The following is a 71,427-nucleotide window of genomic DNA, read 5'->3' as shown; positions in this document are numbered from 1 at the left end:
ACTAAGTTCATGATAAATTTAAGTTCAATTAATCATATTACTTAAGAACTCCCACTTATAAAGATATCCCTCTAATCCTCTAAGTGATCACGTGATCCAAATCAACTAAACCATGTCCGATCATCACGTGAGATGGAGTAGTATCAATGGTGAACATCACTATGTTGATCATATCTACTATATGATTCATGCTTGACCTTTCGGTCTCCGTGTTTTGAGGCCATATCTGTTATATGCTAGGCTCATCAAGTTTAACCTGAGTATTCCGCGTGTGCAACTGTTTTGCACCCGTTGTATTTGAACGTAGATCCTATCACACCCGATCATCATGTGGTGTCTCAGCACGAAGAACTTTCGCAACGGTGCATACTCAGGGAGAACACTTATACTTTGATAATTTAGTGAGGGATCATCTTATAATGCTACCGTCAATCAAAGCAAGATAAGATGCATAAAAGATAAACATCACATGCAATCAATATAAGTGATATGATATGGACATCATCATCTTGTACTTGTGATCTCCATCTCCGAAGTACCGTCATGATCACCATCGTCACCGGCGCGACACCTTGATCTCCATCGCAGCATCGTTTTCGTCTCGCCAATCTTATGCTACCACGACTATCGCTACCACTTAGTGATAAAGTAAAGCATTACAGCGTGATTGCACTGCATACAATAAAGCGACAACCATATGGCTACTGCCAGTTGCCGATAACTTGGTTACAAAACATGATCATCTCATACAATAAAATTTAGCATCATGTCTTGACCATATCACATCACAACATGCCCTGCAAAAACAAGTTAGACGTCCTCTACTTTGTTGTTGCAAGTTTTACGTGGCTGCTACAGGCTTAGCAAGAACCGTTCTTACCTACGCATCAAAACCACAACGATAGTTTGTCAAGTTGGTGATGTTTTAACCTTTGCAAGGACCGGGCATAGCCACACTCGGTTTAACTAAAGTTGGAGAAACTGACACCCGCCAACCACCTGTGTGCAAAGCACGTCGGTAGAACCAGTCTCGCGTAAGCATACGCGTAATGTCGGTCCAGGCCGCTTCTTCCAACAATACCGCCGAACCAAAGTATGACATGCTGGTAAGCAGTATGACTTATATTGCCCACAACTCACTTGTGTTCTACTCATGCATAACATCAACGCATAAAACCTGGCTCGGATGCCATTGTTGGGGAACGTAGTAATTTCCAAAAATTTCCTACGCACACGCAAGATCATGGTGATGCATAGCAACAAGAGGGGAGAGTGTTGTCTATGTACCCTCGTAGACCGACAACGGAAGTGTTGACACAACGTAGAGGAAGTAGTCGTACGTCTTCCCGATCTGACCGATCCAAGTACCGAACGTACGGCACCTCGAGTTCTGCACGCGTTCAACTCAGTGACGTCCCTCGAGCTCCGATCCAGCCGAGTGTTGAGGGAGAGTTTCGTCAGCACGACGGCGTGATGACGGTGATGATGTTCTACCAACGTAGGGCTTCGCCTAAGCACTGCTACGATATGACTGAGGTGGAATATGGTGGAAGGGGGCACCGCACACGGCTAAGGAATGATCACAAAGATCAACTTGTGTGTCATGGGGTGCCCCCTTGCCTCCGTATATAAAGGAGGGAGGGGGGTGCGGCCGGCCCTAGGGGTGCGCATGGAGGAGTCCTACTCCCACCGGGAGTAGGACTCCCCCCTCTTGCCTTGTTGGAGAAGGAAAGGGGAAGGGGAAAGAGGAAAGGGGGGCGCCGCCCCCCTTCCTTGTCCTATTCGGACTAGGGGGGCGCGCGGCCTGCCCTGGCTGGCCCTCCTCTTCTCCCTTAGGGCCCATGTAGGCCCATTAACCCCCGGGGGGGTTCCGGTAACCCCTCGGTACTCCGGTAAAATCCTGATTTCACCCGGAACGTTTCCGATATCCAAATATAGGCTTCCAATATATTAATCTTTATGTCTCGACCATTTCGAGACTCCTTGCCATGTTCGTGATCACATCCGGGACTCCGAACAACCTTCGGTACATCAAAACACAAAAACCCTAATTACGACCTTCACCGAACTTAAAGCGTGCGGACCCTACGGGTTCGAGAACTATGTAGACATGACCGAGACACGTCTCCGGTCAATAACCAATAGCGGAACCTGGATGCTCATATTGGCTCCTACATATTCTACGAAGATCTTTATCGGTCAGACCGCATAACAACATACGTTGTTCCCTTTGTCATCGGTATGTTACTTGCCCGAGATTCGATCGTCGGTATTCCAATACCTAGTTCAATCTCGTTACCGGCAAGTCTCTTTACTCGTTCCGTAATACATCATCCCGCAACTAACTTATTAGTTGCAATGCTTGCAAGGCTTGAGTGATGTGCATTACCGAGAGGGCCCAGAGATACCTCTCCGACAATCGGAGTGACAAATCCTAATCTCGAAATACGCCAACCCAACAAGTACCTTTGGAGACACCTGTAGAGCACCTTTATAATCACCCAGTTAAGTTGTGACGTTTGGTAGCACACAAAGTGTTCCTCCGGTAAACGGGAGTTGCATAATCTCATAGTCATAGGAACATGTATAAGTTATGAAGAAAGCAATAGCAACAAACTAAACAATCAAGTGCTGAGCTAACGGAATGGGTCAAGTCAATCACATCATTCTCCTAATGATGTGATCCCGTTAATCAAATGACAACTCATGTCTATGGTTAGGAAACATAACCATCTTTGATCAACGAGCTATTCAAGTAGAGGCATACTAGTGACACTCTGTTTGTCTATGTATTCACACATGTATTATGTTTCCGATTAGTACAATTCTAGCATGAATAATAAACATTTATCATGATATAAGGAAATAAATAATAACTTTTATTATTGCCTCTTGTGTGTCATGGGGTGCCCCCTTGCCTCCGTATATAAAGGAGGGAGGGGGAGTGCGGCCGGCCCTAGGGGTGCGCATGGAGGAGTCCTACTCAGGACTCCCCCCTCTTGCCTTGTTGGAGAAGGAAAGGGGAAGGGGAAAGAGGAAAGGGGGGGCGCCGCCCCCCTTCCTTGTCCTATTCGGACTAGGGGGGCACACGGCCTGCCCTGGCTGGCCGTCCTCTTCTCCCTTAGGGCCCATGTAGGTCCATTAACCCCAGGGGGGGTTCCGATAACCCCCCGGTACTCCGGTAAAATCCTGATTTCACCCGGAACGTTTCCGGTATCCAAATATAGGCTTCCAATATATTAATCTTTATGTCTCGACCATTTTGAGACTCCTTGCCATGTTCATGATCACATCCGGGACTCCGAACAACCTTCGGTACATCAAAACACAAAAACCCTAATTACGACCTTCACCGAACTTTAAGCGTGCGGACCCTACGGGTTCGAGAACTATGTAGACATGACCGAGACACGTCTCCGGTCAATAACCAATAGCGGAACCTGGATGCTCATATTGGCTCCTACATATTCTACGAAGATCTTTATCGGTCAGACCGCATAACAACATACGTTGTTCCCTTTGTCATCGGTATGTTACTTGCCCAAGATTCGATCGTCGGTATTCCAATACCTAGTTCAATCTCGTTACCGGCAAGTCTCTTTACTCGTTCCGTAATACATCATCCCGCAACTAACTTATTAGTTGCAATGCTTGCAAGGCTTGAGTGATGTGCATTACCGAGAGGGCCCGGAGATACCTCTCCGACAATCGGAGTGACAAATCCTAATCTCGAAATACGCCAACCCAACAAGTACCTTTGGAGACACCTGTAGAGCACCTTTATAATCACCCAGTTATGTTGTGACGTTTGGTAGCACACAAAGTGTTCCTCCGGTAAACGGGAATTGCATAATCTCATAGTCATAGGAACATGTATAAGTTATGGAGAAAGCAATAGCAACAAACTAAACGATCAAGTGCTGAGCTAACGGAATGGGTCAAGTCAATCACATCATTCTCCTAATGATGTGATCCCGTTAATCAAATGACAACTCATGTCTATGGTTAGGAAACATAACCATCTTTGATCAACGAGCTAGTCAAGTAGAGGCATACTAGTGACACTCTGTTTGTCTATGTATTCACACATGTATTATGTTTCCGGTTAGTACAATTCTAGCATGAATAATAAACATTTATCATGATATAAGGAAATAAATAATAACTTTTATTATTGCCTCTAGGGCATATTTCCTTTAGAAGCCACTAGTGAAACCTATGGCCCCCGGGTCTATCTTCCATCATATTAATCTTCCAACACTTAGTTATTTTCATTGCATTTTATTTTACTTTGCATCTTTATCATAAAAATATCTAAAATATTATCTTATCATATATATCAGATCTCACTCTCATAAGTGACCGTGTAGGGATTGACAACCCCTTATCGCGTTGGTTGCGAGGATTTATTTGTTTTGTGTAGGTGCGAGGGACTCACGCGTAGCCTCCTACTAGATTGATACCTTGGTTCTCAAAAACTGAGCGAAATACTTATGCTACTTTGTTGCATCACCCTTTCCTCTTCAAGGGAAAATCAACGCAGTGCTCAAGAGGTAGCAGTGGAGACGAGAGAGGGCAGCTAGGAGGTGGCGCGCGGCCCCCTTGCTCCAATCCGAATTGGACAAGGGAAGGGGCGGCGGCCCCCCTCTCCTTCCTTCTCCCCACCTCCTCCTTCCCCCTTCTCCTTCTTGGAATAGGAAAGGGAGGGGGCAAACCTACTTGGAGTAGGATTGCCCCCCCTTGGGCGCGCCTCTCCCCTGGCCGACCCTCTCCTCCTTCCCCTTTATATACGGGGGTAGGGGGGCACCCCAAAGACACAACAATTGATCTGTTGATCTCTTAGCCGTGTGCGATGCCCCCCTCCACCATAATCCACCTCGGTTATATCGTAGCGGTGCTTAGGCGAAACCCTGCGTCGGTAGCTTCATCAACATCGTCACCACGCCGTCGTGCTGACGAAACTCTCCTTCGATCTCTACTGGATTGTGAGTTCGCGGGACATCACCTAGTTGAACGTGTGCTGAACGCGGAGGTGCCGTATGTTCGGTACCGAAGATCGGTCGATCGTGAAGACGTACGACTACATCAACTGCGTTGTCATAACGCTTCCGCTTAACGGTCTACGAGGGTACGTGGACAACACTCTCCCCTCTCGTTGCTATGCATCACCATGATCTTGCGTGTGCGTAGGAAAATTTTGAAATTACTACGTTCCCCAACAGTACGGGGCTCCAACTGCAGCTTGATCGGCACGTGATCCAATGTTGCTGTTGTCTCGTGGAAAATCATTGCATGGGGAAACAATGTAATCCAGTCATTATTGGCCACAGCGCGATTGAGACGAACCCGGCAGTAGGCTCCTCCTGACGTTTTCTTTTCAAAAGTCCAAGGTCTCCCTTGGTAGCCCAAGTCCTCGAGCGCACACACGTCCAGCGCATCTCTGAACCCAGCCATCTAAGCTTGTCTTCTCTGTCTCGCTCCAACATGCTCATGTGCATATAACACTTCGTTAAAGTTTCCCGGGCACACCCAAAGTAAGGAGCTAGTTGCAGCCATGGATTTTAGAGTATCCCATTTTTGTATCTTTCTCCAACTTGAGCTTCTCCATACACACTCGTGAGACGCCAATCTGGGCCATTAAGTGAACTAACAGTAGCATCAATGTGATACTCTGAGTAACCTGAAACATTTATTTTTATTGCATCATTCAAAAACAAACTGAGGCCACCACTATGGCCCGAGCTACCAACAGCATAAGAATGAGTAAAGCCGAAAGTATCAGAAAGATTCTCGACCCGTGCTTTAGGTATTTGAGTCTCCACTATGCATAGAACGGCTGGGGCAAACTGCTTCGTTTGGCCATGAAGCTCTCGGACTGTCGCGGCTTTGCCCGCACCGCGACAGTTCCAACATAAGTATTCATTGTGTCCGGCAATCCTCCTCACGGGAGGTCGCCGACCTTGCATCGTTGGGTTTGTCGAGTGCTCCACCTTTCTTCATGGGAGATTTGTTAGGGTTCGTGTGATGTCTCTTCGGGTCTTGTTTTGGCGGAGGGCTTACAGGCATAGTCGAGGTCGGAAGAGGAGGGGGGTCCTTCGAGGACTGCAGCTGAACTGGCGTAGCCCTGCCCCGGGGGTCATCTGGAAGTCATTTGCGATTTTCATCCGCTTCCTGCGTAACCAAATCAGGATCATCAATGCCGTCTGACTCTTGTGCCTTGTTGTTTTCCCTTTCGCCGCGACCAGAGCGACCTCCATGCCGTCCTCCACGATGGCCCTTGCCACGGCCCCCTCCTGGGCCTGCACCAACATTCATATTCCAGGACGCCCTAAGATCCTTGAAGTACAGAGCGGAAGGAGGATGGATGCCGTCGCCATGCTCCTTGTACACATGCCCTAGGTGCCCGCAAACCGCGCACCAGTCGGGGAGGTGCTTGTATCTCACATGGTAGATCTGCCTTTTCCCGTCTCGGATCATGGACACAGCGTTTTTAGGGGCTTGTGTACATTGATCTTTACCCACACACGCTAGAAGTTGCCAACAAAATCTTGCGTGATTGGCTCCGAGAATAAGACTTCACTAACCCTTGCTGTTAGTGGATTAACAAGATGTGCGTACAGATCCGGAACATCATGGATTTGAATCCATATATTGATGGTGTCAAGGGCGACCTCCGTAGGTTTTGTGATTCTGTCATAAGGCTCGATCACCACCGCATTACCTCTGAAATTCCACGGGCCATCCTGCATCACACATTCCCAATCACCTAGACAGAAAAATTGCATAGTGTACAGGTTATCCTCCAAAGGGCGAAACTTCACATCGTGGGCCAAGTCCCAGGTAGCACGCATGTTCTTGAAGAACTAGTATTGACTGTATGGCTTGTCGATGTGAACCCTGGCCACCGCCATCCATCTCACAGCTTCTGGCGACGCCTGCTTTTCATCAAAGACGACATCGTCAAGGTCCTCCTCACGAAACCCTAGCTCAGCCATCATCTTCTCCACGTCTGATGCGGTGTTGGATCCAGACGCCTCATCCGCCTTGGATCCCATCCCGCAGCAAATCTTGAACCCTAGTCCGAAGAACAGATCGAACCTTGCAAGCTAACCCTAACTCTCTTCTCTCCCCAGGGTGTCGATCAAGGCCGAGTAGCGATGCCAGATCGCCCCATGATCAGCCCGAACCAGCAGCCGAGGGGGATCGGAGGAGGGAAGCAAAGTTCTCGACGGCGGCGACAAAATCGCCTCCGGGAGGAAAAACCCTAGCTAGAGGGAAAAAAAACCTATGCAACATGGGCGTATGCTTTGGCAGCCTGCCTCTCTCTGTCCGTGCTTCCCCGTAGTTGGGCTTCGGAAGAAGCCCGGGAAGAATTTCTCAGCCCACATGGCTGAATGTTGGTTTTCCCATGAGTACAGTATAAATGCGTCCAATAGTCCAGCTTTCGCTGAAGGGGTGCGCAAAACGGGTTGGCCCATTAGCATGCCTCAAGCGGATGTGAAAAATTGGACGAAAAATATTAGTGAGCGCATGGAACTCGAGTTCCCAACGTAACGTCCAAACGAAACGCAGCTAGCCAGTCGACCTCGAAACTGTTAGTCAGTAAAGCATAGCGCTAACAATAAAGTACAGTAGCAAATCCTTTTTTTTCAAATTTGCCAAACATTCTTGGAAAAAAGGTTTGAACATATTTTCTGAGAAAATGCGAATACTATTTCAAAATAATGAAACCAATTTTGAATTTTGAACATTGATTTTGAAAATTGAACAATTTTTAAAACAATGAATTTAAAATACATACTGAACATTTTTTTAATATACGGTGTACATTATTCAAATACACACTGAACATTTTTTTTAAATATGGTGAATATTTTTTAAATGCAAGGTAAACAAATTTTCTATACACGATGAACATTTGTTTTTTACACAATGAGCATTTTTTCAATTTCCGGTTAACATTTTTTTCAATGTAGTGAACTTTTTTTGAAAGGTGACAAAATTTTAAATCATGAAGAAAATTTGGACTCATGAAAATATTTCAAAAAATTAAACAAAATTTAAATTCTGAACATTTTTTAAAAAAATTGAATTTATTTGTAGGAAAAAACACAAAAAGACAACAGGAAAAAGAGAAAGGGAAAAGAATCAGGAAAAAGGGAAAATAAAAGAAGCAGCAAAAACGAAAAAGAAAAAAACCATTAAAAACAATGAAAAAAACAGGAAAAAAATCGGTTCAGGGCTGTTGGCTTGAAGTGGGCCGGCCCGTGCAGGTCGCTCGCTAGCTTCGCTTTCAGCAAAGCTGCATCTTAGACTCAAAAAAAAAAAAAGCTAAGCTGCATCTGTTTGCCGTACATGCGGCAAATTGGATTCGCTAGTATAAACGCACTGGATGATGCTGGCCTTTGGTTATGCTAGTGCTGTAGATACCTATAGCTGAGCTTATTACTTCTCTCTTAAAAAAAACTCAGCTTATTAAAGAAACTGCATCTGACCTGATATAGATTATCTTAAGCTCATCTCCGATGCAATGGCTAAGGTGCACGCCATGGTTTCTTTTTTTTCTTTTTTTGCGGGGTAGCACGCCATGGTTTCTGAATCATAACGAAATGAGACTGCTTTCGGTTTGAGCGTGTATTAATATAAAAAAAAGAGTGAAGTCTAATTTAAACCTTGAAGTTGTAGAGGTTGTCGGGAACGAACCCTCACGTCCAAATCCCTGAAATATATACCCTGTATTATTTGATCCTGGTCGATTTTAACCTTGAGGAGGTATCCAAACAGAATTGGCCGGGATGTGGGTGAGACCCACATGTCAGCAGGAGAAGTAAATAACAAGTTTTGTGTGAATTTTTTTGGCAGTGTAGGATTCAGAAGGGAGACCTGGTTGTTAGACTGCCGCAATACTGTATCGGCATGGACAGCCGGCCGCCACCGCCAAGAAAAATGCACGGAGCCGGCCGCGAGGGGGGGGGGGGCGCTCCAATGCAGCTCGGGACAAGCTAGTGCGCGATTAGGAGCGAGGACAAGGCTGCGTGCATGCTCGTGGTGGGCCGCCTCGGGGCGCGACGACTCCGAGTTCACCTTGCAGTCGGCGCCCGCTCGCCTAGGACCCCGCTGTAGAGAAGAATGCCTTCTAGTTGTAGTACAGAGCACAGCTTCCGCCTTTGCCGGCGTCGAGCACAGCTTCTGCGTCGTACGCCTCCGCTGCTGTCCACCTCCGCTACAACATGTCTAGGCGGAACAAGCCTTGAACAATGCCTCCTGTGCGTGGCATGGCTCGTCCACGTACGTGCTCTTCCTCCTCTCTTACATGGAGGCGCCGCTGCTCTTCTTGCTCCGAGTCGGCCAAGCATCGCTGGCATGGGACGCCGGCCGGGCCTGGAGCAATACGAGACTACGCGTGGGGTGCGCTCGTCCACTGGCACTGGCCGTACGGGGAGGAACTTGTTCCGCGGCTTTCCGGCAGCCAGCTCGTTGCTCACCTCAATTTAACCATCCATCGATCCATGCAAATATAAACTATGCATGCACGTGTGTTCTGAAATTCAAGTACAGTCAACAATCCCAGCGTCTCCGTATCACACGTCCTCCAATCCCCTCCTAAAAAGGCATCATGGTTAAAAACGACCGGGATCAAAGAGTATAGGGTACAGATTTCAGGGATTTGAACGTGAGGGTTCGTTTACGACTATCTCTGCAATCTCAAGGTTTAAATTAGACTTCACTTTAAAAAAAACCATGCCACTTGTTTGAATTATTAGATGGCACGGAGTTCAGGAGCATCTTCAATAGTTCATGTCAACGATTCTCTACATTCACAAATATAAGATGTTTGAATATTTTAATATAGGCTACATATAAAGTCAAATAAGTAAACAAATACACTAAAATGTATCTATATACATCTGATTTAATAACTAGAACATCTTATATTTATGAACGAAGAAGTATGTTTTAATGGTTATCACTTATCACATCCGCCTTGATGATACCGAGAAGAGAATGAGCCACAACAATGAGAAAATTGGTTAAGATGTTTAGTAAGCAATAATTGTTTTTTGTTTATTAATATCTCGAAGGAGACGCATGCACCTGACGATGAACAAACGTTCAAACCAAGGTGCATCCCTTGTTGAAGCCATAGATTCGTGTGGAAAAATTTGGGCTTTACTTTGAGCCATTTCAAACACTCGTAATGATTGTATTTTTACCACAACTAAAGTTTTAATTTTTTGCAGGTTATTTTCAAGGCCACCACTTGGATCCATATGTGGTTGTTAAAACGCAACAAGGAGGAGCGAGCGCCCATGGTCTCTGGGTGCATCCGATGGGAGATGGCTTCTCGGAATTTGTTTAACTGTTTTGGTTGGCAAACCACTTCCTAGCTATGATTTTTTATATTCACCCTTGGGGCTTGTCGGTGTAAAAACCAGCGGATCTCGGGTAGGGGGTCCCGAACTGTGCGTCTAGACCGGATGATAACAGGAGGCAGGGAACACGATGTTTTACCCAGGTTCGGGCCCTCCTGATGGAGGGGGGGGCGCTGCAATGCAGCTCGGGACAAGCTAGTGCGCGATTAGGAGCGAGGACAAGGCTGCGTGCATGCTCGTGGTGGGCCGCCTCGGGGTGCGATGACTCCGAGTTCACCTTGTAGTCGGCGCCCGCTCGCCTATGACCCCGCTGCAGAGAAGAATGCCTTCTAGTTGTAGTACAGAGCACAGCTTCCGCCTTTGCCGGCGTCGAGCACAGCTTCTGCGTCGTACGCCTCCGCTGCTGTCCACCTCCGCTACAACATGTCTAGGCGGAACAAGCCTTGAACAATGCCTCCTGTGCATGGCATGGCTCGTCCACGTACTTGCTCTTCCTCCTCTCTTACATGGAGGCGCCGCTGCTCTTCTTGCTCCGAGTCGGCCAAGCATCGCTGGCATGGGACGCCGGCCGGGCCTGGAGCAATACAGGGATTTGAACGTGAGGGTTCGTTTACGACTATCTCTACAATCTCAAGGTTTAAATTAGACTTCACTTTAAAAAAAACCATGCCACTTGTTTGAATTATTAGATGGCACGGAGTTCAGGAGCATCTTCAATAGTTCATGTCAACGATTCTCTATATTCACAAATATAAGATGTTTGAATATTTTAATATAGGCTACATATAAAGTCAAATAAGTAAACAAACACACTAAAATGTATCTATATACATCTGATTTAATAACTAGAACATCTTATATTTATGAACGAAGAAGTATGTTTTAATGGTTATCACTTATCACATCCGCCTTGATGATACCGAGAAGAGAATGAGCCACAACAATGAGAAAATTGGTTAAGATGTTTAGTAAGCAATAAATGTTTTTTGTTTATTAATATCATGAAGGAGACGCATGCACCCGATGAACAAACGTTCAAACCAAGGTGCATCCCTTGTTGAAGTCATAGATTCGTGTGGAAAAATTTGCGCTTTACTTTGAGCCATTTCAAACACTCGTAATGATTGTATTTTTACCACAACTAAAGTTTTAATTTTTTGCAGGTTATTTTCAAGGACACCACTTGGATCCATATGTGGTTGTTAATACGCAACAAGGAGGATCGAGCGCCCATGGTCTCTGGGTGCATCCGATGGGAGATGGCCTCTCGGAATTTGTTTAACTGTTTTGGTTGGCAAACCACTTCCTAGCTATAATTTTTTATATTCACCCTTGGGGCTTGTCGGTGTCAAAACCGGCGGATCTCGGGTAGGGGGTCCCGAACTATGCGTCTAGGCCGGATGATAACAGGAGGCAGGGAACACGATGTTTTACCCAGGTTCGGGCCCTCTTGATGGAGGTAAAACCCTACGTCCTGCTTGATTAATATTGATGATATGGGTAGTACAAGAGTAGATTTACCACGAGACCAGAGAGGCTAAACCCTAGAAGCTAGCCTATGGTATGATTGTATGTTATGGTCGTTGTCCTACGGACTAAAACCCTTCGGTTTATATAGACACCGGAGAGGGTTAGGTTACACAAGGTCGGTTTCAAAGGAGGAGATATCCATATCCGTATTGCCTAGCTTGCCTTCCACGCCAAGTAGAGTCCCATCCGGACACGAGACGAAGTCTTCAATCTTGTATCTTCATAGTCTAACTGTCCGGCCAATGGAGATAGTCCAGCTGTCCGGAGACCCCCTAATCCAGGACTCCCTCAGTAGCCCTGAACCAGGCTTCAATGACGACGAGTCCGGCGCGCAGTATTGTCTTCGGCATTGCAAGGCGGGTTCCTTCTCCGAATACATCACAGAAGAATTTGAATACGAGGATAGTGTCCGACCCTGCAAAATAAGTTCCACATTCCACCGTAGAGAGAATAATATTTTCGCAGATCCAATTTGCTTGTTTTGGCAGCATGACGTTATGTCATGGCCCGTGGATTATTCGAACTGTTTCTTTTTAACCAGCCCCGCACATAACGCGAGGCAGTTTTTCGACACGTCTTGTCAAAGCAGAGGTCGTGTCCCCTTATTACGGGATTCTCATCAATACGGGCGTGGGTAACCCAACCGCGCCATCAATTGCGGCGCTTGGGGGATAAGCGAGTTTTATTAGGCAAGTGGGGGTGTTTAGCTTCGTCCACCCATATAAAGGGATAAGAATTCACCTCTCTATCCACGCCTTCTTCCAGCTTTGCTCATCCGTTTTCGCACACTCGAGCTCTAGCGCCCAAGTCCGCACTTCCCACCTCGACCTTATCCAATCATGTCCGGAGCGGGAGGCAAGTGGATGGTCTCCTCCGTCACGGAGGGAGACATCAAGAAACTGAGGAGAGCCGGATACCTTCCCGACGACATCGTGCACCGGCTCCTAGATGAGGGGCAGCTCATCCCCACCCCCAGGCTCCATGAGAGGGTAGTATTCCTCACCCATTTCCTCCACGGGCTGGGATTCCCTCTCCACCCCTTCGTCCGGGGGCTCGTCTTTTACTACGGCTTGGATTTCCACGATTTAGCCCCGAACTTCATCCTCAACATCTCGGCGTTTATCGTCGTGTGCGAGGCCTTCCTCCGCATCAAGCCCCACTTCGGCTTATGGCTGAAGACCTTCAATGTTAAGCCGAAGGTAGTGGGCGGCCGCCAGGCGGAGTGCGGAGGCGCCATGGTGGGCAAGATGCCCAACGTAACATGGCTCGAGGGCTCCTTTGTGGAAACCATAAAGGGGAGGCAACCGGGGTGGTTTTATATCACCGAGCCGCGCGACCCTGCATGGGCGGCGGCCCCCGAGTTCCGATCTGGCATCCCCATGCGGCTCACCTCCTGGAAAGAGAAGGGCCTGTCCTGGGGTAATGCGAAGGAGCTGACCGGACTCCAAACATGTATTCAAAACATGCTGGACAAGAAACTCAAGCTTGTCAACATATTCCAAGTTATCCTCATCCGCCGGATACTCCCGTGCCAACAACGGGAGTTCAACTTGTGGGAGTTCAATTCGGCCCAGCACCGAACTCTGAACAGGCTCTTCGACACGACTCATGAAGATGCCTGGAGGGTGCTGTTCAAAAGCGCCGAGGTCCCCCCTATCACCGAGGATCGCAGATTCAGCGCGAAGCGCCAAGCCAGTGCGGTAAGCTGCTTTACCTTTCACAGGTTACTTATTTTATATAGATTGACTCTGTGCGGGATCTAAACTCCCGTACCTTTGACAGGACTGGCAGAAAATGGCCGGACAGATCGACTGTCCGGCTTCTTTGCCCGAAGGCCCCGCAGACGATCTTCTGATGAAGATGTTGACTCCGGCCCCTTACACAGTGCCGGAGAAGACCAAGAAGGCCAAGGGGACTCGAAAGAGCTCCCGACGCCAGGCGTCGTCGGACTCACCGTCCGATGACTCTGTGGCGCACTCTTCCCCCGAAGACGAGGAAGAGGAAGAAGAAGATGCTCCCCCACCGACTAGGGGGGACAAGAAACGGAAGGCCGCCCCAACCGGGGAGGCCAGAGGGTCCAAGAAGGGAAGGACTCTCCTTCCAGACGGTTCCCCCGCCGCCAACAAAGGCGAAGACGAGTGGTTCCCCAGGGTCAAGCCCCCGGGGAGATCGTAAGTGTTCGGATACCAGAGTAACTCATAGGATTCTTTTGTCGCACTGCTTTCTCTAACGCCGAACGCAATTATGCAGGCCGCCACGAGCCAGCCTCGATGTATCATCGGACGGCTCCTTGGGCTTGTCGGACATGGATAGCGATCCAGTCCCGACCGCCACCTCCCCTCATCCAGCCGATGATGCCGAGGTGTTGTCTCAAGAGGCACCGCATCGAGGGGAGACAGCCTCGGAGGCACCTCAAGGCAACCTTCCGGACTCCAGGAGCCTAGGGGACGGGGCCCCTGAGAGCTCCGAGTTTGGCCCTCAGCCGAACACCGTGCCGGACCCTCCAGCGGTTCCGGGCTCGGGCAGGCAGCCTCCTTCTAAGAGGGGCAAGACGCCTGTGCCGGTGACCTCTGTCCATCCAGGGGCGCCAGACAATCTGCTGGAAGCGCTTTGCAGCGCTTCCATCAACGAGGAGCACCGCACTGTTATGAGTGCGGTAATCCAGAAGGTTCAGTCCGCCAAGAGCGGGTTGACTGAAGCTTGTGCTAGCCTTCTAACAGGCTTCGAGGTAAGTGTTTTAAAATGTAGTAGAAATATTACCGCATAGACAGTAGCCCCTGATGCTCTGTTCGGTGTTCACAAAGAAAAGCCGAACAGGGATCAAATAATATCGCAGGAGTCTAATATAAGTATGTCAATATGCGTATGCAGGCTTCGCTGCTAGCGTCCGCCGCACTGACTGCGGAGGTCGCCGTACTGAAGGAGGCCCTCGAGGGGTCCCGGAAGGAGCTCGTCCTTGTCAAGAGGCAGCTCGAGGATAACAAGGGTAAGTAATACCCCGTCTATAGATGTGTATATATATATATAAAAGGACGCGATTGCAAAATGACATGATCATTGTATGTTTGCCAGGGGCCACGACCGAGGTGGCGACCCTGAAGCAAGCGCTAGCCCAGGCCAAAGAGAAAGCGGCCCAGGAGTGCACCGAGCGAGAGAAGCACGAGGCTCGGGTGGGCGAGGTGCAGCAAGAGCTCCAGGCTCTCGTGACGAAGCATGAGACGTTGGAGCTTGACTCGAAGATGCGAGAGTCTGAGCTTGCCGCGGCCCTTGAGAGCATAAAGAGTGCCAAGGCCGAGGCCCAGAAGGCCCTCCAAGAGATCGACGCGATGAAGAAGATAGCGGCGGGTAAGGCTTTCTATATGCAAAGCAAGCATGTAAAAGTAAATTACTGATTACTTACCCGGATCCGGAGCTCTTCAGGAGCATTCGCAGATTTGCCCCGCAGTGTGTCCGATGCCGCACAATTTTACCAGGCCGAGGACGGAAGCTCGACGGAGAAGTTGTTCTGGTCTCAGTATGCTGAGGCCGAACATCCGGTGCCAATGAGCGACCAGCTGAAGCATATGGTCGAGCTACATAAGGCGGCCGATCAGGCCATGAAGAGCTTCATAGTCCGGCTGTGGCCTGGCGAGGCCCTTCCGAATAGCTTCTTCAGCCTGGTGAGGCGGCTTGTGGATGCCTGCCCGCAGCTGGAGCCCGTCAAGCGATCCGTCTGCATTGAAGGTGCACGCCGGGGTTTCGCCCGTGTGAAATTGCAGTGGGTCAAGCTAGACGCCGTGAAGCTGATCAAGGATGGGCCGTCGGAGGGCAAGGAGCACCGCCACCCTGAGATGTACTACGAGGGTGTTCTGCCGGGTGCTCGTCTCATCGCGGATGAGTGCTCAAAAGATGTAATATTTGAGTAAACTTGCTCGTTTTATCCTGTATTTATGAAAACTTGTTTCATGTGCGCTATGCAACGCTTGTTTGAATTTAAAATATTACCTTCTATTTGGTTGTTTATCCAATTTGAGAGATGGCTAGTCCTCGGCTTCTGCCCCCATGCCACGAGTGCTGGGGTGTTCGGGAGAAACCTGAACACTCTTGTTCCCATATTTGGGTCCTTCGAGGGAGATGCTCAGCACAACGAACAAGGCAACCGGACTAATAATGCTTTATTACTCTCACTTAGCCATAGAATTCTATAATTTTATATTTCGGCGAAGCCCCTGGTATTCGGAAGGCGGAATACGGGGCGCGATACACGCCTGTAAGCCGGACAGGGCCGGCCCCTCGCCCTAAGCGGCATAAGTCTTTAGGGACTCGAAAAACCTCGCCGAGCAGCGACCAGTCTCTCGCCTTATCATGATAGTCAGTTTTAGCTTTCTCTACTAAGGTGCTCAGCCCAGCAGAACCGGGGCACAATTGCAGTAGTTCTCCTAGCGCTACCTTAGCCGATAGAGCGGAACATAAGGTACCAAAACATAGGAGACGGGCAAACCCAACATTTGACCAAAGACATGATTCGGAGCTGATGCATATAATGCTATAAGTTCGGGGTGCTGCACTTGTGAAAGTGTTCGGACTTTTCACACCGCATTGTGGGGTACGTAAGCCCCTGGTGTATTGGTCGTACCATAGTGTACGATTGCAAGGCGTCATTAATGAACACATAGATATGTATATAACAAGAATGCAATAATAGTCGTAATGTCATGCATTATTTATTAAAAGATCACGTTAAGGCAGAGTGATACAGATAGTGCGATAAGCAAAGACTAAGACTATGTCCCTTCCAAGGGCAAGCTGAGGAATGATATTGAATTGAATATTTCATTTGTTATTGTAATCAACATGGGAATTCCGTGGTATAACGTAGCTGTCTGCCTCCTTGGTTGCTGCATCATGTGTTCGGCAACAGTGCTGCCGGACAGTGTTTCCAGAGATTAAGGTCCTGAAAGAAAAAGGAAAATAACCAAACGGGAAGCCCCTAGTGCGGTTTAGGCCGCGTCTTGGGGCGTGCCGCAATTGTGCCCCCCTCCCCACCGATGCCCATGGTATTTTTAATGCATAATTATGTACGCGCGGCACGAGTTTCGCCGCTGGGCTGGGGTTGGGGTGGCCGCCGTATTGCTACGCGAGCTCAGATCGCGCCAGGCAGTCTATTTGCCGATTGCCCCGAGCGCGCTTGAAGGTGTCCGGGCTGTGAAGCGCCGAACTGGTTGATTGCCTTGAGAGGCTGCTTTGCGCTTCTGCTGCGAGGGTTGTGGTGTGCTCCTTTGTTCGGAGAGAGCGCTCTGTGTTTCCATTGACTGTAATGACTCCGCGAGGTCCTGGCATCTTGAGCTTGAGGTATGCATAATGCAGTACCGCATTGAATCTAGCAAATGCGGTTCGCCCGAGCAGCGCGTGATAACCACTGCGGAACGGGACTATGTTGAAGATTAACTCTTCGCTTCAGAAGTTATCCGGGGATCCGAAGACCACTTCTAGTGTAATTGAGCCTGTGCAATGGGCCTCTACACCTGGAATGACGCCCTTAAAGGTCGTTTTTGTGGGTTTGATCCTTAAGGGGTCTATACCCATTTTGCGCACTGTGTCCTGATAAAGCAGGTTCAGCCTGCTGCCGCCATCCATAAGGACTCGAGTGAGGTGAAATCCGTTGATGATTGGGTCTAGGACCAGTGCGGCGAATCCTCCATGACGGATACTAGTGGGGTGGTCCCTGCGATCAAAGGTGATCGGACAGGAGGACCAAGGGTTGAACTTTGGGGCGACTGGCTCCAACGCATATACGTCCCTGAGCGCACGCTTCCGCTCCCTCTTGGGGATGTGGGTTGCATATATCATGTTCACCATCCGCACTTACGGGGGAAACCTCTTCTGTCCTCCAGTGTGCGGCTGCCGGGGCTCCTCCTCGTCATCGCTATGCGGCCCCTTGTCCTTGTTTTCGGCAATTAACTTGCCGGCCTGCTTGAACACCCAACAATCCCTGTTGGTGTGATTGGCTGGCTTGTCTGGGGTGTCGTGTATTTGACACGAGCGATCGAGTATACGGTCCAAGCTGGACGGACCCGGCGTACTTTGTTTGAATGGCTTTTTCCGCTGACCGGGTTTAGAGCCTTTGAATCCGGCATTGACTGCCGTGTCCTCAGTATTTTCGCTGTTAATGCGGCGCTTATGCTTGTTGCGACGTGACCTGCTATTGCCGTCCTTGGTATCTGAGGTACCATGGTTCTTTGATATGTTATTACTGCGAGTCAGCCATCTGTCTTCTCCCGCACAAAAGCGGGTCATGAGCGTCGTGAGAGCTGCCATAGATTTTGGCTTTTCCTGACCAAGGTGCCGGGCTAGCCACTCGTCTCGGATATTATGCTTGAAAGCCGCTAAGGCCTCCGCATCCGGACAGTCGATGATTTGATTTTTCTTTGTAAGGAACCGAGTCCAGAATTGCTTGGCTGATTCTTCTGGCTGCTGAATTATGTGGCTCAAGTCATCGGCGTCTGGTGGTCGCACATAAGTGCCCTGAAAGTTGTCGAGGAATGCGGCTTCCAGATCTTCCCAACAGCTAATGGAGTCCGCTGGCAAGCTGTTAAGCCAATGTTGCGCTGGTCCTTTGAGCTTTAGTGGGAGGTATTTGATGGCGTGTAAGTCATCACCGCGGGCCATGTGGATGTGGAGGAGGAAATACTCAATCCATACTGCGGGATTTGTTGTGCCATCGTATGATTTAATATTTACAGGTTTGAAACCTTCTGGGAATTGATGTTCCATTACTTCATCTGTGAAGCATAAGGGGTGTGTGGCGCCTCTGTATTGGGCTATATCTCGACGCAGCTCGAATGGGTCTTGCCCGCTGTGTTCGGCCCGGCCGAATTTGCTTTTACTGTATCCGGCATGACGTTTGTCGTCTCGCAGAGTGGTGTGCCCTCGTGATCCGTAGATCGATCTTGAATGCTTTGCCTTGTCCTCCAATATGTCTCGCAGGTCTGGCGTATCTCCCCATGCCTTTTTATTTGAATGACGTTGGGGTGGAGGCTGAGCTTTTGGCTGGAATGCCTCTCTATCGCGGCCACGAGGTGGCCGATCAGCCGTATCATATGCTTCTTCCTCCAGTCGGGGTAGTAACCTGCGCCTTGGGTAACTCTTGGAGGGGCGCTCGAGTTTATATTCCTCGGCCGCGAGGACTTCAGTCCATTTGTCAGCTAACAGATCTTGATCAGCTTGAAGCTGCTGCTGCTTTTTCTTCAGGCTATTTGCCGTGGCCATGAGCCGGCGCTTGAAGCGCTCTTGTTCGACGGGATCCTCTAGGACGGCGAATTCGTCGTCGCCGAGGCTTGCCTTGTCTTCGGAGGGGGATGTAATTGTCATCCTCCTCCTCTCCGTCTGCCGCTCTCTCAGGAGAGCTGGCTCCTCCATCCTCCTACTCTAAATCTTGCTGGAGGGGTTTGTTGTTTTCTTCGGCATCATCCGGAGTGTTATTATCTCCTGTGCCGGTATCACCACTTTTGCTTTGGCGGGACTTAGAGCGGCGCCGGGGTCATCCTCCGCTATCCCGTCGCCATTGCCTTCTTTGGGTGTATCCACCATGTATATGTCATATGACGAGGTGGCTTTCCAGTGCCCTATGGGTGCTGGTTCATGTTTGGCTCCTACATCGCCGTCCATACTGTCGATGTCTTCGGAGTCGAAGTCAAGAATGTCGGTTAAATCATCGACAGTGGCTATGAAGTGGGTGGTGGGTGGGCGTCGGATTTCTTTGTCGTCCGCATCCCAATCCCGTTGGCCATAATCCGGCCAGGGCTCTCCTGACAAAGAGAGAGACCTTAGTGAATTCAGAATGTCGCCGAGGGGCGAGTGCTGAAAGATATCCGCGGCAGTGAATTCCATGATCGGCGCCCAATCAGATTCGATTGGCAGGGGCACGGATGGTTCGGAGTCCGGAAAAGAGTCTGGCACCTTGGAGTCACGGGCTATGCAGAGGTTTAGGCTGGTGTTCGGCTCGATCGCCGTTGAGACTGCAGCCCCTGAGGCGGTGTCTAACCACCCATCCTCAACTAGCACAGTTGGCTCCGAGCTGAGGGTTGGAGCTGATGCGGGCGTAGCCTCTGGGATACCGTTCGGCGGTAGAGCTAGGTCATACCCATCGCGACAGTGCGGCGCGCCCGGCTGCGGCTCGAATCCGTCAAAGAACAAGTCTCCACGGATGTCGGCCGTGTAATTCAAACTTCCAAATCTGACCTGATGGCCAGGGGCGTATCTTTCAATCTGCTCCAGATGGCCAAGCGAATCAGCCCGCAGTGCAAAGCCGCCGAATATGAAGATCTGTCCGGGGAGAAAAGTCTCACCCTGGACCGCATCGCTATCGATGATAATAGGACCCATCAAGCCTAACGGCGACGACACAGAGGAACTCTTAATGAAAGCACCAATGTCGGTGTCAAAACCGGCGGATCTCGGGTAGGGGGTCCCAAACTGTGCGTCTAGGCCGGATGGTAACAGGAGGCAGGGAACACGATGTTTTACCCATGTTCGGGCCCTCTTGATGGAGGTAAAACCCTACGTCCTGCTTGATTAATATTGATGATATGGGTAGTAGAAGAGTAGATCTACCATGAGACCAGAGAGGCTAAACCCTAGAAGCTAGCCTATGGTATGATTGTATGTTATGGCCGTTGTCCTACGGACTAAAACCCTTCGGTTTATATAGACACCGGAGAGGGTTAGGGTTACACAAGGTCGGTTACAAAGGAGGAGATATCCATATCCGTATTGCCTAGCTTGCCTTCCACGCCAAGTAGAGTCCCATCCGGACACGAGACGAAGTCTTCAATCTTGTATCTTCATAGTCTAACAGTTCGGCCAATGAAGATAGTCCGGCTGTCCGGAGACCCCCCTAATCCAGGACTCCCCCAGGGCTGCCATGTGTAGCAATTTTTGTGATCAGATGATGACCTTTCAAAGAATAAATAAACGGTTGTGTGCATTACTCAATGCAGAGGCCGATGGGTATTCCCTCTTTTTGAAAAAGTGAATAGCTGCCCCTCGGTCCCTTTCCGAAGGCTATTCCCTCTTTGAAAAATGAACACATTACAGTAAAAACCGAAGGGCCACCCCACCCAGCATGCCCGCGAGTAAGCAATATTCCGACTGCATCTCTTTCTAACAACCACCTTCTAAAACTAAGCACCCAAATTATCATAGCCATGAGCATGAATGTTACAAATTTCAAACAATCTAAGGGAACTTGCCACACAAGGTGTCTCTCTAAAAATCAGTTATTTGTCCATTGTCCACTTGTGTTATCCCGCCTTGCAAATACAAGCCTTTAACCTTCAATAGATCAACCCACATATGTCAGAGCCACTTTTTTTGTGTTTAACAAGCCTGGTCCCTCTGATAATCTAGTATTTAGCTTTGAATAGATCTTGCCAGGGTCCCGCAACAGCTTCAAGTTTCCACTACCATTTGCACAAAAGACTAATGCCAGACAGTTTTAAGTTTTTCATCCCCAAACCTCCTTTTGCTTTGGGTTTGCAACAAGGGCCCACCTAACCATATGGTATTGTTTTCTTTCAGCTGCCACACTGCTAAAAGAACTTCCTTAAGACCTTGTTCATCTGCTTAATCACAATGTCTTTCATGAGAGTATTAACAGAAAACTACCATAATTTGACCGACTCTTCAGAAAACTACCACTTTAGAGCATCTCCAGCCGCGCCCCCCAACAGGCCCCCAGGCCACTTTTTCGGCGCCGGCGCAAAAAAAACGGCCCAATCGCGCCCCCAGGACGCCGAAAATCGCCGGCTGGGCCCTTTTTTCCGCCCGGCGGTCATAGGCCGAATCCGGCGCACTGGGGAGCAGTTGGGGGCTCCAGTGCAAGGGAAAAGCGTGGCTGGCCCACGCCGTCAGGGGAAAAGTCAAGGTTTTCTTCCCAGACTCGCCTCCCACCCCCCGCGCCCTCGGCCTACCACTAGCTATATCCCGGCGCCGCCCGCCGCCCTTCACCGCTAGATAGTCATTCCCCGCCGGAAAAATAGCAGCGCTTCGCCGCGGCAGCCCCTCCAACGGTAGTTGGGCGTTTCCAGCCGCGGAGGAGCAGTTTAATGGTGGGTACACGCCTACCGGGCGCAAGGTGTTCCGCGATTTGCCTACCTCGGTGATGGACTCGGATGACGCGGAAGCGCTCGCCGCGCTGCTGGAGGAGGAAGCCGAGGCCGACGTCCAGGAAGAAGAGCATCTCATGGTGCTCGCCGCCCTCGCCCAGCTGCTGGCGAGCAATGAAAAGCCGCGGCGAGGTGGCTCGGCACCTGGGCGGGTGAAAGCAAAGAACCGGCATCGTCTCGAAGGCTACTGCATGCTCTACTCCGACTACTTCGCTGATGCTCCACTTCATGGCGAGAAAACATTTCGGCACCGTTATCGGATAAGCCGAAAGCTCTTCCTGAGGATTGTGAATTCCATCCAGGAGTTCGACAACTACTTCAAGTGCAAGATGGATTGCACCGGCGCTCTTGGATTCACCTCCATCCAGAAGTGCACGACAGCGACGAGGATGCTTGCATATGGAGCTCCCGGTGATTCACTCGACGACTATGAGCGCATGGCCGAGTCCACCAGCATAGAGTGTTTCTACAAGTTCTGTCGGGCAGTGGTGGCAGTGTTTGGACCACAATACTTGAGAACACCCAATGCGGAAGACACTGCTCGGATCCTAGCACAAAATGCAGCAAGAGGATTTCCTGGGATGCTTGGAAGCATCGACTGCATGCATTGGAAATGGAAGAATTGCTCATTTGCTTGGTAGGGGATGTACAAAGGCGCCAAAGGCGGTTGCAGTGTGGTGCTTGAGGCGGTGGCCACACAGGACCTCTGAATTTGGCACTCCTTCTTTGGTATGCCAGGAACTCACAATGACATCAACATGCTGCAGTGCTCTCCTGTCTTTGCCAAGCTTGTTGAAGGTCATTCTCCTCCGGTGAACTTCGAGATCAATGGGCGGCACTACAACAAGGGCTACTATCTAGCTGATGGCATCTATCCGAGATGGTCGACATTTGTGAAGACCATCTCAAACCCTGTGCCAAGAGGCAAGAACGCCTGGTTTGCGAAGATTCAGGAGGCGTGCAGGAAGAATGTCGAGCGGGCATTTGGTGTGCTCCAATCTCGATTTGTTGTTGTCCGGTACCCCGCTCAGACGTGGTCCAAAGATCAAATGTGGGAGATTATGACTTGTTGTGTCATCTTGCACAACATGATCATTGAGAGCAAGCAAGAAGACCCAGTGTTTGACACTGAACCATACTACAGGCAGGGTCCTCTAGCCGAAGTTGATCACCAACTACCGGCAACTTGGACTGCCTATCTCAGTATGCGTCAGGAGATCCGAGACCCACAGGTGCATCATCAACTGCAGAAAGATCTGATTGAGCACCTATGGAGGCTCAAGGGGGACGCCGTGTGATGAAATACGAGTTTTTATTTGTTGAACTATATAATTTGTATTGAACTATTTGTTGTTGTATTATTTTGTTGAAGTATTTGATTTTTCTGTGATGAAATATGTGGTAAGAAAAAATTGGGTTGATAATTGAACGTCGAGACACGGCGAACCACGTCGAATATGGGCCTATTCTCGCCCATATGGGCCCTTTATTCGCCGAAATGGGGCTGCAAAGTGGGCCAATTTCGGCGCCTGGAGGCGACGACTGGGTGCAAAACCATCCCAGCACCGATTGTACCGCCGGCTCGTCCTCAGGGGACGATTTTTATGTGTCCTGAGGGGCCAACGACTGGAGATGCTCTTAGAATTTTTTTGCTGAAAGGTACCACTCTACGACTTTTCTTCGAAAACCACCAAGTATGACAATTGCTCGATTCAACCAGTTTAAACCCGTGTATGATAGAGATGGCCCACATGTAAGCGCTGATGTGGCATAGTAGTCAAACTCTGTTAGAACCAGTAAGTCGGGCGTTATGACGTGCGGACCCACATGTCAGCATCAACCTTTTCTCCCTCAAGACAGAGGCCATTTCCTCGAGCATGTTGTATACATGACGGAGCACGAGCTGCCATGGCCCCTGTCGAAGGAGGAGAGGAAGGGCACCAAAGTGCGGACGGGCGTGAGCAGTCGCAACCGCGAGCAGAAGTGGTCGTGCACGGGCTAGTGGATGGTGAGCACGACGGTCTTGATGTGCGCGGTGGCCATGTCCTGTGTGTGGTGGCCATGTCCTTGGGCCGCGCCTCCGCGGCACCCAGCGACGGCATAGGGCTGACCGCAAGCCCGTTGAGGTGACCTCGACAGTGAGGTGGTGGACAAGGTTGGCGCCCACCGAGACGCCGGAGATGAAAGTCCGGGCGAAGCAAGCGGATCCCGCGAGCCACTGGTCGGTGCTGGCGCCGAGCTCGGCCTGGCCGCACAACCAGGAGGGGAAAGTCGTGCCATCCTCGATGGCTGCGGGCAGGCGGTGTTGCACGGACAACACGGCGGTCGGGAGCTCGACGGCCGCACGGAGGAGAACGGCTGGAAGGTTGGCTGGGCGAAGGAGACGAGGCAGTAGCCGCCGCCATGGAAGTACACCAGCATCGGGAGCTTGCCACTTCCGCCACCGACGCCGGCCTATAGACACGGACGCGCCGTAGATGGGGAATTGAAGAAGCTAGAGTTGACATATGAGTCCCACATGTCAACAGTCAACATAGCGGTCAATCAAGCGGTGTTGACTACTCTGGCACGTCAGCACTTACGAGTGGGCCCAAGCAAAAATTTCTTAAGTGATCGTTTTTTTGGAAGAGGCGGTCGAATTATGGTAGCTTTTTGTTAAATACTCCATTCATGAGGAATATGAACATATGATAAACAATTGTATTGAACACAGTTGAACTGATCAGAACTAATCTGCCACCAGGAACAGAGAACTTCCCATCCAGCCATCAAGATGCTTTCCCAAGTATTCAATCAGCGGGATCAATCAACAGAGTGTAATCTAGAGGCACAACCAGGGACCCCAAAGATATTCCAGTATCATCATAAGTTCATAACTTCACTTTTCAAGAAGTTATTTTTGAGCCTCAGCATAGCCTCAAACAAATAGACGATTAGTTTCATATGGTCATTTGAGGCATATCTCGCAAAGTTCATGCAGAGTACATATGCAATTGGGTAAATATAATTACCAAGATAGAAGCTCCGTGTGATAAAATTGCCTCCCAGAACTCCACCACTCCACAGCCCCACTAAGGGACGCTTCATGGGGATCTAGAGACTATCTGGTGCACCGGTGGGCACCCGACTCCAATTTGTACCTCCTAAAGTTCACATAGACACAATGTAAATCTATGTTCTGCGATGTCAGAAAATTCTAGTCCAAAATTAAAATATAACTCAAAAGCAAAACAAAAAATGAGTGTATCAGTGGTGATAGCCAAATCTGAAGCCCAGCTTACATTCGGTACTATTTCATATCGAATTTGTCTATTCTATCCACCACATTTGCTATGAATTTTGACTAAATTTTTATTGTATGTTCGATACAAGTGTTATGTATGTCCTAATATTCCGTCACCTCCAAATAAGTCACACCACCGTGCATGGTCATGGCTTACCACCACCTCTTCACACTTGTCGTGGGCGTTTGCCGCGTTGTAGACCTAGTGGATGGCCGACAACCTCATGCGTCCGAGGAAATGGGCCTGCTCAAGAAGGTGACGTGTTGGAGATCAATGACAACCGCCTCCTAGGAGCACTATGTGTGGCGGTATAATGATATTCCGAACTGGGAGTAGCTTGGATGGTTAAGTTTGTTGTGGTGCAGCTAGCCCACTAAATTTCAAGGTCTAGACCTGCCATGTATTTTTCCTGGATTCATTTCAAGTTTTTTTGGTGATGTCATCAATCTTCAGGATTTGCCTGCTCAGTCTGTAGAGGGTGCTATGTGCGCCTCTATGTTTGTATTGTGTTTTAAGAAAAAACAAACGATATTTGCAAGGAAAGGAATACATGAAAATTGCTTAATCAAAAGAAAAGTCAGCTAATTCCATCCTTGCAACACATGCATGCATGTTGCTCTGCTGACAACTCAGGCTTGACAAAGCATCTTCAGCATTGCTCTATTTTCTTCTAATACACTTGTGGCCGTTGGTACTTAACTAAGCAATGACGACACATGAACTAAACTAAGCGGGGCGAAGACTTTCGCCACGAATATCCCGATCAATTCTGCCCTGGCCCTGCCAATGTGCAATATAAAGGAGGATAATGAGAAGGAAGCTCGTTAATTCGGCAGGGCAAGGTCATACTCATACACCATCTCCCAATCATCGTCAATGGCGTCTGCCGGAAAGGAGGAGCAGGTCAGTGCTACCCCAACCGTGGACGCTGGCCAAGCGCGAGCGCTCCTGAGCTCCGGCGGCGGAGGTCACGCGTATCTGGACGTCAGGCTGCCGGTGGACTTCGACAGGGACCATGCCGCCGGCGCCGTCAACGTACCCTACTACCTCGCCGTTACTCCCCAGGGTTAGCTGCTTGACCTGTCAATCCCTTGCCTTGATCAGCAAAATATTTAACTTTCCTTTAGACCTATCGCTGATACTAGTGTTTTCCCATCCTCCTTTCTGATTATATCAAGGGAAGGAGAAGAACCCAAAATTCGTGGAGGAAGTAGCTGCGCTCTATGGGAAGGAACATCACTTGGTCGTGGTAATTAACAAACTCGTGAACGTTTGATCATCTCCCTCATTTACAGTAGCCACACTAGATGTGTGTTTTAATTTAATTTTGTGCCCTCGTAGGCTTGCCGCACCGGCGTGCGATCCAAGCTTGCGACTGCGGACCTCGTAAACGCGGTAATTAAGGCCTGCCCAGCCCCGTCAATTCTCGCTCGATCTAGCTTGAACTGCAAAAACGTCTTATATTTAGTTTCAGAGGTAGTAGTATCGTACTTGTGACGTGGCTCTACGTGCAGGGGTATGAGAACGCGAGAAGCCTGCAAGGTGGCTACGTTGCCTTCCTCCAGAGCGCAGCCGCGGATCAGCAGCCAGCATCTCAGCAGTTGTGAACTTGACTCATGCATGAATGCATGATCAAGCGGAATAAATTCGGAACTTCTTTACATGTGCCCACCATGTTTTCCTTTTTGAACTCTTCACCATGTTCATGATGATGTAAAGATATAGGAGTTGTGTGTATGAATGGGAATCTGTCACCATTTCAATGGGCCGGGCATATATGTCTGCAGATTTGCGCTTGAGGATGTTTTTCACATTGTGTTCCATCAATGTTTGATTGTTGTCTCCCACCCTGTTTTTGTTCAGCCTTTGGCCTGAACTGATTTGTTCCTTCAGTCTTTACTCTAAAAATTCAGAGTCTACTTCAGTTTCTACTCTGAAAATTCAGAGTCCTCTCTAGTGGGATCGTTTCTCACTGCTTTTTAGACAACAACAAAAAAAACCTCATGATTTTCACTATCTTGTTCATCTTTGATTCACAGAATTTGTTAAATACACAGAAATGAAGTGATATGTCATCTCTCTTTTTTTTTGCGGGTGGAGCTGTGATATGTCATCCTTCAATACTATTATAAGATTAATATATGTGTTTGATTGTGTGTTGGAAAAAGTGTATGATTTTTCGCATGAGGTTGGACTGGATGAATTTTTTTCTACAAAAACTAGTACAGATAAATATAAGGAAAAATTCCTTTTTTTAGAAACAGGAAAAATTCCTATGAATTGCAATCCCACGAATCAAATAACCCAAGTGAACAAAATCCTAAGAATTAAAATCCTCCAGGATTTTCTTTATAATTCCTTGAATCAAAGGAGTGGGCTTCCCTTAAAAAAAAAGAAGTGGGCTTGAAATCCTATCACGTGACCTATATTTATCCTCTCAGATTTAGGCCATTGAGAAAATCCGAGCCCAACCTGTTTTCTCTCGGGGGGGTTGGACCGGCAGGAGCAGGCTCCAGCCCATATGCCACATTCCGATCGGTGGCGCTGCTCCGCCGCCCGGCGGCCGCATCGCCTCCCGGCTCCCGCGAAAGCTATCCAAGACGACGGCGAGAAGCAGCCATTCTCGTGTTCATCTCCAAGTTCACCACTCCCGAGCAGCACGGCAGCTCGCAAAACCTAGCGAATCTCCCGATCCGCGGCCACTCGGCGTGTGCCGGCGGCCGGAATTGAACAGCGATTAATCTCGGGAAGCCTACGAACAGGCGGCTGGTGGCCGGTGCAGCGCATATGTTTCGACAATCTACGACTCGGAGGTAATCCGCCCAATATTTGTCCTTTAAAGAAAAACTTGGGTTAGAGGAATTTCATCAGCGTTCTTGCTTAAACTTGGGGATATTTGATCATGTCAACTTTGTCAGTAGTTGTTTTTTAGAGGACCAATTTGTTATATCTGCAGCCATCTAGGTGGTACTAGGTCGTCATCTTTGTATTCTGATCAAATTGTGCATCTGTACACCTCCAACTTAACAAGGCAGCTAGTTAGAAAAACAAACATTCTGTACCTTTATTATTCAGCAATCGAACAACATACAACTTCAAAGGATTCTATTAATTTCTAGTACGGCACAGTTGAGGTGGATACAAAGATATGAACAACCAAGGCGTGTTCACCTCTATCTATTGCATACTAGACCATATATATTACAGTTGAACTGGGCTTAGCCAAAATATCTGAATAATACTAACTGGTCATATAGCACCCCTAGCCCAAAGAAAAGACCAAATGCAATCGCAAAGATGACCTTCATGCTGTATTCTCTTGCAGAGATGATGTACACGGGAGCTTCTTCAGCCGAACTGCAATCCCTAATAAGCAGAGAGCCGCACAGCTTTGGGTTCCCGTCAAAACTAGAAGTTGGAAACGTGCTCAGCTGGCCTGTTGTTGGAATAGGTCCTCCTAGGTCGTTGTTAGACATGTTGAACTCCGAAAGGAAGTGAAGGGTCTCAAATGCCGCAGGAATTTCACCAGTCAGATGGTTATTAGACAAATCTAGGATCTGCAGGTTTGTCAGGTTGCAGATTGATTGTGGTATCTCTCCATAAAAGTTGTTGAAACTCAAGTCCAGGCAAAGGAGTGCTTTCAGATGACCAATCTCTTGGGGGATTGTACCGGTGAGTTTATTCTTACCGAGTTTCAGCACTTTTGGCCAATCACTGCCCATGCGGTACTGAAATGATGGGTACACATAAAAAATTGGTAGATCGACGAGGTTTGGGTCCAAATATATGGCAGCATTGTCTGATTTTAGCATTGGCATCTCCATCAAGGTGATTGGGATTGTCCCAGTAAGGCTGTTGTTTGATACATCCAGACTGAAGAGGTAATTTAGTGAGTTGATCCAGCTTGGCATCGTTCCAGTGAGTCGATTACTTTGTAATTGTAGTATCTTCAGATTTGTGAGCTTTGATAACCAAATAGGTACCCTTCCAGTCAACGAACACCAGTCCATGGTAAGAAGTTGAAGATTCTGAAAACCATCAATGGTTTCATCTTGTGGCATGGCCTCATTCATGAAGTTTGTGCCAATAACCAGGGCGCTGATATTCCTGCAGCTCTTAAGGGCATGCAAAACTTTTGTGATATTTGTGAAGGAGTTTCTACTAATTGATAGGAAGGACAGGTGCTTCAGATTGCCAATTCTTGATGAGATTTCACCACGGAAATGGTTCTCTGACAGCCGCAGTGCTGTCAAATTGCTGCATGAGTAAATGCTTTCTGGAATTATACCACTGAGATTGTTCCTCAGGAGATCTAAACTTTTTAGATTCTGTAGGGCAGCGAAGTTTACCTTCCCCAGATCTCCACTGAAGTTGTTGAACTTCAGATCAATGATTTTGAGATTTGTACAGTTGCCCAGTGTTGATGGCAACTCCCCAGACATGTCATTGCTACCAAAATGCAGCTCCTCCAGCCTCTTGAGCAGACCTATCGACTGTGGAATCTTGCCACTGAAGTGATTCCCTCCAAGGTCAAGACTAGCTAGATTACTGAGTTTGACTATATGTGCTCCATCAAGTTCTCCTTGTAAACCATTGTTGGGGAAGGAGAGGTACTCCAGCGAGGTAGCGCGGAAGGTATCAACAGGGAGAATCCCACTTAGGTTGTTGTTGCCAGCCTTGAGCACTTTGAGCTTGGAACAATTACCCAACGTGTTTGGTATGTCACCACTCAATTGGTTGTAACAGAGGTCAAGCAAAGCTAAATATGGCGACCCAAGGCAGAGAGAAGGCGGTATGTTCCCAGTGAAGCTGTTATTGCTGGCGTTGAGCGCGATCAGACAGTTCATCACCTTCCATGTGGCTGATGGAAATTGCGAGCTGAACTGGTTGCTTGATATGTTGAGTACCTGCAGAGGCCGGTCGGTGGTAACCAAGGACGGAAACTCAGGCAGCGGTCCGTTGAGCCGACTGAAGCTGACATCGAGGACGATGATGCTTCCAGAGAACACGAGCTCCGCTGGTAGACCACCGGAGAATGAGTTGTGCGAGAGGTTAACACGCAGCAGGCTGGTGAGGTTGGCGAGGAACGGTGAGATGGGCCCTTCAAGTCCTTTAGACTCCAGGGAGACCCCAGTGACGGCCCCATCTCCATTGCAGGAGATGCCTTCCCACTCGCAGCAGTCTGTGCCGCTGTTGTGCCAGGACGTGGCGATGCCACCATCACGCGACAGTCCGGCAAGGAACTGGAGGAGGTTGCGCTTCTCCTGTTCGGTGCATGCAGTGGTGGGAGAGGCTAAGAGGAGCAGCAGGAACAGCTGCAGCACGACCGGATGAACGGTGAATGAGCACATTGGTTAGTGTTTCTTCCCCCTTCTTGTTTTGCTGTTGCTTGAAGAATGCATGCAGTGCTGGTACTAGCTATCATCTAGCAGTGGATTTATTTGCGCATCAGAGCGACTGAACACCATTCATGAGATTCCATATTTCTTGTCATGGGTGCACCTCAGTGCACGGGGCCACGATCGGTTGGTACACTAAAAGACAGTGACACTAGCATAGGAAAGCAACATCTGTGCCTACCCATTATAGCTATAATAAAACCATGTAAACTAGTTTATATAGCTATCACTTAGTTATGGATGGATTAGTAGCTACTGATTAGTCCAAAATTTTCAAGTAGCAAGAAATCAATCTATTTATTTCACTGCCCCAAGTTTCATGTTAAGTGTAAATGCCTGAAGAGAGTAAGGTTAAGTACTAGTTTAGTTATCTTGCCTGACCTATTCATTGCATTGCTGCTCAAGAGTGCATATTGTCCAGGGCCCGGGGGTGGTGGTCTCCTCTACAGACTTACTACCGCATGTTTATGGCATGAGCTAGTGAGGCCCTAGGGGGTATGAACCTAGTTTTTGGCCCAGGGGGTACGAACCTAAATTTGTCCCAGGTGGTACCAACCTAAATTTGGAAACGTGATTCATGTATGGGAGGTATTCTGCTCGATAATTATTATGTGATGTCATTTTCCGCCTGCTGTATGAATTAATACCCAACATTTCAGTTTGAAAACTGCTTTATGGTTGTGTTTTTTCTCATGCTTCCTGTTACTAGTTTCCCAGAAATCTTATTTACTCATTTCCTTGGGAGAGGTCCTGGAACAAAAGCAGAACAAAAGCAGAACAAAAGCAGAACAAAAGCAGAACAAAAGCAGAATCAAAAGCAGAATCAAATGCATCATCCATTAATGTATATATTTCAGATGCACAAAGAGTGCCTATGGATTATTCATCTGTTCTTTTGTGGGAAAGAAGCTTTGAGCTTCAACTCCCTATGTCTGTTTTTCCTCTTGCCATTTCCCTTTTTGGACACACACACAGAAACAAAAAAAACAGCATGTAGATGTCTGCACATGAGATAGACATTCCTGCTTTCACTACTCGGGCAGCTCAAGTTCACCTGTTCAACAACTGTTCTTGATCAAGTCCTTTTTAGGATATTGTAATGACAATTCCTTTTTTTAAATTTGCTTCATGCACTGCCAACCTCTCTTGCTAGCTAATTCTTTTCAGGCAGCTAATTTGGCCTCAGATGCAGTTTGCAGCAATATTGTTGCCATGTTTTTCCATTATTATTTCTATACATACACAATTTTTGTTGCCAAAGCTGCTCCTCTTCATTGTTTTGATTGATTTGTGCCAATATTTTCCCTACCAGCCAAAATTTCGGCAAGGGACGGTGAGAGGCACCCTTCAAGTCTTCTAAATGCCAGGGAGACTTAAGTGACAGACCTGTCTTCTTCATTACAGGCGATGCCTTCCCACTCGTAGCAGGCCGTGCTGTTGTTACGCCACGACATGGCGAGGCTGCCATCTCACGACAGCCCAGAAAGGAAACGGAGGAGGTTGCGCTTCTCCTGCTCAGTGCATGCGGTGGCGGGAGAGGCAAAGAAGAGCAGCAGGAACAACTGCAGCACTACCGGAGGAACAGTGAATGAATGCATTGGTTGGTGCCCCCCCCCCCCCCCCCCTTTGCCCCTTTTTGTTTTGCTTTTGCTAGAACAATGCATGCAGTGCTGGTGCTAGTTATCATCTAGTAGTGGATTTATTTGCAAATTTGACCTACTGAACACCACTCATAAGATTCCTTATTTCATGTTGTGGGCACACTTTAGGGCCCTGGGCCACGGTTGGTCGATACACAAGACAGCGACACTAGCATAGGAAAGCAACATCCATGCCTATCAATTAGCTGCAGTAAAAGGCTATAAAATAGTTTATAAATCTGTCATTTAGTTATGGATGGATTAAATAGTTACCGATTAGTCCAAAAATTTCAAGTAGCAAGAAGCCAATCTATTATCTCGCTGCCCCAAGGTTCATGTTTAAGTGTAATATAGCCGAAGAACATATTGGAAGGTTAATTACTAGCTTGCTCATCTTTCCCGGCCTATTCATGGCATTGCTGCTCAATAATACATAGATATAGGTGGTGGTCTTTGGTTACAGACTTACAGCACTAGTTTTGTTTACCTCAAGTGACAGGCTGGCATTTGGTAGGCAGGCCCAAAGGGGGCACCAACCTACTAATGGTTGTATTTTTCCCATGGTTCATGTCTATGGTGGATATTCTACTCATAATTATTATGTGGGGTCATTTCCCACCAGCTCTTTGACTCTTTGTAGCTGATGAAACATATCCATGATTTCAGTTTGAAAAATTCCTTAATGGTTCTTTTTTCTGACTTGTAGCTAATGAATAAATATCCATGATTTCAGCTTGAAAAACCGCTTCATGGTTTTGTTTTTCTCATGCTTCCTGTCAGTTCCTCAGAAATCATATTAATGTCATTTCCTTTGGGAGAAGTCCTGGAACAAAAACAGAATTAAAGGTACATATCACATATGCATCATCCATCAATGTAATATTTCAGTGGGCTAGACCACTGGAGGCTGGTGGTGTTGCCACAGTGATCTGCGGATGGCGTTGGCCGTTGGATGGGCCATTTTCGTTGTCTTGTGGGGGCTGAAGAGCCACAGCTTTGTTTCCCGAGTGTCTTCTCTCTCTGATGTTGGTCTATGCATGACGGCCTAGGCATCTACGCGACGGGCAGTGCCTCACAGTGGTAATACTGCGGCGAAGTCAAAATCCTCGGGTCATGATCACGACCTTGTAAAGCACGGTAATTGCGATGCTAATATATATGGGCTTTTTTTGTGATTGTAATATGTTTCATTGAATAGGTTGACATGTTAAATAGAGTGCAAAATCAAAGGAAATTGATTTGGGATCACGGCCTCCGTGGAGCCCGTATTTTTCTTTTTACAAAAATCATATTTGATTTTAAAAAAATCTGAAAAAATACACATGAACCTAGGGATATATATTACATCTCTGTAAACTTTCATGATGAAAGACGTCCTGGTTTTGTTTTTTTATACAGCTCACACCAAAACGTATTTGAGCATGAAACTTTAGTACTCCCTTTGTAAACTAATATAAGATTTTCATGTGTATTTGTTTTCAGAATTTTTTAAAATTTAAAATATGATTTTCGAAATTTTAAGAAACAGGGCTCTATGAAGCTCGGGAGCAAGAAATCCACTCGCAAAATCACATGCTTTTACAGTTCTCTTTTATATCAACGGTATCAATGTTAACATGTGAAAAAAGTGATATTGAGGGTCAGAGAGTGAGAGTGTCAACAGAATTCTATTTTCTCATGTATCAGTTATGGTAGCCAAACGTGCTTTGCACGTACTCATACCTAGTCGACGTGAAGACAATGGCGTCTTCTGGGGATCTTGCATCCATTGAATCTTCCAAACTCTGGCTATTTCATTCTATATGAAAAATCCGGTAAGCCATGTTCCATATGGATAAGATATGGAGAAATTGAAAAAAAAGGAGCTATGGGTAAAAAAGGGAAAAGTGCTTATTTGCAGAAAGCAACAGGATCCAGAAACATGATACGTCAAGGTACATACTGACCAAACTACTTTACATGTTGAATCTTTCAGAAACATGCATTCGGGAACAACATGTGCATACAGCTTGGTTTGCCAGCAAGATTCAACCAATACATTATTAAGACCCATTGCACATAAATACAAAGATGTGAACATATCTGGATACTGGATCAGATTACAGTAAAGTGGGCTTAGCCGCCTAGCCAAAATATTTAAATAATACTAACTGGTCATATAGCACTGCTACCCAAAAGAACACACAAAATGCAATCACAAAGATGACCTTATCGATGTATTCTTTTGCAGATGTGATGTAGATGGGGGCTGCTTCAACCGAACCACAATGGTTAATAAGCACAGAGCCGCACAACTTTGGGTTCCCACCAAAACTAGAATTTTGAAATGTGCTCAGCTGGCCTCTTGTTGGAATAGGTCCTTCTAGGTTATTGTTTGATATGTTGAATTGCGAAAGGAAGTGAAGGTTCTCCAATGCTGCAGGGATTGCACCCGTCAGATGATTATTAGACAGATCTAGCCTCTGCAGGTTTGTGAGGTTGCAGATCGATTGTGGGATCTCTCCATAAAAGTTGTTGGAACTCAAGTTCATGTAAAGGAGGGCTTTCAGCTGACCGATCTCTCGTGGGATCATGCCTGTGAAATTATTTTTACCGAGATTCAGCTCTTTGGCCGAAGCACTGCCTATATGATATTGAAGTTGTGTCGGAGCCACACCATAAATAAGTAGACCAAGGTCAATGAGGCTTGGGTCCAAATACATGCCAGTCTTATCTAATTTTAACAGTGGCATCTGCATCAAGGTGACTGGTATTTCTCCAGTGAGACTGTTGTTAGATACGTCCAGACGAAAGAGGTGGTTTAGGGAGTTGATCCAGCTTGGCATTGGTCCAGTGAGTTGATTATTAGATAATAGTAGTATCTTCAGACTTGTGAGCTTTGACAACCAAGTAGGTATCCTTCCAGTCAAGGAACACTGGCACATGGAGAGAAACTGAAGATTCTGAAAACCGTCAATGATTTCATCTTGTGGCATGGCCTCATTCATGAAGTTTCTGCCAATAAGCAGGATGCTGATGTTCCTACAGCTCTCAAGGGCATGCAAAGTTTTTGTGATGTTTGTGAAAGAGTTTCTAACAAGTGACAGGAAGGACAAGTGCTTCAGATTGCCTATTCTCAGTGAGATCTCACCATGGAAATGGTTGCCCAACAACCGCAGAGCAGTCAAATTGTTGCATGAGTAAATGCTTTCTGGAACTATCCCACTGAGATTATTCTTAATGAGATCTAAACTTTTTAGATTCTGTAGGGTGGCGAAGTTTACCTTGCCTAGGTCTCCACTGAAGTCATTGAACTTCAGATCAATGGTTTTGAGATTTTTGCAGTTGCTCAGAGTTGATGGCAGCTCCCCAGACATGTTATTGTTACCCAAATGGAGCTCCTCCAGCCTTGTGAGCTGACCTATGGACTCTGGAATTTTGCCACTGATGTGGTTCCCTCCAAGGTCAAGAGTACGAATATTACTGAGTTTGACTATGTGTGCTCCATCAAGTTCTCCTTGTAAACCATTGTTGGGGAAGGAGAGGTACTCTAGCGAGGCAGCGTGGAAGATTTCAACAGGGAGAGTCCCACTGAGGTTGTTATGGCCCACCTTGAGCACTTTGAGCTTGGAGCAATCACCTAGTGCAGTGGGAATATTGCCACTCAATTGGTTATAACAGAGGTCAAGCAATACAAAATATGGCGAGCCAAGGCAGAGAGAAGACGGTATGTTCCCGGTGAAGCTGTTATTGCTGGCGTTGAGTGCAATCAGATTTTTCATCACCTTCCATGTGGCTGATGGAAATTTTGAGCTAAACTGGTTGCTTGAGATGTTGAGTACCTGCAGAGGCCGGTTGGTGGTAACCAAGTACGGCAGGTCGGGCAGCGGTCCGTTGAGCTGGTTGAAGCTGACGTCAAGGATGATGATGCTTCCGGAGGACATGAGCTCTGGCAAAAGGCCACCAGAGAAGGAGTTGTACGAGAGATTGACATGTAGCAGGCTGGTGAGGTCGGCCAGGGATGGCGAGATGCACCCTTCAAGTCCTTTAGATCCCAGGGATACCTCAGTAACGGCCTCATCTTCATTGCAGACGACGCCTTCCCACTTGCAGCAGTTCGTGCTGTTGTCGCGCCATGACGTGGCGAGGCCGCCATCTCGCGATAGCCCGGCTAGGAACCGGAGCAGATTATGCTTCTCCTGCTCGGTGCATGCGGTGGCGGGAGAGGCCAAGATGTGCAGCACCACGAACAGCACAACTGGAGGAACGGTGAAGGAAGGCATTGGCCGGTGTTTGTTCTCCTCCTTGTTTTTCTGTTGCTTGAAGAATGCACACGGTGCTGGTACTAGCTATCATTTAACAGGGGCTTTTATTTGCACATCAGAGCTACTGAACACCATTCATAAGATTCCTTATTTCATGTCATGGGTGCAGCTTAGCGTCCCGGGCCACGGTCGGTTGGTGCACAAATGCAATCAATCAGGTATCTCCTCGCCCCTAAGTTTGAAGTTATGTTTACGTGGTTGAAGAATATATTTGAGAGTGATGTTAATTACACCAGGGGTGATACGGGCGGAACCCTAAAACTGCCGCTAGGGTCTCCCCTTCGCCGTCGCCGGAGGATGCAGCCGAGCTAAGCCCATGGCGCGGATGGCGGAGGCGGCGTTCCTTTCCTTGTGGCGCAATGGGCGATCCCTGCTCCGAGATGATGGCTTGGCTTGCTCAGGGGCGGCGGCGTTGCCGGCTGTGCTCCAAGACCAGGGAGTGTGGAGCGACACAAGGCGTGTCGGCTCCAGATCTGGTGGCTGGGTGTGTCCAGGACTCTGTCCCTGGCCGGCGTAGATGTTTAGTTCTCCAGACTAAAGTCTTGCTGGATGCCGGTGCTGACAACACCTTCCAAGGAGTTCTGACACCTCTCCCTTCCTCGATGTCTTGTCTCCCAGTGAAAACCAAGATCCGCCTTGCTAGCTCGACGATGGCGATGCCTTTGGCATTTTTACTTTGGTGAATCGTCATTTTGGATCAATTCTGATTGACGATCCCCCCCCCCTCGGGCTCTCGCGACCGCGTCGCCCCCGCGGGCGACCGGCCGCGCCCCGGCTCCTCCTCCGCCAGCTCCCCCTCTTTCCCCCCTCCCCGCCGGCGTTCGCCGCCGGGCCTGGCCCGGGCGACGCTGGTGGCAGCGGCCCCCGGCCATTCCCCTCTCGATTGCTCTCCGGCGCGGGGCGGAGGACGCCGGGGGGTGTTCCCTAGGAGGCGGCGGTCCGGCGTGGCGGCGGGGCTTCCTGGCGCGGCGCGGGAGATCGGCTGGACGGCGGCGTCGCCGTTGGCGGCGGGGTGGCGCGGCGGCGCGGCCAGGCGGCGCCCGCTCGGCCCAGATCTGGGCCCTTCGGGCCCCATCTGGGTCTGGGCGGGCCGACGGCGGGTCGGGTCGACGGCGTGGCTCCCAGGAGGCGGGGAGCGACGATGGGCGTTGGGGTGCTGGCGGTGCTGGCGCTGCCCTGCTGCAGCGTGGCCGGCGGGGCTTAGCGGGCCCGATTCGGGCCTGGCCAGGCCAGGGGTGGCCTGGTATGCCCTGCTGCTGCGTCCGGACGGCGACCGCGACGGTGCCGGAGGCTCAAGCGTCCTACACGATGGCGGAGGAGGTGGTTCCCTCCCGCGCGGCTACGGCGCTGCTGCTCCCATCGTCCAACGCCTCCTCCTCGTTCTCTTGGCCTCGTGGTGGCGATCTCAGTGAGGCGGCGTGGGTGGCGTTGCAACCGCGGTGGCGCATGCTGGTGGGCGGTGGGCGGCGAGCTGGTTGGTTGGCTTTGATCCGGTTGGGCGGTGGGGTTTGGAGTTGGGAGAAATCCTTGCCGGATCTTCCGGCTCCGGTGCGGTGACGCCTGCGGGTGCCACCATTCCTCCCTGGAGGGTGTCGGTGGTCTTCATTCCCCTCTTCCCTCCGTGTGCCGGGGGAAACCCTAGGATACATCCGGGCAGCAGCGTTGTCGGCGTCGTTTCCTTCCTGGAGGTGCTGCTTGGTACACGGAGGATCGGAGCCTAGGATCGTGGTGGGTAGATTTCGGAGGGCGCAGCGGTTGTAGGTCATTCGCGTCTGTCGAGCTGCCGGTGCTGGCATTGTTTCTTTTTCTTTTTCTTTGGCTTGTTGTGCTGCTCGCCCCACCGTTTGCTCTGTAATCGGTGTTGGTGCTTTGGAATACAAAGCGGGGGGAAACCCTTTTTCGGTAATCGTCATTTTGGAGACTTGACCTCTTGGAGGGAGCACGTTTGTGGTGTCGTGGCTGGAGCCATCGGTAGTGCGGCGTCTGCGATGTTGTGTTCGTCTGGGACCGGCAGTGGTCGGCAATTGGAGCACTACTGACTTGCGGATGCCGTCGGGCGAGTACGATTGGTCGTCCTCTTGGGATTGGAGCGGCACTTGTCCGGTTCTCTTTAGACATGCCTTCTCTCACCGGCGTCAACGAGGTTGTCGAACATGCTTGTGGCAGGCACGACCGATGCGACAGATTGGAATGCTCTTTGAGGATATTGTGGCTAAGTCAAAATCGTCGGGTCATGAGCGCGACTAATGATGTATGATGATGTCGCGTTCGTCGGCAATGTGCTTTCTGTCTGTGTTGTGTTCTCAGGCCTTTTTTCATTCTCGTATATCTCGTGGTACTTTAGACCTAGTTTAGCTAGGTGTGGTGTGCCTTTGCGCAGGTTTTCACCCGATTTTCCTCAAATAAACCGAGCAGTTTCAGCCACCGGCTTCTTCTGCAATGGAGTCTTAGCAGTTCTCCTGCTAACTTTTCATAAAAAAATGTTACTAGTTTTGCTCATCATGACCAACCTATTTATTGCGTTGCTGCCCAATAGTACATATAGCTATATAGGTGGTGGCCTTCGATTACACTAATAGTGCTGTTTATGGCATAAGCTAGTAGTGGTAGGCTGGCATTGATAGCCTGGCTAGTTTTGGGCCTGCTGAGTCTTATAGGGAATTTGCTCACCCTACTGTTGGTATACATGGGTATGATATGTGTGGACCGTACCCAAATATACTAGTGCTCCTGGGATGGATTTCTTCTGATAAATAGTGCAGAATGGTACCATTTACACCACCTGATTTGCTTCCCATACTTTAATGCAGTGGCGAGTTAGATTCTGGAAATCAGAGTCAAATGGTCAATCAGAGAGGTGCATCATGTTTAGTCTTAAAATTTCGAATTATTTCATGGTTGTTTCTTGCATGATGGGAACTTTTTCAGTTTGGTGTCTTCTTTGCAAATCATGCTTCAGCCTGATAGTGTTCTGGTTTTCCTTCGTGCTCGCAACTCACTGTTGGTGCTACTCTCCTCTCAATCTATGCTTCAGCCTGGTAGTGTTCCGGTTTTCCTTCGTGCTCACAACTCACTGTTAGTATGTATAGTTCTTGTTACCATACTTAAATTTCTCTATTTTGCTATCACTTTAGGTACCGCTTTCATTTCTCAATTTGGTGAGATGTAAAGTAGCAGTTTTAATTGATCTTCAACACTGAAATTATTAACCCCGTTTACGATTTATAAATGCTTTACTTTTGATATCTTCATGTGAAATCATTTTTTTCATTGCCAGATTCTGTTTACTTGTTTTTCTTGTCATAAATAAGGGAAGTCTTTTTCTATTCGCTACCTCTATATATTAGGTCATAAATTTCTTTTTTACATCAGAGTGAAGAAAAAGAAGCAATTTTCTCCACCATCGATTATCTAAGTCCATTACAAAACTGAGGGTATGTCTAGCCAAAGAGTCTCGATAAGCATAATTGATCTAAGAGTACACCTAATCCAAAGAACACGCCAAATGCAATGGCAAACATGACATTGTAGCCTTGTTCCATGGAGCCTTTAGGCACTTCTACTGAATGGCACTTGTGAATGTGCATAGAGGCACATAGCTTCGGGTTTCCATCGAAGCTCGTGCTCGGAAAGGTATCAAACTGGCCTCCATGTGGAACAGACCCTTCCAGGTCACTATTGGAAATGTGGAATCTAGAAAGGAAGTGTAGATTATTCAGTGCACCTGGAATTGTACCAGTGAGATGATTGTTTGACAGATCTAGCACCTCCAGGTTTGTGAGATTAGAGATCGTTCGTGGGATCTCTCCAGACAATCTGTTGAAGCCCAAGATGAGCGACACAAGTGTCTTTAACTGTCCAATCTCTGGGGGTATCACACCTGTTAAGTTGTTGCCTAACCTAGAGTGTAATATCGAGGTAAGGACCGCTGTAAGTAGGCAGCTCAGAGCCCTTTGGGTCTAAACTTGTCGTGATTGTATCTGATCTTAGCACTGGCATCTCCATGAAGCCTGCTGGGATCTCCCCCTGAGGCCGTTGTTTGATTGATAGGTCTATGTAGAATAGGAAGTTTAAGGTGCTGATTCCAGCTGGAATACTCATTATTAAACAAGAATAACATCTCCAGATCTCTGAGATTTGATATCCATAGAGGGATCTTCCCAAACAACCGGCAATCTTCCATGCCGAGAACCTTAAGATTCTCAAAACCATCAATTGCTTTATCCCCTGGTATTTCCTCATTTCTGAAGTTGCTCCCAATAAGCAAGGTGGTGAGATTACTAGAACCATCGAGGATCTGAAGTGCACTCTTAATATTTGTGAAATCAGGTGATAGGATGGTTAGTGACTTCAGGTGACGCGCTCTGGACAAGAGCTGGCCATGTAACTTGTTGAAAGATAGCTGTAACACAGTCAGTTTGTTGCACAAGTAGATACTCTCTGGGATTTTGCCAGTGAAGTTGTCATTTGGAGACTCAAGCTCCTGCAATACTGAGTTGTCACATAGGAAGTGGATACTTCCTGAACTCAATCATGCTGCAATCTGGATATGGCCTGCACTACAAACAGATGTCCCACTCTGGATAAAGAATCTGCTGCGCCATTCTCCACTCCCTTCTTGTATATGATCTGAAATTGCAAACCCACCAGTTTGGACATTGCTTTGCGTTGCAGATCAGTTTTCAGTGTTTGGTCTTCCAAATTACAGAGACTTCTATGGTCTGTCAGGATTTGAAAAGGGCCACATTGCAAATATTGGAGCCACTTATCCACAGCCATGATCACTGCCAGAAATTCCTTTTCGTAGATCGAAAGCTTGCTGTTAAGGATTCCCAAAGCCTTACTCATATATGCAATGGGATGGCTATTCTGCATCAACACTGCACCCACCCCTGTGTCGCAAGCGTCTGCTTCGACAGTAATTACGGGCACAGTGAGATCAGGTAAAGCTAAGACAGCGGTTTGCAGCATAGCTTGTTTCAAAGCAAGAAACACTTGTGTTGCTTGTTCATTCCAGTAAAATCCCTTCTTAGTAAGCAGTTGTGACAGGGGCTTCGAGATCAGTCCATAATGTTTCACAAATTTGTGATTATAACATGCAGCAGGGGCTGGTGTCTCTTCTGACAGCTCCAAAGCAACAACTGCGTCATCTGACAGTACTTCGCCAAATTCTCCCCCCTCGATGGTAAGCAACTGGCCTGATCTCTTACACTGATGTTCCTTTGAGTATTTACCACCACATTTGAAACAGAGACCATTGGCATGTCAGATATCTCTTAATTGACATTCTTTGTTAAAATCGTCATCGCCTTGACGACGAGGCCATTCAGTGTGTGCCACTGCCGGCGCGATTGTCGCTCCTGCAACGCTTGGTGGATGTTTTGTAGTTGCTGGTGGTCGACTGCGAGGACGCTGATGTTCTGCCTCTTCTTCCTGAATTTTTGCCAAAGCCGCAGCTCGAGTAACACTAGTTGGAGCTTGCAGTCTAAGAGGACTTCGGATTTCATCCCTCAAGCCAAACACAAACTGAGTAACAAACCAATGAGTGCTCATCGCAGGATCTACAGAGAGAGCAAATGGTACATACACTCCTCAAACCGAGCCCTGTAGTCTGTGACTTAACGCAGTTTGTTTTAACTGAAGACTTTGGTCATCTGACCACATACTCAGTCCTGACCAAATTCAGTCACCAGTGCTCCCATGAACTCGTCCCAATTGGCACGCCCATGCAGACGCTTGTATGCTTGGAACCAAAGCGCTGCCAACCCATCCAAGGATGTATAGTGTCGTCGTGCTTACGCAGTGATGTTCCGGCACGCACGATACATCTAACATCTCGAAACATGTCAGGCATTGATCTATCCACAGGAGAGGGGTCACACCATGAAATTGAGGGAAATCATGTTGTGGCTGCCGCAGATGATACTCCTCATGCTCGATTGTGGTGTGGCAGGTGGGGCTTTCCTCCAGCTCATGAGGCGAGGAAGGAGCGGTGTGGTAGCCTGCCGGTTGCTGCTGCGAGATATGTAGCAGCGGCGGCATGGTTCCTCCCTTGTCGGCTTGTGGAGGGGCGGTAGGCTGTGTGATAGTGAACGGCGAGGCAGTCAACTTGCCATTGTCCTGGACGAGGTGCTTGATGCTGTCCATCTCGTCGCCAAATTCCTCCACCTTGCGCAGGCTGTGCACCTCATCGGAGACGGCCTTGATGCCGGTGCCCACGGTTGCGAACCGCTTCAGGATCTCGTTCAGGGTCGCCTAAATCCATTATTCACAGCCTGAACCTTCTCCATCATTCACAGTGGCAATACTGTGGCGAAGTCAAAGTCGTCGGGTCATGATCGCGACCTTGTAAAACACGACAATTAAGGCCTGATTCTATGATGCTATATAGGGTCTTAAATTTTTTCTGTGATTGTGCTACAACTTGGTTTGCTCAACAATATTAAACTTCTTAAGTTTCAACTAATACATTATTAAGACACATTGCACATAGATACAGAGATGTGAACAACATAACTGGATACTGGACCATTGCATACTGGATCAGATTACACTGAAGTGGGCTTAGCCGCTTAGCCAAAATATCTAAATAATACTAACTGGTCATATAGCACTCCTACCCCAAAGAACACACCAAAGGCTGTCACAAAAATGACCTTACTGCTGCATTTTTTTGCAGAAACGATGGAGATGGGAGCTGCTTCAACCGAACTACAATGGTTAATAAGCATAGGGCCACACAGCTTTGGGTTCCCATTAAAACTAGAAGCTTGAAATGTGCTCAGCTGGCCTGTTGTTGGAATAGGTCCTTCTAGGTCATTGTTAGAAATGTTGAACTCTGAAAGGAAGTGAAGGATCTCCAATGCTGCAGGAATTTCACCGGTCAGATGGTTATTAGACAAATCTAACCTCTGAAGGTTAGTGAGGTTGCCGATTGATTGTGGGATCTCTCCATAGAAGTTGTTGGAACTCAAGTTCAGGTAAAGGACTGCTTTCAGCTGACCAATCTCTTGTGGGATCACACCTGTGAATTTATTGTTACCGAGATTCAGCACTTTGCACCAATCACTGTTTATGCGGTATTGAAGTTTTGATGCATCCACAGCATAAATAAGTAGATCAAGGTCAACGAGACTTGGGTCCAAATAGATGGCAGGCTTATCTAGTTTTAGCATTGCCATCTCCATCAAGGTGACTGGGATTTTCCCAGAAAGACTGTTGTTTGATACGTCCAGATGGAAGAGGTTGTTTAGGGAGTTGATCCAGCTTGGCATTGGTCCAGTAAGTTGATTTTTAGATAATACCAGTACCTTCAGCCTTGTGAGCTTTGATAACCAAGTAGGTATTCTTCCAGTCAATGAACACTGGTGCATGGCAAGAAACTGAAGATTCTGAAAACCGTCAATGCTTTCATCTTGTGGCATGGCCTCATTCATAAAGTTTCTGCCAATAAGCAGAGTGCTGATGTTCCTGCAGCTCTTAAGAGCATGCAAAGCTTTTGTGATATTCGTAAAGGAGTTTCTACTAATTGATAGGAAGGACAGGTGCTTCAGATTGCCAATTCTTGATGAGATTTCACCATGGAAATGGTTGGCTGACAACCGCAGTGCAGTCAAATTGCTGCATGAGTAAATGCTTTCTGGAACTATGCCACCAAGATTATTCTCCATGAGATCTAAACTTTTTAGATTCTGTAGGGTGGCGAAGTTTACCTTCCCTAGATCTCCAGTGAGGTTGTTGATCTTCAGATCAATGGTTTTGAGATTTGCGCAGTTGCTCATAGTTGATGGCAGCTCCCCAGACATGTTATTGCTGCCCAAATGGAGCTCCTCCAGCCTCCTGAGCTGACCTATGGACTCTGGGATGGCTCCACTGAAACTGTTCCCTCCAAGGTCAAGAGTAAGCAGACTACTGAGTTTGACTATGTGTGCTCCATCAAGTTCTCCTTGTAAACCACCATTGTTGGGGAAGGAGAGGTACTCTAGCGAGGTAGCGTGGAAGATTTCAACAGGCAGAATCCCACTTAGGTGATTGTTGCCAGCCTTGAGCACTTTGAGCTTGGAGCAATTACCCAGTGTGTTTGGGATGTCGCCACTCAATTGGTTGTAGGAGAGGTCAAGCAAAGCCAAAGATGGCGAGCTAACGCAAAGATAAGAAGGTATGTGCCCAGTGAAGCTGTTATTGCTGGTGTTGAGCGCGATAAGATTCTTCATCACCTTCCATGTGGCTGATGGAAATTCTGAGCCGAACTGGTTGCTTGAGATGTTGAGTACCTGCAGAGGCCGGTCAGTGGTAACCAAGGACGGAAGCTCGGGCAGTGGTCCGTTGAGCCGGCTGAAGCTGACATCGAGGACGATGATGCTTCTGGAGAACATGAGCTCCGCCGGAAGACCACCGGAGAGCGAGTTGTGCGAGAGGTTGATGTGCAGCAGGCTGGTGAGGTTGGTGAGGAACGGAGAGATGGGCCCTTCAAGTCCTTTAGACTCCAGGGAGACCCCAGTGACGGCCCCATCTCCATTGCAGGAGATGCCTTCCCACTCGCAGCAGTCCGCGCCATTATTACGCCAAGACGTGGCGAGGCCACCATCACTCGACAGCCCGGCAAGGAACTGGAGGAGGTTGCGCTTCTCCTGCTCGGTGCATGCAGTGGCGGGAGAGGCTAAGAAGAGCAGCAGGAACAGCTGCAGCACGGCCGGAGGAACTGTGAATGAACACATTGATTAGTGTTTCTTTCCCCTTCTTGTTTTGCTGTTGTAGAATGCATGTAGTGGTGGTACTAGCTATCATCTAGCAGTGGATTTATTTGGACATCAGAGCTACTGAACACCATTCATAAGATTCCATATTTCTTGTCATGGGTGCACCTCAGTGCCCGGGGCCACGATCGGTCAGTGCACAAAGAGACAGTGACACTAGAATAGGAAAGCAACATCCGTGCCTACCCATTATAGCTATATTAAAACCCAATAAACTAGTTTATTAAGCTATCACTTAGTTATGCATGGATGGATTAAATAGTTACCGATTAGTCCAAAATTTTCAAGTAGCAAAGAATCAATCTATTATCTCACTGCCCCAAGTTTCATGTTTAAGCGTAAATGCCTGAAGAGAGTAAGGTTAACTACTAGTTTAGTCATCTTGCTTGACCTATTCATTTTATTGTCTTCCTCTACAGACTTAGTGACAGCTGGCATTGGTACCCAGGGCCGAGGGGGTACCAACTTACTTTTTGGCCCAGGGGGTACCAACCTAAATTTTGAAACGTGTTTCATGTCTATGGGAGATATTCTGCTCCACACTTATTCTGTGAGGTCATTTTCCGCCAGCTGTATACCATGATTAATACCCATCATTTTCCGTTTGAAAACTGCTTTATGGTTGTGTTTTTTTTTTCTCATGCTTCTTGTTATTGGATTATTCCTCTGTTCTTTTGTGGCAAAGAAGCTTTGTGCTTCAACTCCCTATATTCGGTTTTCCTCTTGTTATTTTCCTTTTCTTTTTTGGACAAAAAACAACATGTGGTTGTCTGCATATGCGATAGACATTCCTGCTTTCACTACTCGGCAGCTCGAGTTCACCTGTTAAACAACTGTTCTTGATTAAGTCTTTTTTCAGGACATTGTAATGAAAATTCATTTTTTTAATTTGCTTCATGCACTGCCAACCTCTCTTGCTAGCTAAAGGCAGCTAATTTGGCCTCAGATGCAGTTTGCAGCAATATTGTTGTCATGTTTTTCCGTTATTATTTTTGAACGTAGACAACTTTTATTGCCAAAGCTGCTCCTCTTCATAGTTTTGATTGATCTGTGCCCATATTTGCCCTACCAGCCAAAATTTCGGCAAGGGACGGCGAGACACGCCCTTCAAGTCCTCTAAATGCAAGGGAGACTTCAGTGACAGCCCTGTCTTCAGGCAATGCCTTCCCACTTGCAGCAGGCCGTGCTGTTGCCACGCCACGACATGGCGAGGCCACCATATCGCGACAGCCCAGAAAGGAAACGGAGGAGGTTGCGCTTCTCCTGCTCGGTGCATGCGGTGGCAGGAGAGGCCAAGAACAGTAGCAGGATCAGCTGCAGCACGACCGGAGGAATGGTGAATGAATGCATTGGTTGGTGCCCCCTCTCCCCCCTTTTGTTTTGATGTTGCTTGAAGAATCCATGCAGTGCTGGTGGTAGTTATCATCTAGTAGTGGATTTATTTGCACATCAGACCTACTGAACACCACGCATAAGATTCCCTATTTCTTGTCGTGGGCGCACCTTAGGACCCTGGGCCATGGTTGGTCGATACACAAAAGACAGTGATACTAGGATAGGAAAGCAACATCCCTATCAATTAGCTGTAGTAAAAGGCTATAAACTAGTTTATAATCTGTCATTTAGTTATTGATGGATCAAATAGTTACCGATTAGTCCCAAATTTTCAAGTAGCAAGAAGCCAATCTATTATCTCGCTGCCCCAAGGTTCATGTTTAAGTGTAATAGTTGAAGAACATATTGGAAGGTTAATTACTAGTTTGCTCATCTTGCCCGTCCTATTCATGGCACTGCTGCTCAATAATACATAGATATAGAGGTAATAGCACTACAGGTCCCTGAACTTGCACAACATGTGATGGTTTGGTCCTTATACTTGCAAAAGCAGATTATTTCATCCTTGAACTTGTCATGGAGGTGCAAGTTTGGTCCTAGGACAATCACAGCTCGCCAAGTGGATGCCAAGTGGACTAGCTGGTCAGCACGCCGCATTTTGCACTTAAGCCCCTGCCTTCTTCCCTTATCAACCCGCAGTGCACCACCAAGTGGCACCTGTGTTGGTATATTCTTTGGAATTCTGTTGAAAGGTGTATGCTGAAGCTTTTTGAAAGGTATATGCCCAGTTGAGTTTTCTGAAAGGTGCATGCTGAAGTTTTCGTTCGGCCTTCCATTGTCACCGATTAGGCCCTAACTAATTCCCTTGTTGCAATTCTTGCAGAATTGCTGAAAAACAGATAACCTGTCCACCTGTCTCTAGGAATGGAACCTGTACTTAACCAAGACTATTTATAAGATGGACAAAACATAACAGACCTAAACGGTCTTATATTAGTTTCCAGAGCTAGTGTTCTCTCGATGCGTCCGAAAGAATCAGATGAACCTGTACTCTTGTAGTTCCCCAAAAATAAGATGGAGAAGGGACGGCATCTTCTCTGTAGCAGCTGCTCGTGCTCTGTCAAGATAATAAGGTAGCACTAGTTGTGCTGTGATGAGCTAGTTAAACTAGTGCATGTTGACAAAGGGGTTCACCAAAAAAATTGAACTGAATGTTACTAGTAGACGGTCCAATTCTTCTATGTTGGGGTGGCTGGGTTTTATACTACTATATGCATTTTTCTTCGTTATAATCTACTACTACACGCCTGGCACAGGCAGAGTTTCCACGGGTCCTCGCTCGCAGTGTTTGTTAACTGAGCTGACACCTCACCTAATAACTGAACCAAAGCCCTTACTATACACGTCGCGTGTTCCTGTTTTGAGTTTTAAAACTCTGACGGAAAACAGCGACGGAGAATTGTTCAGAAACGCGTGGGCGTGGGTTTCCCCTGCCCTGGCAAATTACACTACCACACTCCTGCCCTGGCAAATTACACTACCACACTCGGTATTTTTCTCCTTTCATCTCTAAAAAAAGGAAGAACCCCGGCCTCCGCATCGATCAATGCACACAGACACGGCCAACCAATCATCGTTAATATGCATCGACAACTACAACATCAAACATTTGTCAAATCAAAAAGCCTAGATCACTACAGAACAGAGCATCTGCAATTTTCACAAGGCTAACTCGTCATCGTAGGCGTAGCAACCGCTGGCCACGGAGCTGATCTGCACCTCGCCGTCGTCGCCGTCGTCGTCGTGGATGACGTCGACGAACACGGCGTCCTCCTCCTCCCCGTCCTGCTCGGCCGGAACAACCGTCGGGAGGAGGACGACGTTTGGGTCCGCGGCCGGCGCGCCGTTGCGGCTGGCCTTGAGCTGGTCCTCGAACATCCTCTGTAGCCTCTTGCCCTGCTCCTCGATCCTCACCTGCAGCCTCCGCTGTATCTGCCGCCAGCAACACCAACCAAGTTAGACAAATCACATATACTTTTCACTGACAGGCATGCATCAGGGCCTAATTTTCTCTTTGGTACGTAGTATATGTGTATATATATGGCGACTTGGCAAGCACACCTCAACTGGGCATATACCTTTCAGAAAGCTTCAGCATACACCTTTCAACAGAATTTCAAAGAACACAGGTGCCACTTGGTGGTGCACTGCGGGTTGATAAGGGAAGAAGGCAAGGGCCTAAGTGCAAAATGCGGCGCGCTGACCAGCTAGTCCACTTGGCATCCACTTGGTGAGCTGTGATTGGTCTAGGACCAAACTTGCACCTCCATGACAAGTTCAAGGATGAAATAATCTGCTTTTGCAAGTATAAGGACCAAACCATCACATGCTGTGCAAGTTCACGGACCTGCAGTGCTATTACCTCATAGATATAGGTGGTGGTCTTTGGTTACGGACTTACAGCACTAGTTTTGTTTACCGCAAGTGTCAGGCTGGCATTGGTAGGCAGGCCCAAAGGGGGTACCAACCTACTAATGGTCTTTGGTTACAGACTTACAACACTAGTTTTGTTTACCGCAAGTGTTAGGCTGGCATTGGTAGGCAGGACCAAAGGGGGTACCAACCTACTAATTGTTGTGTTTTTCCCATGGTTCATGTCTATGGTGGTATTCTGCTCATAATTATTATGTGGATTTCCCACCAGCTCTTTGACTCTTTGTAGCAGATGAATACATATCCATGATTTCAGTTTGAAAAATTGCTTCATGGTTCTGTTTTCTGACTTTTTGTAGCTAATGAATAAATATCCATGATTTCAGGTTGAAAAACCACTTCATGGTTGTGTTTTTCTCATGCTTCCTGTCAGTTCCTCAGAAATCATATTAATGTCATTTCCTTTGGGAGAAGTCTTGAACAAAAGCAGAATTAATGGTACATATCACATATGCATCATCCATCAATGTAATATTCCAGATGCACAAAGAATGGCCATGGATTGTTCCCCTGTTCTTTTTGTGGCAAAGAAGCTTTGAGCTTCAACTTCCCGTGTCTGTTTTTCCTCTTGTTATTTTCGTTTTCTTTTTTGGATAGAAAAGTAGCATGTAGATGTCTTCCTATCCTGCTTTCACTACTTGGCAGTTTGAGTTCACCTGTTAAACAATTAGTCTTGATTATTTCCATTTCATTACATTGAAATTACATTTCATTTGTTTTTTTTTTACTTTGCTTCATGCACCGTCAACCTCTCATGCTAGGTAATTCTTTTCTGGCGACTAATTTGGCCTCAAATGCAGTCTGCAGAAGAATATTGTTGACATGTTTCTCCATTTTGATTTCTGAACATAGACAGTTTTGTTGCTAAAGCTACTCCTTTTCATAGTTATGTTTGTGTATACATGTATCTGCCAGACACAAATTCTTCTTGACAAATGGCACTTTTTCTGTTATATTTCACATTGCCGTGTCTTTCCCATGGATATGAACTCTTCTCTTCTTTTTCTTTTTTTTTACTATGGAACTGAAGTATTTTTTCCTGCTTGCGGGATCACCATTCTGTTTTTTGCGTGCCTTTTAATGTGCAAACTGTGTAAACAGTTCCTCCTCTTTGAAAACTAGTGTGGGTCAAAAGGTCTGTTTGGTTTGTACCTTTGTCGTGTCAAAAAGTTTGCTAGCCAGAATTTGGGTTGAGGTTTTACTTGCCAATCGATTGGCCAACATTGACTAGAAAATGCAATAACACTACTAGGGAAAAACCTAGCAGTAGCGCTGGTTTTGGGCCTAGCAGTAACCGCGCTATCTATAGCGTTGGTTGGCCCATGCTACTGCTATACATGGGTAGCAGTAGCGAGCATTGGAGCAACGCGCTACTGCTAATAGCTGCAGCGCTTTTAATTAAGCCGCGCTACTGCTAATCTAACTAGTAGTAGCGTGTTTCCTGTCCAACGCTACTAATATTTTGTTTTTCATTTTTTTTCCATTTTTAGTGTATTTATGTGCTGTTATACAAATTTTGATACAGTATCCAATTAAGAGATTGTTATGCTATTTAAGACTCAAAATAATCTAAGTGAAGTATAAGAGATCAATAGTTTCTATAAAACAAATCCACCACCGTGCTCTAAAAGATATAAGTGAAGTACTAGAGCAAAACTATATAACTCAAAAAGATATAAGTGAAGCACATAGAGTATTCTAACAAATTCCAAATCATATATGGCTCTCTCAAAAGGTATGTACAGCAAGGATGATTGTGATAAACTAAAAGTAAAGACTCAAATCATACAAGACGCTCCAAGCAAAACACATATCATGTGATGAATAAAAATATAGCTCCAAGTAAAGTTACCGATAGAAGTAGACGAAAAGAGGGGATGCCTTCCGAGGCATCCCCAAGCTTAGGCTCTTGCCACTCCTTGTTCCATAATCCATCAAATCTTTACCCAAAACTTCAAGTTACTGTAGTGAACTCATTCTTTATTTATATTGGTGTTAAACCTACTGTACTCCAACTACTCTATGGTTTATAAACTATTTTACTAGCCATAGATTCATCAAAATAAGCAAACAACACACGAAAAACAGAATCTGTCAAAAACAGAACAGTCTGTAGTAATTTGTAGCTAAGCAAGATCTGGAACCCAAAAAATTCTAAAATAAATTGCTGGACGTGAGGAATTTATCTATTAATCATCTTCAAAAAGAATTAACTAAATAGCACTTTCAAATAAAAATGGCAGCAGTTCTCGTGAGCGCTAAAGTTTCTGTTTTTTACAGCAAGATCAAGACTTTCCCCAAGTCTTCCCAACGGTTCTACTTGGCACAAACACTAATTAAACACAAAAAACACAATCTAAACAGAGGCTAGATAAATTATTTATTACTAAACAGGAGCAAAAAGCAAGGAATAAAAATAAAATTGGGTTGCCTCCCAACAAGCGCTATCGTTTAACGCCCCTAGCTAGGCATAAAAGGCAAGAATAGATCTAGGTATTGCCATCTTGGTTTTCAACTTTTTAGCGGAATCAAGCTCGAATCCGGGAGGTTCTTTACGTTTCCCTTCATATTCTGAAATTTTTGGATCTAACGAATCCAACCTCTTATTGCAAAGGGTAATCAACATATTCATGAGGTTCAAGAGACTTTTGTAAAATCTTGGTTACTTCGCAAATTTTCTCAAAAACTTGCGTTTCCTCTTGGGTATGATGAGGCCCCTTTTGTTGAGGTAGAGTTCCTACTATACCTTCTATAATTTCATGCGCAATACTGGGATCAATTTCAATAAAATTTCCTTTGGTAACGCAATCCAAAAGTTGTCTATGAGACATATTTAGTCCAACATAGAAATTGCGAAGCAAAATTCTAAAATTCACCTCTAGGGTACAGTTACGATAAGATTCCATCATTCTAAACCAAGCATCTTTTAAATTTTCTCCTTGTCTTTGTTTGAAGTGAAGAACCTCAAACTCGGGAGACAAAGGAGCAGATAAGGGACTAGCCATAACGACAAGCAAACGGAAAAGAGGCGAACGAAAAGAGAGGGAGGATAGGGAGAGAGAGAGAGAGGGCGAATAAAACAGCAAGGGTGAAGTGAGGGAGAGGAAAACGAGAGGCAAATGGCAAATAATGTAATGCGGGAGATAGGGATTGTGATGGATACTTGGTATATTGACTTTTGCATAGACTCCCCGGCAACAGCGCCAGAAATGCTTCTTGCTACCTCTTGAGCACTGCGTTGGTTTTTCCCCGAAGAGGAAGGGATGATGTAGTAAAGTAGTGTAAGTATTTCCCTCAGTTTTTGAGAACCAAGGTATCAATCCAGTAGGAGGCTACACGCGAGTCCCTCGTACCTGCACAAAACAAATAAATCCTCGCAACCAACGCTATAAGGGGTTGTCAATCCCTACACGGCCACTTACGAGAGTGAGATCTGATAGATATGATAAGATAATATTTTTGGTATTTTTATGATAAAGATGCAAAGTAAAATAAAAGCAAAGTAAAAAAGCAAAGGAAATAACTAAGTATTGGAAGACTAATATGATGAAGATAGACCCGGGGCCATAGGCTTCACTAGTGGCTTCTCTCAAGAGCATAAGTATTCTACGATGGGTGAACGAATTACTGTTGAGCAATTGACAGAATTGAGCATAGTTATGAGAATATCTAGGTATGATCATGTATATAGGCATCACATCCGACACAAGTAGACCGACTCCTGCCTGCATCTACTACTATTACTCCACTCATCGAGCGCTATCCAGCATGCATCTAGAGTATTAAGTTAATGAAAACAGAGTAACGCCTTAAGCAAGATGACATGATGTAGAGGGATAAACTCATGCAATATGATGAAAACCCCATCTTGTTATCCTCGATGGCAACAGTACAATACGTGCCTTGCTGCCCCTACTATCACTGGGAAAGGACACCGCAAGATTGAACCCAAAGCTAAGCACTTCTCCCATTGCAAGAAAAACCAATCTATTAGGCCAAACCAAACTGATAATTCAAAGAGACTTGCAAAGATAACCAATCATACATAAACAAATTTAGAGAAGATTCAAATATTGTTCATAGATAGACTTGATCATAAACCCACAATTCATCGGTCTCAACAAACACACCACAAAAAGAAGATTACATCGAATAGTTCTCCACAAGAGAGGGGGAGAACATTGTATTGAGATCCAAAAAGAGAGAAGAAGCCATCTAGCTAATAACTATGGACCCGTAGGTCTGAGGTGAACTACTCACACTTCATCGGAGGGGCTATGGTGTTGATGTAGAAGCCCTCCGTGATGGATACCCCCTCCGGCGGAGCTCCGGAATAGGCCCCAAGATGGGATCTCGTGGATACAGAAAGTTGCGGCGGTGGAATTAGGGTTTTGGCTCCGTATCTGATCGTTTGGGGGTACGTAGGTATATATAGGAGGAAGGAGTACGTCAGTGGAGCAACAAGGGGCCCACAAGGGTGGAGGGCGTGCCTGGGGGGGGGGGGGTAGGCGCACCCCCTACCTCGTGGCCTCCTCCTTTGTTTCTTGACGTTGGGTCCAGTCTCCTGGATCATGTTTGGCGAGAAAATCACGTTCCCGAAGGTTTCATAACGTTTGGACTCCGTTTGATATTCCTTTTCTTCGAAACCCTAAAATAGGCAAAAAAACAGCAATTCTGGGCTGGGCCTCCGGTTAATAGGTTAGTCCCAAAAATAATATAAAAGTGGATAATAAAGCCCAATAATGTCCAAAACAGTAGATAATATAGCATGGAGCAATCAAAAATTATAGATACGTTGGAGACGTATCACCAGCCCATCCAAGATGCCCGCTGCTGGTCACCACCGACACCCAGTCTGGCCAGGAGCACCAAGGGTTGCCTCGGCTGGTTCCGCTCAACACCAACAGCTGCTCTGTCGGACCTGGTGATGTTCAAGTCTGGAGTGTTGGAGGCCGAGGGAGTCCTGGATTAGGGGGTCTCCGGAAAGCCGGACTGTTGGACTATGAAGATACGAGATTGAAGACTTCATCCCGTGTCCGGATAGGACTCTACTTGGCGTGGAAGGGAAGCTAGGAAATACGGATATGCATACCTCCTCCTTTGTAACTGACCTTGTGTAACCCTAGCCTCCTCCGGTGTCTATATAAACCAGAGGGTTTTAGTCCGTAGGACAACATACAATCATACCATAGGCTAGCTTCTAGGGTTTAGCCTCTCTGATCTCGTGGTAGATCAACTCTTGTACTACTCATATTATCAAGAATAATCAAGCAGGACGTAGGGTTTTACCTCCATCAAGAGGGCCCGAACCTGGGTAAAACATCGTGTCCCCTGCCTCCTGTTACCATCCGCCTTAGACGCACAGTTCGGGACCCCCTACCCGAGATCCGCCGGTTTTGACACCGACATTGGGCTTTCATTGAGAGTTCCTCTGTGTCGTCATCATTAGGCTTGATGGCTCCTTCAATCATCGATAGCGATGTAGTCCTGGGTGAGACTTTTCTCCCCAGGCGAATCTCTGTATTCGGCGGCTCCGCACTGCGGGCCAACTCGCTTGGCCATCTGGAGCAGATCGAGAGCTACGCCCCTGGCTATCAGGTCAGATTTGGAAACTTAAACTACACAGCCGACATCCATGAAGATTTGATCTTCGACGGATTCGAGCCCTTGCCGAGTACGCCGCACGGTCACGATGAGCATGATTTAGCTCTACCATCGGGCAGTGTTCGGGAGATCGCACCGGTGACCGCTCCGACCCTCAATTCGGAGCCAATTGCACCATCCAGGGACGGGTGGATAGACCCCGCCACGGAGGCCACATTTTCATCGGCGATCGAGCCGAGTATCGACCTTACCCTTCACAAGAGCCGTGACGCCAAACTGCCGGATTCTTCCCCGTCCACGGACTCCGAACCGCCTGCGCCCGTGCCTATCGAATCCAACTAGGCGCCGATCATGGAGTTTACCTCCCCGGATATCTTTCAGCGCTTGCCCTTCGGCGACATACTGAACTCATTAAGGTCTCTCTCTCTCTGTCAGGAGAGCCCTGGCCGAACCATGTCCGGCAGAATTGGGATGCGGATGACGAAGAAATTCGCCGCCCACCCACCACCCACTTAGTAGCCACTGTCAACGATTTGAACGACATGCTCGACTTCGACTCCGAAGACATCGACGGTATGGATGACGATGCAGGAGACGAAAAGGAACCACTGCCCACAGGGCACTGGACGCCCACTTCATCATATGATGTATACATGGTGGACAAACCCAAAGAAAATGACGACGAGGAACGGGAGGACGCAGCGAAGGGTTGTTCCCTCGAGAAGCAGTCAAAGCGGCGGCGTAAGCGCCGCTCCAAATCCCGCCTCGGCAGAAATAGCGATCATATAGACCTAGCGTTAGAGTCGGGTGAACCATCGCCCGACCACGGCAACACGGAGAATCAAACCGAGCAACCGACTCCGTTGAAGATAATAGTCCGGACGACATCACACCGGACAGGCACCCGAAGCAACAGAATGCCCATCAAAGGATTGTTGGCACTGCGAGGAGTCTGAAAAAGCAGAAGCAAAGGCTCAGGGCTGCACAAGACACACTCAGAATCAGATGGAGTGAAGTACTCAACACTGCAGTCAAGTACGGCGGTAATCGCCACACCAAGAGCTACCCGAAGCGAAAATTGCTACCTGAATTCGATGAGGAGGCCTTAGATCCCCCGCAATTAAAACACGAAATGGCCATCCGGTCGGATAGACGACCTCGTGGCCAACATAGAGTAGCAAACGACGCCGCACATAAGCTAGTACGCGATCCACGCAAGGGCTCGCATCAAAAGGACGACGCAACCAGATCCATATACGGGCCACGCAAGCGCGCTCCAGCATGCAATGCAACACAACAAACATCCAAAAACCATGGTACACCCAAATACAGGGGTGCCGCACACCCCCTATGTTTCATCGATGAGGTGCTGGACCATGAATTTCCAGAGGGATTCAAAACCATAAACATAGAGGCGTACGACGGAACGACAGACCCTGGGGTCTGGATTGAGGACTACATCCTCCATATCCACATGGCTCGAGGAGACGATCTCCACGCCATCAAGTACTTACCCCTCAAGCTCAAAGGGCCAGCTCGGCACTGGCTTAAAAGCCTCCCCGAAAACTCCATTGGAAGCTGGGAAGAGCTCGAAGATGCTTTTCGGGCAAATTTTCAAGGGACCTATGTCCGACCACCGGATGCATACGATTTAAGTCATATAACTCAACAGCCCGGAGAGTCAGCCCGAAAGCTTTGGAACAGGTTCCTCACTAAAAAGAACCAAATAGTCGACTGTCCGGACGCTGAAGCCTTAACAGCTTTCAAGCACAGCATTCGAGACGAATGGCTTGCCACACACCTCGGCCAAGAAAAGTCGAGAACAATGGCAGCATTAACAAGCCTCATGACCCGCTTTTGCGCGGGCGAGGACAGCTGGTTAGCCCGATGCAGCACCAGCGACCCAAGTACATCCGAAGTCAGGGACGGAAACGGGAATCATGACGCAGCAAAAAAAATGCCGGAATAAAGAAGACAACCCGAAGAGCACGGCGGTAAACGCCGGATTCAGGAGCTCTCGGCCAGGTCAGCAAAAGCTGCCCTCCAAAGGCAACAGAGACGAATTGTCCAGCCTAAACAAGATTCTGGACCAAATATGTCAGATCCATAGCACCCCTGATAAACCTGCAAATCATACCCATAGAGAATGTTGGGTCTTCAAGCAGTCCGGCAAGCTCAATGCCGAACATAAGGGGCAGGATACACCAAGCGAAGACGAGGACGAACCTCGCAAGCAAAGCACTGGGGAACAGAAGAAATTCCCACCAGAGGTCAAAACAGTAAACGTGTTACACGTGACAAAGGGGAGAAACAAAGTGGCACTCCTAGAGACACATGCTCCAGGGCCTATCACCACGGAGTTCTGCCACTGGTCGTCCCAACCGATCACCTTCGACCATCGAGATTACTCGGCAAGTATCCGGCGTGCAGGATGGGCTGCCTTGGTATTAGAACCAATAATTGACGGATACCACTTCACACGAGTCCTGATGGATGGCGGCAGCAGTTTAAACATGATATATCAGGACACAGTCCGTAACATGGGGATAGACCCAGCAAAAATTAGCCACATCAATACTACCTTTAAAGGAGTAACGCCAGGCCCAGAAGCCCATTGCACGGGCTCCCTGCTACTAGAGGTTATATTCGGCTTTCCCGATAACTTCCGCAGCGAAAATTTAACGTTCCATATCGCTCTGTTCCAAAGTGGCTATCAAGAACTACTCAGACGCGAAGCTTTCGCTCGCTTTAACACAATACCGCATTACGCTTCTCTCATGCTTAAGATGCCCGGTCCATGTGGCATCATTACAGTAAATGGAAATATTGAGCGCTCCTGGCGCGCGGAAGACCATGCGGCTGCCTTGGCAGCTGCACACTAAACGGCCTCACCAACTAAAACATCTGACAGGTCGTTAAGACCACGAACGCGGTTGGACGAGTCTGGCACATCTATATGTAATTAATACAGGTTTGATGGCTATACCCCTATTACAATACAAGGGGCTCAACGCGCGCAAACAAGTGACAATTAGGCTCAAACTTTACTCATTTCGAACTGTACATGGTTTATTTAGTATAAACTACCTTTTGCACGACAACTTTTCAACTAAGTTCCTCTCTTTTACAGATGACCATCATGTTATACCCGTTCAGGACATGACACAATGGAGACACAGGCGCAGACGTGCAGCAGGGACCCGTTCCAAGGATTCTTTTTAGATTAAGACCCTGCGTATACTTTTTTTACTGTCTCTTGTTGATACACATCCCTCGGATTCTCAGTACAATTGAGAAGGATGCTGACGTATTGGCATGTGGTCACGACAGAATATTGCACGTACCTGGACACCAGGGGCTTATTACAAAGGGCACTGTTTAGGCCCGGTTTACATCATAAAGACCGAATACCTTAGGGAGTGTTCGGCGTCACGAGTTTGGCCTTATATGCATCAGCTCCGAATCATGTCTTTGGTCAAATGTTGGGTTTGCCCGGCTCCTGTGTTTTGCTTCCTTACGTTCCGCTCTATCGGCTAAGGTGGCACCAGGAGAACTACTGCGATTGTGCCCTGGTTCATCCGGACGAGCACCTCAGTAGAGAAAGCCGAAAACTGACTATCATGATATAGCGCGAGACTGGTCAACCACTCGATGACCTAGCAGAATCTTCAGGATTCCTCCGCCTTAACGAAGGCCCGTTTCCCGGCCAGGCATGTACGCGCCCCGAATCCGGATGAGCGCGGAGCCACCAGGGGCTATATAGTAGCCCCACTGTCAAACTCCTCTGGCTAAGTGAAAGTGTAGCATTATAGTCCGGTTTCCTAGTTCTCTACGCTATCACCTCCTTAATGGACCAAGACGTTGGATCAAGTGTGAACATGCGTCTTCTGCGAACACCCCCGCATTATATGCGTGGGGGCTGAAGCCGACGACTGCCATCTTTCAGGTTATATATATATACATAAACGGCCGCACAGGAGGCATCATAGTATTTTTGGGCAAAAGTATAAATACACCCTTGATAAATTCAATAAAACATTGTTTTTACAATGGGAATACATGTCACTCAAACATAATATTCTTCGAGCACTGAGCCTCTATTAAAGGAGCGCCTTCAAGAACTTCTTCAAAGTAGTGCTCGGCAGCCACTCGGCCTATGGCCGAACCCTGTGCCGCAACAGTGGTGGCATCCATCTCCGCCCAGTATGCTTTGACACGGGCAAGGGCCATCCGTGAGCCTTCTATGCACGCCGACCTCTTTACAGCATCGATGCGTGTCACAATGCCAAGGAATTGTTGCACTAAGCTAAAGTAGCTATTCGGCCTTGGCCCTCCTGGCCACAAATGATCCACAACAGACCTCATGGCCAGTCCGGATAATCTATGGAGCTCGGCCCAACCGGTCAATCGCTCATTTAGCAACAACGGACGGACTGGAGCGTGAAACTGTGACCAGAACAGCTTCTCCACTTCAGGATCTTCCTGATCCTTGAAGTACTCGGTCGCATCCGCAGCACTTGCAGCCAAATCCATGTACGCGTCCGCAGAGCTCCATAGCCGGTCCAGAGGAGCATACTTCGGATCTCCGAACTTAGTCCGCTACAAGAAGGGCTTCCCAGACACAATGTCTGCAGCTTGATTCAGCTCCTCCTTCGTCGCTCTAATTTTGGAGCGGGCTTCCTTGGCAGCCACCCGGGCCTTCTCCAGGTCTGTCGCCTTTGCCCGGTTTTCCTCTTCAAGAAGCCGGTAACAGTCAGCAGCATCTTTTAACTCCACGACCATCTTGGCAATTTTTTCCTTGCTCTCGCAATGTGCGGCCTGTTCGGCCCTTAACTCTTTGGCCGCCTATAAAGCGGCCGCATTGCTACTCCTTGCTTGCTCCTTGGCTCGGGCAAGCTCCGCCCGAAGGGTCTCCACGGTGGCCGCTCCATCTGCAGTCACAACATATTAAAGATACTGGCATCATGCTGATCTTATTATGTGACGATCACCAGAAAAATCACTCACCCCGTGCCTCATCAAGCCGCTTGTTGACAAGCACGATGTCGGCATCTGCCGCATCTAGCTGCTGCTTTAGTTCGGCAAACCCATCAGTCTGGCTAGCCACCAGAGCTTCAATCACCTGCACATAAAGGCGGTTTGGTTATTACCTGGGACTATGATCCTCTGTTTGCCGCCGTTCTTGACGACAACCAGAGTCTCAGGGGCTACTATCTGCATAGGCATACCTAACGTATGCGATACTATTAAAGGCATACATTATTTTACGTACCTCGAAGCCTTTCAGCAAACTCATAGAAGCTTCATGCAAACTGCTTTTGGCGGATGAAATCCTTTCAATTACCGTACCCATTAGTGTACGATGCGCTTCCGAGACGACAGCTTTCCCCAAAAGATCCTTCAGCGCGTCTGACCGCACACAGTACGGACCCTTGCTGTCACTCTCCTCAGGAGCCGGATACTGGGGATGCCGGACAGCCAAAGGGTTATCCTCTGGCAATATTGGATCCGGAGATACCCTTCACGATGACACTTCAAGGTCGCCCTCTTCTTAAGCCGGGGAGTCCGGGGGAGGCGTTTCACTCTCCATCATCTTTGGAAGAAGATCCCCCGAAGATGAACTCTGTCGAGAAGGGCTGCGATCCGGACTACAATTTACAAGCATCGGTTATTGTCTTCAGAAGTAAGGTAGGATATCTTCACTATTAAGTACTTTCTGATTACTTACAGCTCGGTAGAGGGCTGATCCCCGCGCGGACATTGTGCGGCAAGAATACCCTCCAAGGCAGGACCCTCTAGCGGAGATTTCTTCTCCCGTTTGGAAACTTTAGTTTCCGGCTCTTCAGAGGTAGTCCTCTTCCTTCCCCGGGGAGAGAGAATGTCAGATTCTCCCCCTTGGTTATCCTCCCTCGCGGAGGCGCTCATTCCCTCGATTGGAATAGGTAGCGATGGAGGCTCGCTTTCTCCCTCTTTATTCCCCCCCTTCATCTTCCTTTGAGGGCACTAGACAAGGTGCTGGCTCGAGCATGTTTTCCAACACCGGATTGTCCAAGCCTTTAGGAAGGGGGGCCGAACACCGGATCATCTTCGCCTTTGTTATCCAGTCCTGGTCAAAGAGCGATTCTTCAGAATGATGTCATGATAAATAAAAGGACAGTGTGTTTGGCCATGGGATTACTTACTTGGGCAGCGGGGCGGTTGCAGCTCAGGCCCATGTCCTCGCTAGTATCCGGACACTCTATTTGGGGTCCGAAGAACGATTTGTACATCTCCTCGTGCGTCATGCCGAGGAAATTCTAAATAGTGCGCGATCCTTCCGGGTTGAATTCCCACATGCGGAGGGGCCGGCGTTTGCAAGGCTGGACTCGACGAACCAGCATGACTTGCATTACCATAACCAGACTAAAATCTCCCTCGAAGAGATCTCGGATACGGCTCTGCAGTATTGGCACGTCCTTGGCTGGACCCCAGCTCAGCCCCCTGCTGATCCATGACATTAGTTGTGGTGGAGGGCCCGAGCGAAAGGTGTGGGGAGCTACCCACTTGGCACTTCGGGGAGCTGTGACGTAAAACTACTCCTGTTGCCACAATCCGGACACCTCTAGAAAGGAACCCTTTGGCCATGGAGCATCAGCAATTTTTCTTATTAGAGCACCTCCACACGCTGCGTACTGCCCCTCGACCGTCTTCGGCTTCACATCGAAGGTCTTGAGCCATAGGCCGAAGTGTGGGGTAATGCGGAGGAAGGCCTCACAAATGACAATAAATGACGAGATGTGAAGAAGGGAATCCGGGGCCAGATCATGAAAATCCAGCCCGTAATAGAACATAAGACCCCTAACGAAGGGATCCAGAGCGAGGCCTAGTCCTCGAAGGAAGTGGGAGACGAACACAACGCTCTCGTTGGGTTCGGGAGTAGGAACGATCTTCCCTCGGGCGGGCAGCCTATGCGAAATTTCGGCGGTCAGATATCTGGCCTCCCTCAACTTCTTGATGTTCTCCTCCATGACGGAGGAAGGCATCCACCGGCCTTGAAGGCTGGATCCGGACATGATTGAAGGTCCGAAGCGCCTGACCTGGGCTTTGGGTGTTAGAACTCGAGGCGGGGGAAGGATTCGATTGAGCGCAGGAGGGAAGAAAGAAAAAGCCCTGTCCCTTTATAAAGGGGATGAATATCAGGCGTCCTCCTTGTGGCCGTTCGAGACTTACCTAAGATCTAGGAGTCATACCAACAAGCACGGTTGGGTTACCCACGTTTGTATTGATGAGAATCCCGTGATAAGGGGAACACGATCTCTGCTTTGACAAGACGTGTCAAGAAACCGCCTCGCGTTATGTGCGGGGCTGGTTAGAGAAAAACGGTTCAAATAATTACCGGGTCGTGGCGTGATGTCACGCTGCCAAAACGTGTTAGCAGATTAGATTTGTGGAAATATTATTCTCTCTACGGTGGTATGTGGAACTTATTTTGCAGGGTCGGACACTATCCTTGTATTCAAACTCTTCTGTGGTGTATTCGGAGGAGGAACCCTCCTTGCAATGCCGAAGACAACACTGCGCGCCGGACTCATCGTCATTGAAGCCTGGTTCAGGGGCTACTGAGGGAGTCCTGGATTAGGGGGTCTCCGGACAGCCGGACTATATCCTTTGGCCGGACTGTTGGACTATGAAGATACGAGATTGAAGACTTCGTCTCGTGTCCAGATGGGACTCTACTTGGTGTGGAAGGCAAGCTAGGCAATACGGATATGCATACCTCCTCCTTTGTAACCGACCTTGTGTAACCCTAGCCTCCTCCGTGTCTATATAAACCGGGGGGTTTTAGTCCGTAGGACAACATACAATCATACCATAGGCTAGCTTCTAGTGTTTAGCCTCTCTGATCTCATGGTAGATCAACTCTTGTACTACTCATATTGTCAAGAATAATCAAGAAGGATGTAGGGTTTTACCTCCATCAAGAGGGCTCGAACCTGGGTAAAACATCGTGTCCCCTGCCTCCTGTTACCATCCGCCTTAGACGCACAGTTCGGGACCCCGTACCCGAGATCCGCCGGTTTTGACACCGACAGAGGCCCTTTCAGGGGCTATTGCGGCAACACTAGCTGCGCAAATGCTAATGATGCTAGTGCTTCCGTTTTCAACGCTAAAAAAATCCCATGCAGGTTAAGCCGAACACGAAGGGTAGGAAAGGAAGGAGGGAGGGATTGAGAACTTCGATGCTTGTGGGAGAATGATGACCCACAAGTATAGGGTATCTATCGTAGTCCTTTCGATTAGTAAGAGTGTCGAACCCAACGAGGAGCAGAAGGAAATGATAAGCGGTTTTCAGCAAGGTATTCTCTGCAAGCACTGAAGTTATCGGTAACAGATGGTTTTGTGATAAGGTAATTGGTAACAAGTAGCAAGTAATAAAAGTAAATAAGGTGCATCAAGATGGCCCAATCCTTTTTGTAGCAAAGGACAAGCTTGGACAAACTCTTATATGAAGGAAAGCGCTCCCGAGGACACATGGGAATTATCGTCAAGCTAGTTTTCATCACGTTCATATGATTCACGTTTGGTACTTTGATGATTTGATATGTGGGTGGACCGGTGCTTGGGTGTTGTCCTTACTTGGACAAACATCCCACTTATGATTAAATGATGACCCACAAGTATAGGGGATCTATCGTAGTCCTTTCGATAAGTAAGAGTGTCGAACCCAACGAGGAGCAGAAGGAAATGATAAGCGGTTTCCAGCAAGGTATTCTCTACAAGTACTGAAATAAGTGGTAACAGATAGTTTTGTGATAGGATAATTTGTAACGAGCAACAAGTAACAAAAGTAAATAAAGTGCAGCAAGGTGGCCCAATCCTTTTTGTAGCAAAGGACAAGCCTGGACAAACTCTTATATAGAGAAAAGCGCTCCCGATGACACATGGGAATATCGTCAAGCTAGTTTTCATCATGTTCATATGATTCGCGTTCGGTACTTTGATAATTTGGTATGTGGGTGGACCGGTGCTTGGGTACTGTCCTTACTTGGACAAGCATCCCACTTATGATTAACCTCTATTGCAAGCATCCGCAACTACAACAAAAGTATTAAGGTAAACCTAACCATAGCATGAAACATATGGATCCAAATCAGCCCCTTACGAAGCAACGCATAAACTAGGGTTTAAGGTTCTGTCACTCTAGCAACCCATCATCTACTTATTACTTCCTAATGCCTCCCTCTAGGCCCAAATAATGGTGAAGTGTCATGTAGTCGACGTTCACATAACACCACTAGAGGAGAGACAACATACATCTCATCAAAATATCGAACGAATACCAAATTCACATGACTACTAATAGCAAGACTTCTCCCATGTCCTTAGGAACAAACGTAACTACTCACAAAGCATAATCATGTTCATAATCAGAGGGGTATTAATATGCATATAGGATTTGAACATATGATCTTCCACCAAATAAACCAACTAGCATCAACTACAAGGAGTAATTAACACTACCAGCAACCTACTAGTACCAATCCCGGACTTGGAGACAAGAATTGGATACAAGAGATGAACTAGGGTTTTGAGAGGAGATGGTGCTGGTGAAGATGTTGATGGAGATTGCCCTCTCCCTATGAGAGGAGCGTTGGTGATGACGATGATTTCCCCCTCCCGGAGGGAAGTTTCCCCAGCAGAACAGCTCCGCCAGAGCCCTAGATTGGTTCCGCCAAGGTTCCGCCTCGTGGCGGCGGAGTTTCGTCCGAGAAGATGGCTTATGATTTTTTCCTCATCGAAAGACTTCATATAGCAGAAGATGGCCATCGGAGGGCCACCAGGGGGCCCACGAGGTAGGGGGCGCACCCAGGGGGTAGGGCACGCCCCCACCCTCCTGGGCAGGGTGTGCCCCCCTGGTGAACTTCTTGCGCTCAGTATTTTTTATATATTCTGAAATTGAATTCCGTGAAGTTTCAGGACTTTTGGAGCTATGCAGAATAGGTCTCTAATATTTGCTCCTTTTCCAGCCCAGAATCCCAGATGCCGGCATTCTCCCTCCTTATGTAAACCTTGTAAAATAAGAGAGAATAGGCATAAGTATTGTGACATAATGTGTAATAACAACCCATATTGCAATAGATATCGATATAAAAGCATGATGCAAAATGGACATATCAACTCGCCCAAGCTTAGACCTTGCTTGTCCTCAAGCAAAAGCCGAAATCGAAAAATATGTCCACATGTTTAGAGATAGAGGTTTCGATAAAAGTAAAATATGGACATGATGGCATCATGATCATTCTTAGAACAGCAACTTACATAATTCTTGTCATATGATTTCTTATGCTATAGTAATAATTCAATCACAATTTCAAGTATGAATCATAAACTTCATTGACAACTAACAAACTATAATCTCAGTCATTAGAGCAATTGCAATTTATCATAACATAGGAAAGAGTCAACATAAGAGCTTTTCAGCAAGTCCACATACTCAACTATCATATAGTCTTTCACAATACTTATGGGTATGGAGTTTTAATCGGACACAGAGAAAGATAGGGGCTTATAGTTTTGCCTCCCAACGTTTTACCTCAAGGTTAATGTAACGCCCTCGATGCGGCTATATCTCCCACGTGTCGAAGCACGACTTAGAGGCATAACCGCATTGAAAGCAATGTCGCAAGTGAGGTAATCTTCACACAACCCATGTAATACATAAGGGAAAAGAATACATAGTTGGCTTACAATCGCCACTTCACACTATACATGAATAAAGCATTACATCATCCAAATACAATCAAGGTACGACTACGGAACCAAAATAAAAGAAGAACCCCAAATGCGACAAGGTCCCCGATCAACCCCAACTGGGCTCCACTACTGATCAACTAGAACGAAACAACACAAAGGACAAGATCTTCATCGAGCTCCTCCTTGAGCTTGGTTGCGTCACCTGCTCGGTAACATCGGTACCTGCAAACTGGTTTTGGAAGTATCTGTGAGTCACGGGGACTCAGCAATCTCACACCCTCGCGATCAAGACTATTTAAGCTTATGGGTAAGGTAAAGGTATGATGTGGAGCTGCAACAAACGACTAGCATATATGGTGGCTAACATACGCAAATGAGAGCGAGACGAGAAGGCAAAGCACGGTCGAGAAACTATGATCAAGAAGTGATCCTAGAACAACCTACGTCAAACATAACTCCAACACCGTGTTCACTTCCCGGACTCCACCGGAAAGAGACCATCACGGTAACACACGCGGTTGATGTATTTTAATTAAGGTCAACTTCAGGTTTTCTACAACCGGACATTAACAAATTCCCATCTTCCCATAACCGCGGGCACGGCTTTCGAAATTTCAAATCCCTGCAGGGATGTCCCAACTTAGCCCATCACAAGCTCTCACGGTCAACGAAGGATATTCCTTCTAGTGGGAAGACCCGATCAGACTCGGAATCCCGGTTACAAGACATTTTGACAATGGTAAAACAAGACCAGCAAAGCCACCCAAATGTGCCAACAAATCCTGATAGGAGCTGCACATATCTCATTCTCAGGCACACCAGATTGTCCAAACTTCCGGTAGACCAGCCCAGAGTTGCCCCTGGTGGCCACCGGCGGCTGACAAGGTGGACCAACACTCAGAGGAGCACTGGCCCGGGGGGTCAAAATAATGATGACCCTCGAGAGCGCGACTCCCAAGGGAAAAGAAAAGGCTAGGTGGTGAATGGTAAAACCAAGGTTGGGCCTTGCTGGAGGAGATTTATTCAAAGCGAACTGTCAAGGGGTTCCCATTATAACCCAACCGCGTAAGGAACGCAAAATCCGGGAACATAACACCGATATGACGGAAACTAGGGCGGCAAGAGTGGAACAAAACACCAGGCATAAGGCCGAGCCTTCCACCCTTTACCAAGTATATAGATGCATTAATTAAATAAGAGATATTGTGATATCCCAACAAGTAAACATGTTCCATCAAGGAACAATTTCTTCATGTTCCAACAAGGAACAAACTTCAATCTTCACCTGCAACTAACAACGCTATAAGAGGGTCTGAGCAAAGCGGTAACATAGCCAAACAACGGTTTACTAGGACAAGGTGGGTTAGAGGCTTGGTTCAACAATATGGGAGGCATGACAAGCAAGTGGTAGGTATCGCAGCATAGGCATAGCAAAAGAGTGAGCAACTAGCAAGCAAAGATAGAAGTGATTTCGAGGGTATGGTCATCTTGCCTGAAATCCCGCAAGGAAGAAGAACGAGTCCATGAAGAATACAAACGGACGTAGTCGAACGGTTCCTCACAACGTGGCGTTAACGGAACCAACCCGAAGAAGCAACACCGGAAAGAAGCAAACAACATAGTAAACAACCAACACATCAACATGGCATGATGCACAATCGAGTATGATGCGTGTCCGGTTTAATGAAGCATGGCATGGAAAAGTGCACAAACAATCCTACAAATTAAGTGGAGCTCATTATGCAACGGAGTTGCATATTGAAGAAAACACCACATGACTTATTTAGTTCTCTCTCATTTATGTATCCAACAAGATTAAATGTTGTTAGCATGGCAAGAGATGAAGCATAAATAAACTATCTATCTAGGCAAGTTTAAATGAGGCCGAAAATAACAAACAACAATTCCGGAAAAACCTCATGTGCATATTTTATGGTTCGGTACTGTTCTGCCCTAATCACAATTTTAGAGTTGTTAAACATGCAAAGTGAACGCACCATGTTAAACTAGGCATTTTTCTACCCCAAATACATATAAAGATTATTAAATTTGGAGCTACGGTTAAATAGTTATGAATTAAAGCATTTTAACATGACATAGGAGCAAATTTAATCAAACAGCATTTAAACATTTCAAACATGGATGAAAGTTGCATATTATTAAACTAGACAAAATTCTAACCATGTTACATATATGACATGTTTTAAATGGATGCATGGTTCAAAAGTTATTAGAAGTTAAAAATAGGGGCAGTTCTGTAAATATGCAATGCTCTGAGAAATTAATAATTCGTTGCCAACTGAAAAAAAATGAACGGGCCGAAACTGGCCGGCCCAAAAGTGCACAGGGAATGGGGGCTGCTCACGTCGGGCTAAGGCCCAGCTGAGCCTGGAGGCGCAAGGCGCGGCCTGCGGGCCATGCGCGTGAGGAGGTGGCCTCAAACGACCTGACCGGGTAGGGGCGCATGGGATCTGGCGATGGGGTCAACGCGACTGGACGAACCGGGCTCGTCCTCGACCTTGGACGAAACAGGGGCGGCGTCAAAGCAGAGGTCACAGGCAGGCAGCGACGACGGATGGAGCTTCTGCTCCGGCGATGAGGTAGTGCAGGAAAAGGAGGGAGGCACGGATCTGCGTTAATATGAGGAGGACGCCGGCGAGCAAGGAAGCAGGGGCTTGCCAGCAGCGTGGCCGGATGCAGCGGAATGGCGCTGGGCGGCTTGGCGCAGGTGGTCTCCTGTGGGCGGCGCCGGCGAGCTGTGGAAGAGGGCCGGCAACACGAGCATTGGGGACGAGGGACGGGAGGAGATGCGCGGTCGTGGCCTGGTGACCATGTCGAGTGGTGCTGCTGCTCCCTGGACGGCAGGCGCGAGGAGGCAGGGATCCAGGCGCTCGGGACTGCTGCTGCTGCTCCGATGAGGCAACCGGAGGTGATGGTGGTCGGTGAAGCCCTCGGGCACGAGGTCCTTGGCGACTGGGGACAAGGCGCAGAGGGCATTGGGCTCCTCCCGAGCATGGCTGGCGGCGCAGGGATCGAGAAGTGGCTGGCTTAGGTTGACTGCGAGGGATCCAGGGGATGAGCTGGGTTGGTTGGGTGGAGAAAACGAAGAGGATTTGGATCGGGGAAGAAGCTGGTTGGTTTGGCGTTGAAAACAAATGGAGTGGCGGCGACGTGGGGATGGGTGGATGGATCTAGGAGGATCTAGATGGGGATGGTGAGTGGGTGGCGGCGGAGAGGAGAGGGATTTGGTGGATGGGACAATGTCCCTAGATTTTAGGGTTTGCCCTGTATATATAGATATAACAAGCCGTTTAGGTTTAGGGGTAAAAGGTCCCTCCGATCTTAATTGGACGTTCCCGGATAAATAGGCTAGGGAGATCAAATAATAAAATGGAGATGTTTTGTAGACGTTTGGGGATGATCCGGATCCAACGGTGACGACTGCCCGGGCCGGGTTCGGGACAACTTTCGGACGCGTGCGAGGGGAGGTCCGCGGGCTGACGAGAGGGGTTAGGTTGGGCCTGGCGGTAGGTAGTGGACTGTGGAGAGCGGGTTGGTTTGAGAGAAGAGGGGAGAGATGCAGCCTGGCACAGTTTCCGGAGACCAAAAACGTCCGACGTTAGACCGGCTACTATTGCCGCTATATTTATCCGTTGGGGCGTCAAACAGACTCTGAATGCGATGAAACTTGGCAGGCGGTCTACTGAAAACGAAACAACACCGCATGCCAACTTTCAACCCATTCTGAGAACATTTTCCTGTCACTTATAAAATAATATTTCGGACATGTCGCGGGCATGTGCAAGTCTGGTTGGGCTCAGAACGGACAACGGGGAGGACGAGGAGACCGGGGCGGATGCAAGTTTTAAAACATGATGATGCAATGCACATGATGACATGATAAGATGCAACAAGTTGGGTAACGCCAGGGTTTTCCCAGTCACGACGTTGTAAAACGACGGCCAGTGAATTGTAATACGACTCACTATAGGGCGAATTCGAGCTCGGTACCCGGGGATCTCGTTCGGAGATCTAGAATGGCACCGGAGGGAAAACGGAAGAGAAAGAGAAGAGGTAAAACTAAGTTGCTTCTTTGACCAATGAGTCAAACCAAGAACCTTGAAAAGGTTAAGCCATTTCGAGGAAAAAAAATACAACGGAGATGAACGAAGTTGAAAACACTCAGTTAGAAAAGAGGAACAAGGAAGAACCCATTCGGCAGCACTCCGGTTAAAAGAAAAGGAATTGAATAAGAACTTGATAAGATGAGAAGAAGTTGAGCAGAGGACATGACACTCCGGTTAAAAGGATAAGTACGAAAAGAACAATGTCCTGACAAGAACAAGAAGAAAGGTTGAAGAGAGCAACAACACAATTCCTCCAGGAGAAAGAAATAGAAGATAGATCATTGAGATAAAAAGAATGTAGAAGAAAATGCCAACTTCTGCTACAAAAGAGCTTGAAAAGGTATCCTTATGAGAAGGGTCGAATGGAGTTGTTGGAAAACCAACAACGAAAAGGATAAGCTTGATATGGTCTTATGGAATACATCTCAAATTTATGAGGTGACAACCTGCCACTCACGGGAAAAAAAGAATTGGATTGGTATGAACAAGGAGACAAGAAACTTATTTCACCGGGAGGATAGCTGAAGAACTTGCGTCATTTATAAGCACCATAAATAGAAACAAACCTTTGGGAAGGCTTTAGGTGAAATATAACCCAAGATACTCCAATGAAGAGATTGATGGATTTAAGATACCTCATTCTTGACAACATGTGAATCATGAAACATGAACTCAAGTTATGAAGAATGACATAGCACCACCTCAAATGATACGGTAGAAGGAATTACACTTCAGGATGCAAGACAAAGAATGCTTGAGCTCCTTTGAAAAGAATCTTGATGAACACTTCTAGAAGGAATTAAATCTTTGATGAACCATCATGTAGAACCTCCATGAAGAACTTCGGTAAACGAAAGGATGACAAAAGAAAGAGAAGTTGAGAATATAAGGTGAAGCCTTGCGATGATTTAGATGGAGCTTCGCGACAATATAATGCAGAAAAACTTGGAACTCCGGAAAATAAAAGATGAAACAACTGAAATCAAGAATTTTGATGAACCTCGAGAATAAGGAATTAAATCACTTGGATGAAACAATAATAAGAATTACATTATGCTTATCCTTCACCAATTCAAATTGATGATAGGCAATGGATTTTGGCATACTACTTATTCTCATAGAAAGGATGAAGATAGATATAGCACAAACTTGGGAAGATCTTAAACGAACCACCGTAAGAATTGAAACAACGAATAAATTGATATGATAAATGAAGGAAGAAGAATCTTGAACGAACCATCGTAAGAATTGAAAAAGAACGAATAAAAGATAACGAATCACCGGGAAGAATTTGCAAATGAACGAAGATGCTCGAGAGAAACTAGATACATGAGAACGAAGGGATCACGAACTGATTAGAGATCACTTGAACGAAGCACCGGTAAGATTTGGAGAACCATAGCTGAAAGCTGAGAATGAATAAACCTGAAATGATGGACTCCGGATAATCAAACTGAGAAGACTCTTGAATTGCTTCGGATAGGTGAAAAGAATTTTGACAATCAAAACAATTATGAGAGGATGGGCTCGAACTAGAATCACGAATCTCTGAGAGAACAGATAAGATATGGAGGTAAAACTCTTCTTCGTTCTTCAAAATCTGAGAATGACGACGAGAAACACCACCAATAATTGTAGAGGTACTCCGGGATGATAAATGGAAAGGTTGAGCCAACGATGAAAAGAATTTTGAAAGATCTTGG

General features: G+C 47.5%; 3 protein-coding genes, 2 long non-coding RNA genes and 1 pseudogene across 6 annotated transcripts; 3 read left to right on the top strand and 3 right to left on the bottom strand.

Moving 5' to 3' along the window:
• Positions 1–26,127: 26,127 nt before the first annotated feature.
• On the top strand, positions 26,128–27,177 carry LOC125515746 (thiosulfate sulfurtransferase 16, chloroplastic-like). The gene is made up of 4 exons (XM_048681251.1): positions 26,128–26,398; positions 26,511–26,581; positions 26,674–26,727; positions 26,847–27,177. Exons 1-4 carry the CDS (start codon positions 26,209–26,211, stop codon positions 26,937–26,939), a joined length of 408 nt encoding a protein of 135 aa, XP_048537208.1. The 5' UTR covers positions 26,128–26,208; the 3' UTR covers positions 26,940–27,177.
• Positions 27,178–28,426: 1,249 nt separating this feature from the next.
• On the bottom strand, positions 28,427–36,828 carry LOC125515781 (receptor-like protein 2). The gene is made up of 2 exons (XM_048681282.1): positions 35,231–36,828; positions 28,427–30,612 (listed from the first exon to the last, which is right to left on the bottom strand). Exons 1-2 carry the CDS (start codon positions 36,631–36,633, stop codon positions 28,551–28,553), a joined length of 3,465 nt encoding a protein of 1,154 aa, XP_048537239.1. The 5' UTR covers positions 36,634–36,828; the 3' UTR covers positions 28,427–28,550.
• On the top strand, positions 30,548–34,741 carry LOC125515782. 2 transcript variants are annotated; one of them, XR_007287124.1, is made up of 4 exons: positions 30,548–30,685; positions 32,136–32,331; positions 33,105–34,305; positions 34,602–34,741. It is a non-coding gene; the product is annotated as an uncharacterized LOC125515782 (long non-coding RNA). The 2 variants fall into 2 exon arrangements; XR_007287125.1 differs by having other exon boundaries at positions 33,105–33,508; positions 34,602–34,711.
• Positions 36,829–38,008: 1,180 nt separating the features above from the next.
• LOC125516611 lies at positions 38,009–43,207 on the bottom strand (annotated as a pseudogene).
• Positions 43,180–47,235, bottom strand: LOC125515780 (receptor-like protein 2). The gene is made up of 2 exons (XM_048681281.1): positions 46,504–47,235; positions 43,180–45,394 (listed from the first exon to the last, which is right to left on the bottom strand). The coding sequence occupies exons 1-2, from the start codon at positions 46,649–46,651 to the stop codon at positions 43,248–43,250; spliced, it is 2,295 nt and encodes a 764-aa protein (XP_048537238.1). The 5' UTR covers positions 46,652–47,235; the 3' UTR covers positions 43,180–43,247.
• On the top strand, positions 46,656–49,763 carry LOC125515783. The gene is made up of 2 exons (XR_007287126.1): positions 46,656–46,783; positions 49,586–49,763. It is a non-coding gene; the product is annotated as an uncharacterized LOC125515783 (long non-coding RNA).
• The last annotated feature ends 21,664 nt before the right edge of the window (positions 49,764–71,427 follow it).

This window comes from Triticum urartu, chromosome 6 (genome assembly GCF_003073215.2).
Source record: "Triticum urartu cultivar G1812 chromosome 6, Tu2.1, whole genome shotgun sequence".
In the NCBI taxonomy this organism is placed as follows: Eukaryota; Viridiplantae; Streptophyta; class Magnoliopsida; order Poales; family Poaceae; genus Triticum; species Triticum urartu.
Note: the sequence above shows the minus strand (reverse complement) of the source record. Positions and strands in the feature narration are given on the sequence as shown.

Bases quoted from the DNA above. Each gene is read 5' to 3' on its own strand.
- LOC125515746 (XM_048681251.1), top strand. From the start codon at position 26,209: ATGGCGTCTGCCGGAAAGGAGGAGCAGGTCAGTGCTACCCCAACCGTG. The intron at 26,582-26,673 runs GTAATTAACAAA...GTGCCCTCGTAG, and splicing joins AGGAACATCACTTGGTCGTG to GCTTGCCGCACCGGCGTGCG. The intron at 26,728-26,846 runs GTAATTAAGGCC...CTCTACGTGCAG, and splicing joins CTGCGGACCTCGTAAACGCG to GGGTATGAGAACGCGAGAAG.
- LOC125515781 (XM_048681282.1), bottom strand. From the start codon at position 36,633: ATGCCTTCCTTCACCGTTCCTCCAGTTGTGCTGTTCGTGGTGCTGCAC. The intron at 30,613-35,230 runs ACTACTATTATC...CTCTCCCACCAC, and splicing joins AAGCTCACAAGTCTGAAGAT to TGCATGCACCGAACAGGAGA.
- LOC125515780 (XM_048681281.1), bottom strand. From the start codon at position 46,651: ATGGTGGCCTCGCCATGTCGTGGCGTGGCAACAGCACGGCCTGCTGCA. The intron at 45,395-46,503 runs CTGGTAGGGCAA...AGAAACACTAAT, and splicing joins GTCCCTTGCCGAAATTTTGG to CAATGTGTTCATTCACAGTT.